Raw genomic sequence first — 72,089 nt, 5'->3', positions numbered from 1 at the left:
ATCGAACCCGAGAACCGGGGCGCGGGAAGCGAGAACGCTACCGCACGACCACGAGATGCGGGCCCCATCCCCTCACCTAGACTCCCCATCTCCTTATGATCCAACACAAAGTCCACGATAGACTCTGTCTCCTGAAACTCCTGCCTGGCTGGATATGAGGAGTGAATCCTTCCACCATCCTTCACACTTACAAGTTCTCGATCTGTCCCATCCTCGTGTCTCCTATCCTCTATATCCTCCGCCTGTTGCTATACCTTTACTGTTGTGTCCCGCCCTCTTTCCATCTCCACACCCTCCACCTCCTTTACCAACATACCTTCCAGCATCTACTCCTCCCAGATGATGAGCTTCGCAGTGATATATACAACTCCTACCAACTCTAACCGCACTTTCCCCCTCCTCAGGGCTCCCGCTTTCCTCCTTTTCCCTTCCCCTGAGTGGTGTTTTCCTTCCTCCTACACAGCCATGACTTACGTAAATGTTGAGGGTCTCGTGACCGCCTGGTATCAGTACATCTCTTTCTATGGCGCTCCAGAGCGATAACGATGCTCTTTCAAGGGTGTCACTAATACAATGAGGTGACAAAGATCATGGGACACATCTTAATATCGTGTCGGACCTCATTTTGCCCGGCGCAGTGGAGCAACTCGACGTGGCATCGACTCTACAAATCGTTGGAAGGCCCCTGCAGGAATATTGAGCCATGCTGTATCGAGAGCCGTCGATTATTGCGAAGGTGTTGCCAGTGCACAAACTGACTTTTCAGCTATGTACCATAAATTTTCGATGGGATTCATGTCAGGCTATCTGGGTAGCCAACCATTTACTCAAATTGCCCAGCATGTTCTTCAAACAAATCATGAATAACTGTGGCCCGGTGACATGGCGCATCGATGTTGGGAACATGAAGTCCATGAATGCCTGCAAATGGTCTCCAACTATTCGAACATTATCATTTATAGTCAATGACTTGTTAAACTGGACCAGACGACCCAGTCCCTTCCATGTAAACACAACCCACATCATTATGGAACCACCAACAGTTTGCACAGAGCCTAGTGAACAATTTAGGTCCATGGCTTCGTGAGATCTACTCCACATTCGAGCCATCAGCTCATACCAGCTGAAGTCGGACTCATCTGACCACTCCACGGTTTTTTACACGTCTAGGGTCGAACCGATACGGTCACGAGCCTAGGAGAGGCGTTGCAGCCGTCGTCGTGCTGTTAGCAAAGACTGCCGTAGTCCAAATTTAGTCCAAATTTAGCCACACAGTCCTAACGGCTACGTTCATCGTACGTCCCACATTGCTTTTTGTTGTGATTTCACGCATGTTGCTTGTCTGCCAGCACTGCAACTCTACGCAAATGCCACTTTTCTCGCCCGTTAAGTGAAGGCTGTCGTCCACTGCTTTGTCCGTGGTGAGAGGTAATGCCTGAAATTTGGTATTCGCGGCACATTCTTTTCACTGTGGATCTCTTAATACTGAGTTCCCAAAGGATTTCCGAAATGGAATGTTCCATGCGTCTTGCTCCAGCTACAATTCTGAGTTCAAAGTCAGTTAATTCCTGTCGTGCGGCCATGATCACGTCGGACAGTTATTCACATGAATCACCTGAGTACAAATGACAGATCCGCTAATTCACTATCCTTTTACACTTCGCTTAAGCGATACTACTGCCATTTGTATATGTGCATATTCTTACCTCACGATTTTTGTCGCCTCAGTGTATTTCGTCCGTGGACTTCCATTCACTCTGTCTGGAATGATTTAAGAAAGCAGATGAATGACTAAATCACAATGGCAAGGACAGGATTCAAATACTGTCCAGCTCAATACGGTTCTCCGCCTGTAATGACCTTATCGGCATCCGGACACTAAATTTTTTTCCGAGCTATGATGTTTCCGAATATAATACCATATTCAACGTAGTTAACAATGAATCAATAAAGTATTAGTACAAGTGGAGAGAAATATAGTAAAATATAAGTTGCATGGTCCTTCTGGGAACTGGTGCCTGACCTCCTAGCGATTAGAAGGCCATTTGATGGCGGAGCACCCCAGGTCGGCAGCAGTGGCCTGTTCCTGCTCCCGCTAACAAGCAGCGCCAATTACCAGACCCCCGCTGCAGGCCTGCCGTGAACATGGAGCGCTCCTCTGCCCCTGGCCAAGAATCGCAAGACAGTGCCTACAAACTCTTAAAGACGCGGTTTCATGTTAACCAAGAAAGACAAAGGTAGACGCGATTAATCTTAAACTATTTCCTAAAATATTATGTTAACGTTTTTTCACCCTGTCACAAACACGACGTTGGTATCAATAACAATTTTACAATTCGTTACATTACATGAATCGTTTCCTGCGATTCCGTGGGGAAGATTCTCTGGTCTTTGGAAAGAAATCTAGAAGCGATTCAATTCTAATGGAATACAACGACTCATCTTTATGAAAGATTATAGTATTATAGTGCTAACATTACTTTATTACAGCAAAATTCGTTACTTTACAGAGATTCTGTGAAGTTACTCTTTAATGTGTTCAGATGGTTCAAATGTCTCTGAGCACTATGGGACTTAAGATCTGTGGTCATCAGTCTCCTAGAAGTTAGAACTACTTAGACCTAAGTAACCTAAGGACAGCACACAATCCATGCCCGAGGCAGGATTCGAACGTGCGACCATAGCGGTCTCGCGGTTCCAGACTGAAGCGCCTAGAACCGCACGGCCACAACGCCCGGCCTTCAATGTGTCAGAAGGAACTGCTCGACAGGGAATTTGTTAGCCACCTCAAACTCCATTACAGTATCCACAAGACATTTAACATACTATGTCATGTTTATGAATACGTATATACCCATGATCAAACTCTCTTCGATAGTTGAGTTAAATTAAGTCTCTGCAGAGGTTGTTTTGGTACTACGATGCTCTTCATGCATTCAAATTGTGAAATAACGGTCGTAATGCTAAGTTGTTTATAGGGTTTCTGTAGTATGTTCTAGAGCAGTGGTCCGCAACCTTTCGTAGACCATTACCCATGTGTGCAAGTAGACATCAGCTAGTAAATAAGCAACTGGCTGTAAATATTCAAGCTATTCGAGATCCAGGTATTACAAGCTCCACTTGAGCTACCTAATATAAAAAAGTGAATGTTCCTTGAGAATGCAAATAATAATCGGTAGAAAAGATACAGTTACTTCGTATTTATTTTAAGAGTAGTAACTTCCTATAATTAATGTGATAAAATAACCTTCTGTCCAAGACAGTAGTCCTCCACCATTAATAATCATTTACCTAAAATTAACATTATCTTCCTACTGTGATGAACAGATAGTAAGTGTTATTGTGTGTAAATTGTTCCCTAAACGTGTTAGTACACCTCTTGTGTAGTTCAAGTCAAATCACTGGTACACCACTAGCTAAATTATGCTAATGTGTTGTATCTCATCACCAAAACAGAAGTTCAGTATCAAAGTCAATCGCAGCAGTTAACATTTTTATGAACTAGTACTGGATACAGATTTGCCTAATTATGCTGGCGACCGTTTATTTTACGTAATTACAGTTTACTTGATTACTAAAAGAACCTTGGTTCGATTCCCGTTTGTCTTGCTACTGCTTCCTTTCAATAGAAATCCTTAGGGAATAAAATTACCATGACACACCGTCAAGGTCACAGCGTGGGAAAGTACCCTTTTAACACGAATAACATTATCGGCATATTACTAATTTAATAGTAGCCGGTAGTGTTATAGTGTAACCAGAAAGTTTGGACTGTCGACGAATGGTATCGCACTGTGTTCAACGATGAATCACTGCTGTGCACTGTCCTGATGAGCATCTTCGGTGAGTATGGCGGCGACATGGAGAGAAATCCTATTTTTCTTACGTTTTGGTGAGGTACAGTGGTGTTACTCCCGGCGTTATGGTGTACGGGGGCATCGAGTATGACTTCAGGTCACGCTTGGTAATGATTGAGAGAACTCTGATGGCACAGCAGCATTTCAGAGATATCCTGCGTCCTCATGTGTTACTTCTTATGTGGCAGTATCTTGGTGCCATTTTCAAACAGGGCAATGCTTGTCAAATGGTTCAAATGGCTCTGAGCACTATGGGACTTAACATCTGTGGCCATCAGTCCCCTACAACTTAGAACTACTTAAACCTAACTAACCTAAGGACATCACACAACACCCAGTCATCACGAGACAGAGAAAATCCCTGACCCCGCCGGGAATCGAACCCGGGAACCCGGGCGTGGGAAGCGAGAACGCTACCGCACGACCACGAGCTGCCGACAATGCTTGTCAAAAAATGGCACGTTTTTCTATGAACTGCCTGGGTGATTTTGAAGTACTTCCGCGGCCAGTCAGATCCCAGTACCAGTATCCGGGATGTCAAGAATCAGTTACAACTTTTGTGGGCCACCTTGCCTCAGGAGAAGGTACGACGGTCTGTTGACACCCTTTCGAACCGAATAAGTGCATGCGTCCACGACAGAGGGGATACGATGACACCTTGATAAATGAGTTCACACCGCCAGATTATGCTGACGTATGTAAATGAAGGGTCAACTTTACCTCAGAGGACAGCTTTGGTTATATTGCTTTCTAAGTTGTGTTGTTGTGTGCTTTTAACTCCAGTGGACCAACTGGAATACCACACTGCCTTTATTTTGTTTTGAACAATTAATCGTAATGAAAATTCATCCCAATGTGATTTATGAGCCATCTGCTGTTTTATTCTAATCATTTAAAATCTGGATAGCTGAATTCAAATGTGGATGTACTGCTCTTGAAAATGATCCGCGTCCAGGGCAGTTGGTAGCACCGAGGACAATGTTCATAATGAGACTCGAGTAATTGTTTATTCTAGTCACAAGCGTACACATACGATTCTATAAATTAACAACTTCAGGTAAGGAAATTGAATAACTTCATGCATACATACATGCACACGCAAGGTGTCTCTCCAAACAGACGTCAGGTGCATTTTCTCTGTTGTTTCGGTAAATATTTGAGATTTAGTTTCTGCGTTATGTGGCTGGAGTTAGCCCAAAGAGGTACGTCCAATGTAAACGGAAAGCGTCCATTTATTTCCCGTTACAAACAAAATGATTTTTAATGTGGAAATTTAGGCGTCCATTGCATAGAGCGGTCGCAGATTAGTCTAGTGCGAAATTTTTTTATGGATATGTATTAGCAGGTACAGTGAAACACTAAGGATAACCAGTACTCTTTCAGCGATTGAGTATCGCTGCATGCTTCTCGGCAGCAGTCAGCGTGGGCCAGCGAGATGCTGTCGCTGCTGGTGTGCTGGTTATCATTCTTCGAGATTTGTGGTCGATGTTAATACATACTGATAAAACGAATATCATACTAGAGTAACCTGATACTGCTCTGTCGAATGGGAACGTTCATTTCCGATTTAAAAATCTTTGTTTGCAACGGTTCCGTTGCCACTGGGCGTCGAATGAAGGAAAACGAAGCAGAAAATGTCTACTAAAAACGCCGAGAAAATGCGTCTGACGATTCTTAGAATAGATATCCTGTACGTATAACTTAAATCAAAATGTCTTTGCCCAGAAACGAGCAACTGCTACGGTATTTTTTGTGCCTTGAACAACTCCTCCACTTTGCAAGAATGAAGGCAACGTAGACACTGATACCTATTTTTCATTGTAGTGAACTGTTCCACATTTACACAGTGTTGCCCCTTGTAAGTTCCCTCAGATCATTAGTTTTTCCTTAGGTTGGCCAACCCCCATTCGCAACCTGTTGAGTGATTTCCATGTGGACCAGTCCAACGCGGATCCAGCTGGTAAGCATTCTAATGGCTTATTTTTAGATGACATTTTGGCTGCCCACAGTTTTCTCTGGATTCCTTGGCTGATGTATATACTGCAGATCTTCACTCTAAAAAGCTCTTCTTAGACTTCAGTTCAGATCTCGATGGAATAGGCCTACGTCCATGCAGTCGCGCTACTCATTTTCTTCGACTTTCTTCCTTTTGCCATTTGCTGCTACTTTCCCGTGGACGTCGGGAGGAGCTACGCCTACCATGCAGTACGATTTATAAACAAGAGTTTGTTTCATGGATCCAGTAATTATCCTTGTAGCTTCTTTAATAGCTACGTCTACTTCCTTAGCGTGGGCGAATTTATACCACCCTGGGCAGACATATTCACCAGCCAAGAAACACAGTGCCATAGCACCGGTACGGACCATTACTACGAACAGGTTTCCAGGTGAAGTTGCAACCCAATGCCACCGGTAATTGATCTTTCTAAGGTAAGTGCAAGGTATTTGGGTGTAGAACAATACTTAGCCAGAGGTCTTCTCAGCAACTGTTCTGCTACTTCGAAACGAGTGTCAAAGCAAGGTCGTTAGCATATGAAACTTTTGCACAGACTAGGTCTTGGCTGATTACTTGCGTAAACGTTGAAGAGCACCAGTGACATTAAATTCCGTTGAAGCAGACCACTTCTTGGTTCCTGCAACGGCTGCTTCTTTCTTGGAATTCATTATAAAAGATTCGGTTATGCAGTAAAGTGGCTAGTGAAATAATGGTCATGGGTCAGTGCATAGATCTTAAGAGGCATTATGCGATGTTAGACTGTATCGTATGCTGATGAAAGGTAGATAAATACCGCTACAGTGGTCTTCCTCCTCTATTTGCTGCGTTATATGAGATCTTCATGCTGTGAGGATTCTTTGCGGTCTGCAGCAGGAAGTCGGCCGTTGTAGCCGAGCGTCTCTAGGCGCTTCAGTCTGGAACTGCGCGTCAGCTACGGTCGCAGGTTCGAATCCTGCCTCGCGCATGGATGTGTGTGATGTCCTTAGGTTGGTTAGGTTTAAGTAGTTCTAAGCTCTAGGGGACTGATGACCTCAGATGTTAAGTTCCATACTGCTCAGAGCCATTTGAACCATTTGATTTTGCTGCAGGAAGAACCTCACGATAGATGAGCAGATGGTCGTTTGGAGGGGAAGGCTGAAGTTTCACCAAAACGTATAGGGGAACCCCTACAAATCTGGGATGAAACGGTACGTGTTAGCTAATGCTTAAGGGAGTGTTAACGAACTCCACTTATACAGTGGTACTGAGAGCCGTGTAGTAGGAGGGAAAGATCATATTTCAAAAGTGGTTATGAAAATGACGGAGGGGAAAAAGGATGTTGGCCTCAGTTTCTTTATGGACAATTATTGTATCAGTGTCTCCCTCACCAATGAATTACTCACAAAAGAAATGCTTTTGCACTGATTCTCTTCCCTCCAATCTGAAGCACAAGCCCCAAGATATTGTTAGACTGAAATTGAAAAAAGTAGATTCAGTTTCTCGTTTCAACGAACATGGCGCATGTGTTTGCAAATGTATGGAAAAACGGGAAGAGCTGGCCATATCCAGTGAATCCGGATGCGAAATGGTGAATACTAGAACTCGCCGTGGAATGTCCATGAAGAAAGCAAACATGATTGTACCATGCCTTAAATATATTAAAGGTGATGTCAGTAGCAATCAAACGCTCACCTGTTTTGCCATTTCCCACAAGACATTTTGATGGTATAAGAAGGTTCGATCTCATGCATTCTTCCTCGTGTTGCTAAATTCACATTATTCATGCCCCAAGCTCGCGACAGAAGACATCGATCTTCACGATTTCCAGTTGGTCATCGTTTAAAATGTGCTCCTCGAGCAAGAAGATCCTGAAGTAAACAGACCAACCACGCTAATTCACCTGCCAGAACGAATGAAAAATACTCCAAGTGGAAGAACGCGTCGTAAGAGGTGTAAAAATTGTATGGACAGGAAAAAAGAGAGTGAAATCAATTTGGTTTTGCCAATAGTATCCAGAAGAACTAGGGTTTTGTCTTTCCCCTGGTTTTGGGAGCACCATAAGTACTAGTTTCTTTTCATTGCTGTTGTTACAAATGCGTTATTATTTTTATTACTGAAACATCAGAATAATTGTGTGTGCCATTTTATAATTCTGTTTCTTTATTCTTATGCATTTGTATAAATTACGTATGTTTTGTGAATGCTTTATAATTGTCGTATATATTCATTCAAGTTTTCAAACCTAGGTTTGTTTTGGATATAGATGTATACATGGAAGAGGAGGTGAGTTTCTTTCAATTAATGTGCCGTTTATGTAGTTGCAATTTTTTACATATAATTATTCCTCGGTATAGTAAAGTGATTCTTTTTGTGTATTATTAAATGTCTGCAGTTTTCTAAAATTCCTATCTCTCAATTGGAATAGAGCAGTATCCCATCAAAAATAGGAATAAAAAGATTTGTTTTTGACATTTTTATAAAACACACAAAAACTTCAATATAAATTAGGAAAGTTAGGAACTAGATCAAAATATGAAATATGCCGTTCAATATATGAATGAAAACTGGAAAACAACAATTTTGCATGCAGAACACAAAAGTAAGAAGTGCCCACTGCGATGAAATGTGTGCATTTGCAGTTTTAGGACTGATTGAAAACACTGAAGAAGTGACCATTAACAGCTCTGCACTGTAGTGGATGTGTGTGCCACAGAGTCTGATAGACGTATTCAAGTACAACATTTTTGTAAACACTTGTGTTATAAAGACTAAATGGCATTTTTGACAGTTGTGAACATTGGTGTTGGTTGTTTTAGTAACGGCACATCACTTATCATAATGAACTATCCCCAATTATACTACTTACATTATGGATATAGATTAATGGTTTGAAGGCAAATAATTGACGCTAGACAATATGGCCTAAGAAATTTTTTGTTTTTTTTTTATTTAAAAAGAGTGATATATCTCGGGGTACATGGCTTCTACGTAAGCTGGTGTAGAGGCGACCGAGCCGCATGTTGAGGCAGGGACAGAGATGAGAGCAGGCAGCGGCGGCAGGAAGCGGCTAATGAGCCCGCCTGCGCCGACATCTCACGCCGCCAAATGCCTCTGCCCACCACGCAGACAGCCGCGCGGAATCGTGCGTCGCACGCGTCCATCCACATCAATACTGCGCCCGTGTTAACCACCCCACGCTATTCTTCATGAACATTCCGATAAACTCAGCGTAGGACACCAAATATTCTGCACTTCAGATTCGTGTGGGCTGGACTTTAGCCACAAAAATAAATATATCGAAACAACAAGGCCTGCACATGCAGCAGATTGCGTAATGTCATATCCTCTCTTCTGCCAATCTCTTCATCCCAAAGTAACACTGGCACTCTACATCAACTATTTGTTTTATTCTACTGTCTGTTTGCTCCTACAGTTTTTAGTTTCTACACCTTCCTATAGTACCATGAAAGTTAGTCACTGATATCTTAACATGTGTCCTACCACCCTTCCCTTCTTCATGTCAGTGTTTTCCGTGTGGTTCTTTCTTTCTTCTTTTCCAGTTTTCGACAGTCCATGTTTCAGTACCATGCAATGCTGCCCTCCAAACGTACACCTTGTCAGATTATTGCCGACGGTTGGTACTTACGGATCATTTTGACCGTAAATGTCCTCTTTCCCTGAGCGAATCTGCTTTTTATGTTCCCCTTGCTTCGTCGCTCATGTGTTACTTTGCTTCCAAAGTGGCAGAATTTCATAATTTCCTCTACTTCGTGGTCTCAAATTTGCTGTTAAATTTATTACTTATCTCATATCTGCTGCTCCTCATTATTTTCATCTTTTTTCGGTTTACTCTCAGTCCATATTCTACGCTCATTATACCGTTCATTTCATTCAACCCGTCCTGTAATTTTACTTCTGTTTCACTGAGGATGGCAATGTTATCAGCGAAACTTAACATTAGTATCCTTTCACCCTGGATTTTAATCCCACTTTCGAACCTTTCTTTTATTTTCGTCGTTGCTTTTTCTATATATAGGCTAAACAGTAGGGGCGAAAGACAACAGCCCTTTCTTACACTCTTTTTTTATCCCGAGCACTTCGTCCTTGGTCTCCCTACTTTGTTTTTGTACATATTGGATATTATTCGTCTTTCACTATAGCTTATTCCTATTTATCTCAAAATGACGAACATCTTGCGCCATTTCACATTGTCGAACGCTTTTTCCAGGTCGAAATCTCCTATTAACGTGCTTTGATTTTGTTTAAGTCTTGCTACCACCGAGCGAAGTGGGGCAGTGGTTAGCACACTGGACTAGCATTCGAGAGGACGGCGGTTCAAAGCCGCGTCCTGCCATCCTGATTTAGGTCTTCCGTGAGTTCCCTAAATCGCTACAGGCAAATACCGGGATGATTCCTTTGGAAGAGTACGGCCCACTTCCTTTCCCATCCTTCCCTAATCGGATGGACCGATAATTTCGCTGTTTGGTCCCCTCCCCCCAAATCCATCAAGCCTTGCTTCCGTTATCAATCACAATGTCAGGGGTACTCTCTAGTGCCCTTACCTTTCCGAAATTCAAACTGATCGTCATGTAACAGGTCCTTAGTTTTCTATTCTTTTCTATAGTAGTTTTATCACCAACCTGTGTGCATAAGTCGCTACACTGATGGTGCGACAGTTCCAGCACTCATCTGACCTCGCTATCTTCAGGACTGTGTGGATGATATCTTTCCCGAAGTGTGATGGTATGTCTCCAGACTCATTTACTCTACACAAAAACTTGGTTGCCACTTCCTCCAACGATTTCAGAAATACCGAAGGAACGTTATCTACTTCTGCCTTATTTGATCGCAAGCCTTCCAAAGTTCTGTTAAACTCTGACTCTAATACTGGATCCCCTGTGTCTTCCATACCGACTTCCATAAAAAAAAAAAATCAGATGTGTGTTAAATCTTATTAGACTTAACTGCTAAGGTCATCAGTCCCTAAGCTTACACACTACTTAACGCTTAACGTAAATTATCTTCAGGACAAACATACACACCCACGTCCGAGCGAGGACTCGAACCTCCGCCGTGACCAGCCGCACAGTCTATGACTTCAGCGCCTTAGACAGCTTTTTTTTTATCGTTGTGTTTGGTCGATGCGGACGTCGCAAGACATCCTGTTCAAGTTCGGTGGTTGATCCTTCCACTCAGTTTTTTATTACAGAGGCCAACCGGCTCTCTGACCGAACACGCTGAGCTACCGTGCCGGCGTGACCGCTCGGCTAATACCGCGCGGCTCTTCCATTTCCTTCTGAGTCACATCATGAGACGAGTCCTCTGTCTTTTGGAGGCCTTTAGTGTACTCTATCCACCTATCTGCCCTCTCCTCTACACTTAACAGTGCAATTCCCGTTTCACTCTTAGTGATGACGTTGTTGTTACTATCAGTTTCGCTGAACGTTGTTTTGAATCAGTATTCATGCGATATCATGCATACGTAATATGTTCCAAAACACCGTGCATAAAAACAGGGTTTTGCAGTATTCGTACGTCAGGTTATATTGGTGATAAAAAGATGTGGTAGAGATCTATGGATTACTACTACTACTACAGTCAGTATGCACGTTTTAAAATCTGAAGTTGTTACGCCACCGTTTCTTGGGAAAGAGTTTCATAACATATGCAAAATCGTAATGAAAGACCCAGTAGATCAGAATCATTAATCAAAATCAAGGAACGTGATTGTCAATAGCTAACTAATGTAATATTATTCTTCATTTACTCATTTATTAGGATTTTCATGTCCTGTATAAATGAGAGAACGCTGAAAGCTGATTTGGGATGGTGCAGAAGCACCAGGGGACTCAAGCAGACCTCCACCATCAGAGCTGTTATCACGGGACTAGCCGGGAGAGGCTCACACCCGCGGTCAGCAATTTGTAACGTCGGTCTCGGGTTCCTGGGGCACTGTACACTAACACAGGTGTGTGTTGGCTCTGAGCACTGTGGGACTTAACTGCTGTGGTCATCAGCCCGCTAGAACTTAGAACTACCCAAACCTAACTAACCCAAGGACACCACACACATCCATACCCGAGGCAGGATTCAAACCTGCGACCGTAGAGGTCGCGCGGTTCCAGACTGTAGCACCTAGAACCGATCGGCAACTCCGGCCGGCGTAGACTAACACAGCTAGGATCTCCTGTGGTGCAAGCACTCCAAACGCAACCGTTTTACAACCCGTAAGTGGAAGGAGAAGGAATGCTTTTTAAGAGAAACCACTATCACAGATAAACATCTCGAAAATGGATTGTGGACTCACAGTTTTGCGCTTTTAAAAACATAAGATGCCTAATAGGTCACAGAAAGAGGTGGAGAGAGAGAGTGAGACGACTTTTTTTCTGTGTTGAATGGTAGAACGCACCTTCCTGGTTAACTGACTAGAGGATAGCCCAGGGAAGACTCGCATGTGCTAAGCATCCAGCATTCAAAAGCTTCAAATCCCAGCCAAACTGAAAAGAGTAAGGGACGCAAAACGCGGCAGTGGGAGGTTTGCTTTTAGTAAACATTCGATCACATCTTACTTGATCTTCAGGTTTCTTCGAGAGATTTGATCTTCGATAACCCCCACCGGCAGACATCACCTCCACTGGCGTGCCGCGCAGCCGGGGCTGATATAGCGACGTAGCTAGAGAAATTTCAGGTTGAACTATTTTACAGTTGTTGAGTGTCGTTACTGCCTACAGTGACTGATTCTGCAGTCACTTCAGCCTCCTCCTATAGTTTACTATGGTGAGATCGAGCCGCAGCCGCGAAAAGATGCGTACGGGCATTGAAGTCGCTTTACAGCATTTCAGCAACTTCAAGCTCTGCTCTTAGGTTTAATGAGCAGTCTGCTTTCAACTCCGACCACAGGTGCAACGCATTCCCTTCTGTAGTACTACCTGTCTTCTCAATTAACATAACGAAAATAAGTATGCATCTTTGCAATTGCAATTATTTCGCTTGCCTGATTATTAGCATCCTCCCCCAGCCCCTTTTTCAGATGAGCGAAGTTGTTGTTGTAACAATGTTGCTATTGCTTGTCAGTTGTTTTAATAATAACTTTAACGGAATAAACCGAATTAATTGTGATTCTTGTTTCATTTACTATTCACTGGATTCCTAATTCATTAACATGGAGAATAATAAATGAATGAATGAATGAAACAGGACCGATTTACATATGTAACATACTCCCCCCACGTGTGAACTACCACAATCAACAGAACATTCTTCGCATTCTTAAGGATCAGAAGGTGAGTGATGGTGTGGAGATTCCATGTCATAGTGTGTTCGACGTGACTTCCAGGTAGGAAGTGTTACGCTAACAAACGGAGCTACGTAAGCCTATTACACGTAACTCGCCTATAAGATGGGTCATGTGGTGACGGTACCCACCACTCTAGAAAGTACCGCTCCACAATGGATAAGCCGCGCTAGAAACCCTCGTAGCGCAGCAGCTGTATGGTTTGGCAATACTAACTATAGCGACGTCTGCCAGAGGCCGCATCTGCCACCCCATGGGCACCATGTGTGTGGACAGCGATTGGACGACGCCTCGTTAGTTACCGAAGCACTAGGCTACGGCAGACAGTTCTCTTCAGTGCGCCGAGTCGTGTAGAGTCTCCAGTTACCGCCGAGTCTATAAGCTGCAGTGTTCGTCCGTCGTCTCAGAGCCTTTGTCTCCGCAGGCATCGTAAGCCAGCTCTGGACTCTATGTAGGCATCACTCAGAGGCACAGTGACAGGACTTTAACATTTTAGAGGACTTGTAATAACCTCAAGCCTCTAATAATATTGTGTTGGACATTTTACAAGATGAAGCATCATTCAAGTTGAGTATTTCTTCAAGGGGAATGGATTGGTAAATGTGGGAAGTCGCTACTGACTGTTGCTGGCACTATACTATAACCCGTATAATCGTGTTGCACTCATTTGGTGGTAAATTAATGAGTGACCAGAAGGAGACTTCTCTAATCATTAATTGTGTTACGGGTGGAATGCATAGATCTCACCAATTCAGGAATTGCTGGCACTTACAGAGTGGGCTGCACTGACGAAAGTGCCATTAGCCAATTTCCCAGAAAGTTCGCTCGGTGAAAGAGGGGTCCAAATAAGCGAACGCGTGTCTCGGGTTATCCGCAAACTACCGGCCGTTTCTGGGGAAACAACGCTCGATGTTTCCGAGTAGTTTATATGCCTTTTAGCGCGTAACACGCTTAACCGAAGCTGTGGCACAGTAGGTAACGTCGCGGCTGTACACTTCTGCGCCCCGTGTACGACTCCCACTTATTGTTGTTTTTCTTATTTTCATTTGTCTATCCACGTCTCTTGAAGATTACTGCACGAACGTTTTCCAATGTGTGTCGAAACGACGTTGTCCTTATTCGTCTACTAATTGTGTGTCTGGTAAATGAATTGAAAGTAAATGAACGAGGATACTACTTGAAATTATTTTCGGTGAAATTCCTGTTCTGTATCGTGATTCATAATCAGCTGCAAGCTCCAGTTTTCGGAAAAATAATCCGTTATGTGAAATTATCTCCAACGTGTGAAATCTTCAGCAATGTTAACGACGTTTCTATCCCGAGTGCGATCCATACTAAGAAACGTCACTGTAGCAAACTTGCCTTCGTGCGATGCTCACAGCGTTCGGAATTTCCATGTTTCCGATGTTTCTACGATCGGTACCACGAAAGGGAATTTAACAAACGTTTCTGAGAATAAATATAGCACTAAAATTTAAGTATTGATATAAAAATAGAATATAAGATTATCAGAACTTAAAAACATTATAACCCCTAAAACTACAATCTACACTCATCAGCCAGAACATTATGACCACCTACGTGATAGCCGGTATGTCCATCTTTGGTACAGATAAACACGGCTACACGTCGTAGCGTGGAAGCAAGGAGGCGTTGGTAGGTCACTGGAGGGAGCACACAGGCCATCTAACTCCCGTAAATTCCGGGAAGCAGGGCGAAGAGCTTTGACGCCACGTTCAATCACATTCCAGATGTGTTCGATCAGGTTCAGATGTGGCTAGTCGGGGGCCACGACGTCAATTAGAACTCGCCGCTGCGTTCCTCACACTCCTGGAATTGTGGCATGGCGAGTGATCTTGTTGAAAAATGTCGCTGACGTAGTCTGCAAGCAGTGCACGATATTCCTTCATTGTCATGGTGCCTTGCAGGAGCTCCACTGGACCCATGGATGTTCGGTGCACTGTGTGTTCAGACACATTTGTACTCTGTCCAGCATTAAAGTCTGATGTTAGTTCCGCCACAGTTCGCCGCCTGTCCTTTTTTACCAGCCTGCCTAGCCTACGACATCCGAGATCTGTAATGAAAGGTGGCCACCCAACTCCACGACGTCTACATATGGTTTCACTTTGGTTTCGCTACGTGGTGAACACACTCACCACACCACTCCTCGAACACCCGACAAGTTGTGAATTTTCCGAAATACTCTTGCGGAGCCTCCGGTCCATAACTAACTGCACTCGGTCAAACTCAGAGAGATGCCCCCCTCCCTTCCCCATTCTGCAGACACCACGCTCTCTGGTACTACACGCACAGTGCGTGTATCTGACTGGCATTCAATCCTCGCCGGGTGACGATGCTATCACCTGGAAGGGTTTATATCGATAGTAGGTCGCTGGTCATATGTTCTAGCTGAAAAGTGTATTTTATTTAAGATGGCTGCCGTCAGTGATGAGTAGTGTAAAACATATTGCTCGTAGGCGAAACTATGTACAGACCTTGCACATCTGAAGTCAGGCACTCTGCGGCTCAGAGTAAAGGGGCAACACTGATGTCTCTTGTCGTGAGCAGTGTGCGGTAGTAACATTCTGAAATATTCGCATCTGTTGCGTTCATTTTGTTTTCTTCTCTCGTGGACTTAATTCGAGTGAGAACTGATTAGAGGAACATATAGATTATTGACTCCTACAAACAATGACTGGTTAGGTTTGAAAATTATGTTAATTGGTTCGAGTTCGTTACAGGTGTATGAGGTCAGTGATATGGTGAAGTGATAAGTAAAATTTTTGCCACATGTGAACCGTTTTGAACCACTGTACTGTACTGTACGATTACTGCACCAGGGAAATTTAACAATCTATGAACTAGTGTAGTAGATAACAATCTGCTTTCCTTTAATTCGAACTATATGTGAGAGCCGAAACTGGCCATATCATTCAATACTTCACACCAACAGTGTAATTAAAGTGCTTTAAATCGACTTCTGGTGTCAGCCACAACATTGCTGTATAGGCTATTAGTAGAACTAACATCTTTCAGCCAGTCTTGGAGCTAGTGCAGCTACCGAGTAGAAGGTTATCAGGTTTGTGTCAGGCTCTCTGAACTCATTCTAAGTGGCCAAAATAATCATTCTAAATTCCCCAGATGCAGTGCAGTAAACACGAAGATGGTTTCTCATATTACGTTAATCTAAAAAGTGCACCATGTGACCAAAAGTATCCGGACAACTCCAAAAACATTCGTTTTTCATAGTAGGTGCACTGTGCTGGCACCTACTGCCAGGTACTCCATATCAGAGATCTTACTAGTCATTAGACATAGTGAGAGAGCAGAATGGGGCGCTCAGGACTTCGAAGGTGGTCATGTGATTGGGTGTCACTTGGGTCACACGTCTGTACACGAGATTTCCACACTCCTAAACATCGCTACGCCCATTGTTTCCGATGTGATAGTGAGATGGAAACGTAATGGGACACGTACAGCACAAAAGGGTAGAGGCCGACCTCGTCTGTTGACTGACAGAGACTGCCAACAGTTGAATTTGTAATAGGCATACATTATTCAGAACGTTACACACTAATTCCAAACTGCATCAGGATCCATTGCAAGTACTACGGCAGCTAGGCTTGATGTGAGAAAACTTGCATTTCATGCTAGAGCGGCTGCCCATAAGCCTCACATCACGCCGGTAAATGTGAAACGACGCCTCGCTTGATGTAAGGAGCGTAAACATTGGACGACTGAAAAGTGGAAAAACGTTTTGTGGAGTGACGAATCACGATACACAATGTGGCAATCCGATGGCAGGGTGTGGGTATGGCGAATGCCTGGTGAACGTCATCTGCCATCGTGTGTAGTGCCAACAGTAAAATTCGGAAGCGGTGATGTTATGGTGTGGTCATGTTTTTCATGGATGGGGCTTGCACCCCTTGTTGCGTAGCACTGTCACATCACAGGTCTACATTGATGTTTTAAGCATCTTCTTGTTTCCCATTGTTGAGAGCAATTCGGGGATGGCGATTGCATCTTTCAACACGATCGAGCACCTGTTCATAGTGCACGGCCTGTGGCGGAGTGGTTACACGACAACAACATCCCTGTAATGGACTGGCCTGCACAGAGTCCTCACCTAAATCCTACAGTACACCTTTGGGATGTTTTGGAACGTAGACTTCGTGCCAAGCCTCACCGACCGACATCAATACCTCTCTTAATTGCAGCACTCCGTGAAGAAAGGTCTGCCATATCCCAGGAAACCTTCCACCACCTAATTGAACGTATGCCTGTGAGATTGGAAGATGTCATCAAGGCTAAGGGTGGGCCAACATCATATTTAATTCCAGCATTACCGATGGAGGGTGCCACGAATTTTTAAGTCATTTTCAGCCAGGTGTCCGGATACTTTTGATCACACAGCGTATGTGTTTGATTTAAGAAGCTTTTTCTTTCTTATTGAGCTTTCTTCGCACTACGTTACACGCCATCAGAATGTGGTTTTTAATATCCACTGAGCCATATTCTTTTCCTGTTTCGATCAGTGTTTGCCCTAAATTTGGAAATACTATACAGGGTGAACATTAATAAAACCGACAACCTGCAGGGACGGATTCCTGACTGGAAATGTAAGAAAAAATGTCGTATGAACATTTGTCCAAAAATGGACAGTGTGCATGAAGTGACAACAAATCGACCTGGAACACAGTACAAATCTGCATCCCATCCACGTCACAAGAGCTGTACAAAGTGGCCTCCTTGGGATTGCAGGCGATAGGGATGTAGCTGTTGCCATGAAGGACACACATAACAGTACTCTGGCTTACACCATGTTGACGGGCCACTTGCCTCGAGATTGTACTAGCGTTCGTCTCAATATCCTGTAGAACCTGGTCCTCCAAAGCTGGTGTATGCACATTCCGTCGCCTCCATGCACGTTCGTCTGTCTGAAAGGACCCATAATTACACAAACGCCCAAAAAGAGCTTGAAATGATGTGTAGTGTGATTGGTGTCCGTGAGTGTACTTGTTTTGGTATAGCCGTGCTGCCTCTCGACCGTTTCCATCTGGTTGGCCGTACACAAACACCATCTCGGCTTGTTTTCGACATGAATACCGGCCCATTCTGCTGCTTACAGTACGCTGCGTTAATCACACAGCTTGAAACACGCAAGAAACACACGGCACTTGGTCAGAGGAACAGCCATTCGTCAGCAGTGTCTACCGTGGCAACGATGTATTTTCGGACACATGTTCATAGGACCTTTTTTCGTCCATTTCCAGTCAGAAATCCATCCCTCCAGTTTGTCGGTTTTATTGATGCTCTGCATACTGCGAAGTGACTTCAAGCCCTTAGCACACATTTCCATACACGTGTCATCCACTAGGTCTTTGTACTGGTACAAAACATTTATGGAGTGAGGAAACTGCTGGTCGAATTTCCATCATGTCTTAACGTACTTAGGATCCCGAATGAGTGTTTAGTAGTTTTTTACACAGTTTGTATTGCGAGATATCTGTCGATTTATTTCAAGCTGCCCCTAAACACACGAAAAGTTTTTCCCTGGTGGACTTGGGCTCTGTTATGTGATTGGTATAGAACGGAAGGATCCCTAATATCGTCACCGCTCCTAATTTCGTCCTCCTAGGAATTTTCGGTTTCCGCAGTTGATAAGAAATTTTCAGCAGCATGTCCATTGGTGACCTCTGTCCATTGTATTGTTGAGACAGTTTGTCGTGTGGAGCACGTGTAGCTTGCGGGTGCGAAAGAATTCAATTTTTATGCAGTCAAATTAACAGCCTGCAATTCCTAGTTTGAGCACTGATTAGTGTTCAAATATTGGGCTGTATTTCAGTTGTGTGTTTTAGTTTCTGGTGTGTAATCGATATAGTCTAGGGTCTGGACCATGTTGCTGTAGTGGATAGTATAATAAAGCTGGGAATTTTCGTAATTTCGTCCACCGTGCCGTTCCTATTCTCGTTCCGGGGACAATATTTGGAACTGTTATTATTAATTTTACTCTCTATACATAAGAATTACTTTACTTTTTTGAGATGGGGAAAGACAATGGAAGAGAAATGGATTCGTTGCAGGAAATCTTTAGTTTGTTGTTATCACGAATCATGCTGTTTATCTATAGAGTACATAAATTCATATGGTACACATCCGTGGATGGCTGAAAAAACTTGAAAAGTTTGTTCATTCGTGACATTCCAGTGACTCATAGTAGTGAAACTGCCTGGCAATGTTAGAAACGAAAAATACATTTAAGTTAATTGTACTTTAGAGATTTTTTTCTTTTTTTGGGGGGGCAGTTACAAATACTTTTTTGTTTTCGTAGTGTTAAAGTTTATGTAAAATACAATCTTTAGTACGCTACAGCAATTTACTTGTAATTTGCCATCAAGTGGAGTCGTCCATAAAGCAAGTTCCGCTCCTATTTCTATTCGCGGCAGTTCCGAGCATGCGTAGCAGTTACTCTGACTCAAGGAGAAGACAAGTCGCAGCTGCCGACGTGTGCTTTGTAGCGCTTCTTTATAATGTCAGCCATAAATGAAGATGCAGCCGCGTGTGAAGGCAGATCTGTGATTGGTTTTGCAAATGCAAGGAAAGTTAAACAAAAGGAAATTCATCGGAAAATCTGCGAGGCTCACGGACAAAATGCTATGAGTGATTCAATGGTCAGAAGATGGGTCAGACTGTTCTGTGAAGGACGTGATCAAGAGCACGATGAAGAACGAAGTGTACGCCCGTCTGTGGTTACTGATGAACTAGTTCACACAATTGAACAGAAGATTAAGCACAACCTCCCTCCTAGCGACTTTCAGCTCTCTTCTTACACATAAAATATGTCCTTGGTGGCCGGCCAGAGTGGCCGAGCGGTTCTAGGCTCTGCATTCTCGATCCGCGCGACCGCTACGGTCGCAGGTTAGAATCCTGCCTCGGGCATGGATGTGTGTGATGTCCTTAGGTTTGTTAGGTTTAAGTAGTTCAAAGTTCTAGGGGACTGATGACCTCAGAAGTTAAGTCCCATAGTGCTCATAGACATTTGAACCATTTTGTCCTTAGTGGTCAACACTTCAACGATGACGAGCTGAAAGAACATGTTACCACATGGTTGAATTCACAGGCGGCAACCTTCTATGAAGAATGTATACAAAAACTTGTGCCACGCCATGAAAAGTGCCTTCAAAATTTCGGAAGCTATGTAGAAAAGTAGTTTAACAGTTGTAGATTTTTATACAATAAATAATTTTTCTATGTCTGCACACGTTTGTTTCACATAACCAAACGGAACTTACTTTGTGGACGACCGTCGTATACAAAAAATTGTAGCCGTCTTCGTAATCTTTCAGGACTTACAGAGGTCCTAACTTACCAAGGCGACAAATTTATGCCCCTTACCTTTTTCCCTAATTTTTAATTTATCCTTTCTCTCCTTCAAGTTTGGTTTATTCATTTTGCTGCTTCCACCGTTACAATAAAGGAGCTTCAGTGAAACTATCTTCGCAAACATATACGTAGCTAATGACGTTGGACTGAGAGCGCAGCTGCCTGAACCGGTACCGTGCAGCTCGCCAGGCTTGCGGAAACCCAAACTGGCCTGCTTTAACCACTGCGCTTCAGTACACAACATGTACTCTCGTGTCACTTTGTGGCTGGCAGGGCTACTTTAATGGTTACGGCCGAGATAGGAGCAGGCAGGCTGTAAGGAGAATTTGCACGCCGCTGGCCCGGGCGGAGCTGCGCTCGCGCCGGCCACCGCGGCACCTCCTCGCGGCGTCTGTTGCCCTGGCCTCGGCAGCAACAGGAGGAGGCCACGGTAACGGTCCCGCTTCCAACGACGACCGTCGCCCCCCACGGACAAGGGTAAAAAATGTTTGTTAGTGAGATCACTCAAACCCAGTGACTGAGTGAAAAAATTTGTATAACTGACGTTACCGACAGATAGTACCAGTGTCAGTCGGCTATCTCACCATGAGTGAAACCACTTGAACCTTGAGTGACATGGCCGCACGCAGACTAGTTTCATTCGGTTGTTTTAATGATCACCGTACTGACAGTCCGTTCTAGTCAAAATAAGTAAATATCCATGTGGCTACTTACCTTGCTACGGGGGTCGTTTAATTAGTAAATCCCCTACTTTTTTTTTTCCTCAGAACATATTTATTGTTAAGAGTCAGAATTTGGTAACAATATACTGGGTGATCAAAAAGTCAGTATAATTTTGAAAGCTTAATAAACCACGGAATAATGTACATAGATAGGTAAAAATTGACACACATGCTTGGAATGATATGGGGTTTTATTAAAACCAAAGAAAAAAAAAACAACAACAAAGTATTGCTAGACGTGTGAAAGATCTCTTGTACGCGTCGTTTGGTGATGATCGTGTGCTCAGCCGCCACTTTCGTTACGCTTGGCCTCCCAGGTCCCCAGACCTCAGTCGGTGCGATTATTGGCTTTGGGGTTACCTGAAGTCGCAAATGTATCGTGATCGACCGACATCTCTAGGGATGCTGAAAGAATCCATCCGACGCCAAAGCCTCACCATAACTCCGAATATGCTTTACAATCCTGTTCACAATATTATTCCTCGACTACAGCTATTGTTGAGGAATGATGGTGGACATATTGAGCATTTACTGTAAAGAACATCATTTTTGCTTTGTCTTACTTTGTTATGCTAATTATTGCTATTCTGATAAGATGAAGCGCCATCTGTCGTAAATTTTTTGAACGTTTGTATTTTTTTTTTATTCCAGTAAAACCCCATGTCATTCCAAGCATGTGTGTCAATTTGTACCTCTCTATCTACATTATTCCGTGATTTATTCAATTTTCAAATTTATACTGACTTTTTGATCACCTTTACATCAACATGTCTTGCCCATCTCCTATTTTTTTATGTAGTCTCTATCACGTTCTATGGCCGTATGTCAGTGTTGTGAAAGAGCATGTAATCCCTGCTGGTAAAAGCCATTGTCCTGCAGGCGTAGCCATGTTTGCACTGTATGACTGACACTCTCGTCATCTTCGAAGTGTGTTCCCCATAGAGAATCTTCAACTTGCCCAAACAGATGGAAGTCCGAGGGTGCCAGGTCTGGACTGTAATGTAAGGTGGATGAAGCAATGGTGTCTAACCCAGTTTGGCGATAGGTTCTCAGACTTGAGTGTGGGTGTGCATTATCGTGTTGGAGTAAGATTTGTACTGGATTCTTGTCTGATCGAACACGTCGGAAACGGTTCTTGAGTTTATTCAGAGTCTTCACGTATGCCTCTGAATTGATGGCTGACCCTCTTGGGACCAAATCCACAAGAATGGCGCCATCACAATCCAGAAGACTGTCACCATGACTTGTCTGGCAGAGGGATTGTCTTGAATGTCTTCTTTTGTGGTGAACGAGGATGATGCCACTCCATGCACTGGAGAGGTGCACCCAGCTTTCGTCCTCCGTAACGATCCATGACAGAAAGGCCTCTCCGTCGGTCTCAAAACGCTCCAACAGTTCAGATGAAATGGCCTTTCTGTTAATCTTGTGGTTCGCTGTAAGCATTCGTGTAACCAACCGTGAGGACCTTTTTGAATATCCGAGAGTCTCGATCACTGGATACGAACCTCCAATGCTGACCGACAACTGTAGACCCAAATGTTGAGTTCTGATGCGCCGGTCGGCACGAATAATGGCATCCGAAAGATTCTGCATGTCAGGAGCAGTGGCTGTGATAGAACGTCAATAGCGTGGCTGATCATGGAGCTCTGTTTCTGCATTTTCTGAGGCTGTAATTTTCTTTACCTATAGCTCAATTGTACTCCTATCAACTGCAGCATCGCTACACACAAACGTTTGTGGATGTACACCATAGTTTATTTCTCTACATACAAGAATTCAATAACAGCACGCTGTTCATAAGGTGAGTCGTATGTAGACGCCCTTTTGACGCTGTACTACGGCTCTGCCATCTGCCAGAACGCTTCGAAACTTCACAGAACAAACATAAATTGTGAAGCACCATGAAGGACGTCTGTCTATGTATATTGATGGCCTTTTAAAAAATGTGGGCATTACTTATGGAAAGAAGGGAGAAGCGATAGAGGTACTCAGGGTACCCTCCGCCACACGCCGTCAGGTGGCTTGCGGAGTATGGATGTAGATGTAGATGTAGACCCTCGTACTAACAAGCCCGTTTTCTGACTTCCGGAGCTTAAAGTGGCTATAACGATCCAGCTCGATCGTTTATCCTGTCGGGCGCTAGTAGTGTGGGAAGGCTGAGATCCTGCATAGCGTTGAGTATGGCTCTCCTGAACCAAAAAATGGTTCAAATGGCTCTGAGCACTATGGGACTCAACTGCTGAGGTCATAAGTCTCATAGAACATAGAACTACTTAAACCTATCTAACCTAAGGTCAACACACACATTCATGCGCGAGGCGGGATTCGAAACTGCGACCGTAGCGGTCGCGCGGTTCAAGACTGTAGCGCCTAGAACCGCTCGGCCACTATGGCTGGTCTCCTGAACCGATAGATTCTATATTCGCATCGTAGACGTGGGATTACGAGGAACCTGAGGAACGGTATCGGTGAACGATATCTACTGATAAACGTTTCTCCTTGTTACACTAGGCAAGACACGAACTTTTCGTAAACGATCAACATGCAGATGTGATATCTGAGTGAAAAGCCAACTGCGTAATCTTTATTTCTTTACAGACTGTAGACGACTTTTACTTACCTTGTGTAATGTCCCTGAAATTTATCCCGCATCAAAGCATGGAGTACACTTCATACCAGTTTAATGTTTGTGGCATTTTTAATGTCCAGTGAGGTATTTACAAGTTAAAAGAAACCAGTATGAGCCTATGATCTTAATATAAAGCCTGGACGAAAGCAATTGACGTAATAACCTATGCCACTTTGTGACTGCGAATTCGAATTCGAATCACTCTGTCTCATCTAGACGACCTAGCGTCTGTAATGATGACGTCATCAGTTTTGCATTCTTAAAAAATATCTGCAAACCCACACTGAGAGACTGAGCTTTGATCGGACAAACTGATTTCCTCAACAGACGAGTGCCCCAGTCAGACAATATCATCGGCGATAAAAACCGGGGTAACGGCTGCAGCATATAAGTGCCGTAAAAGAGCAATAAACAGTTATGAAGAAGCTCGGAAAACTAGAACGCACGGCTCGTAGAACCAAGGAGAGCATAAAAACAAGAGCTTAAGAAAATGGAATTTAAGAAGCAGCACTGCTCCAGAAAAATCTTTGCAGTTCACTATGGTACAGCGCTCTACGTGACAAATGTAAGAACACAGTTATCCATCATAACTGAATGTAATGTGACCTGATAAAATGGGATATGCTAGTAAGCTCAGCAACACTTTCCGAATTCGACAGTAGGAAGTAGCAGTATTCTGGCGGGCTTCCTTAGAGGATGTTCTTTGGGCCTTTAGACTTTCCAAAAGAGATGCGAAATCCAGGTGCCCAGCCTCCCTAAAGTAAAACAAATTTTCTATATGGAACTCGCGGTTTTTCAGTGAGCTAAGAAGACAAAAAGACGCCGTAGTCGGGAGCTGCTATATCAACGGCATCACTCACAAGGGGAGGCCATGACGTTTGGAACGCGGATTTACTACAAACTTCTTATACTCGTATTACCCCACGAGAACAACAAAATGTGTAAGCAGTAACGCGTACTTCTCAGGCATTATTGAGAAAATCGCAACATAATTTCGGCCGTCAAATATATACCTGTGCGTGGCCACTTTTACCTTGAAGCGGCGGCAGCCGAGTGGAGCCGGCACGGTAGCCCAGAGTGTTCAAAATGGTTCAAATGGCTCTGAGCACTATGGGACTTGTCATCTATGGTCATCAGTCCCCTAGAACTTAGAACTACTTAAACCTAACTAACCTAAGGACATCACACAACACCCAGCCATCACGAGGCAGAGAAAATCCCTGACTCCGCCGGGAATCGAACTCGGAAACCCGGGCGTGGGAAGCGAGAACGCTACCGCACGACCACGAGATGCGGGCCAGAGTGTTCCGTACAGGGTTAACTGCTCTCTTTAATAAAAAACTGAGTCAACGGCTCAGCACTGAACTGTCATGGGACATCCACACGTAACAAATGCAACGAACAAAATCGAACAAAAGGAGAACAATAAAAAAGTGGTTAGCGTTCTAGCCCCGTAATCGCTGGATCGAGACCCGTTCGCGAGGTCTTTTTTTTTTTTAATTTTCGGCACTGTCATTTCCTTTACTATTTACATTACAATTAATATAATGGAAAAATACGTGTAAACGGATGAACTTATATTACATTTACAATGTTATTTGGCAGTCTACAAATTTTTACTATCGCAAATAACATAATATTCATAACTATCGCCCAGTAAACGACCAAACGCATAAAGAGATACTGAAAGTGTATGTTTGTCCGTGATTTGAGAAATCCCTTACACCTGGAAGGAACCCGAAGCGACTTGTTACCTCCAAGATTTGACCGGCACAGACAGATTTCGGAAGATGTACATTTAATCGTCGCTTTCGACATTACGAGTACAAGTTGCAGGGTGGTATTTTTTGTAAAAAAATGGAAATCATAAAGTTAAATGGCACCAGCTGCATTGAATAAATTCTATGTTTCCGCATACACAAGATCTTTTGAAATTTTCCGTGGAAAAACAAACCTCGTTAACATTTTCTAAAAACTCTCTTTCGATAATTTGGAAGCAAGCCATGCATAACGCAGTATTTCCTTAAATATCGGCGCTGATGATTGGTCATGCAGTATCGAGTGTATTTTAATAGCATCTTCGCGAGAAGTAATTTCTCGTTCTCTTTCGATTAAATTCGAACAATTTTGAAGACACGGACAAGCATACATTTTCAGTATCACTTTATGCGTTTGGTCGTTTACTAGTCGATTGTTATGAATATTATATTATTTGTGATAATAAAAATTTGTAGAGTGCAAAATAATATTGTAAATTTAATAAAACTTCGTCCGATTACACATTTTCCCCATTATATCAATTGTAATATAAATAGTAAAGTAAATGATTATGTTGAAAATAAAAAAAAGACAAACGGGACTCGATCCAGCGATCCATCGATTACGGGGCTTGAACGCTAACCATTTTTAAAAAATCTTAATTTGTTCTACATTGTTCGTTGATTCTTTCGTTGTGGACGTCCGATGACAGCCGTTTAGTGTGTTCGTTGATCCGTTCACTCAGTTTATATACACTCCAGGAAATTGAAATAAGAACACCGTGAATTCATTGTCCCAGGAAGGGGAAACTTTATTGACACATTCCTGGGGTCAGATACATCACATGATCACACTGACAGAACCACAGGCACATAGACACAGGCAACAGAGCATGCACAATGTCGGCACTAGTACAGTGTATATCCACCTTTCGCAGCAATGCAGGCTGCTATTCTCCCATGGAGACGATCGTAGAGATGCTGGATGTAGTCCTGTGGAACGGCTTGCCATGCCATTTCCACCTGGCGGCTCAGTTGGACCAGCGTTCGTGCTGGACGTGCAGACCGCGTGAGACGACGCTTCATACAGTCCCAAACTTGCTCAATGGGGGACAGATCCGGAGATCTTGCTGGCCAGGGTAGTTGACTTACACCTTCTAGAGCACGTTGGGTGGCACGGGATACATGCGGACGTGCATTGTCCTGTTGGAACAGCAAGTTCCCTTGCCGGTCTAGGAATGGTAGAACGATGGGTTCGATGACGGTTTGGCTGTACCGTGCACTATTCAGTGTCCCCTCGACGATCACCAGAGGTGTACGGCCAGTGTAGGAGATCGCTCCCCACACCATGATGCCGGGTGTTGGCCCTGTGTGCCTTGGTAGTATGCAGTCCTGATTGTGGCGCTCACCTGCACGGCGCCAAACACGCATACGACCATCATTGGCACCAAGGCAGAAGCGACTCTCATCGCTGAAGACGACACGTCTCCATTCGTCCCTCCATTCACGCCTGTCGCGACACCACTGGAGGCGGGCTGCACGATGTTAGGGCGTGAGCGGAAGACGGCCTAACGATGTGCGGGACCGTAGCCCAGCTTCATGGAGACTGTTGCGAATGGTCCTCGCCGATACCCCAGGAGCAACAGTGTCCCTAATTTGCTGGGAAGTGGCGGTGCGGTCCCCTACGGCACTGCGTAGGATCCTACGGTCTTGGCGTGCATCCGTGCGTCGCTGCGGTCCGGCCCCAGGTCGACGAGCACGTGCACCTTCCGCCGACCACTGGCGACAACATCGATGTACTGTGGAGACCTCACGCCCCACGTGTTGAGCAATTCGGCGGTACGTCCACCTGGCCTCCCGCATGCCCACTATACGCCCTCGCTCAAAGTCCGTCAACCGCACATACGGTTCACGTCCACGCTGTCGCGGCATGCTACCAGTGTTAAAGACTGCGGTGGAACTCCGTATGCCACGTCAAACTGTCTGACACTGACGGCGGCGGTGCACAAATGCTGCGCAGCTAGCGCCATTCGACGGCCAACACCGCGATTCCTGGTGTGTCCGCTGTGCCGTGCGTGTGATCATTGCTTGTACAGCCCTCTCGCAGTGTCCGGAGCAAGTATGGTGGGTCTGACACACCGGTGTCAGTGTGTTCTTTTTTCCATTTCCAGGAGTGTATTATAGAGGGTAGCTTACACTCTAGCGGTTCAAACCGAACACGGTGAGCTACTGTGCCGGATAACCGAAATTATTTTGTGATTTTCTCAATAACGCTTGAGAAGTACGCGCTACTGCTCACATATTGTGTTGTCCTCATGGAGTACTACGAGTATACGAAGTTTGCAGTAAATCCGCGTTCCAAACGTTGTGGCCTCCTCTTGTCAGTGCAATCCCATGGGTGAGCTATACTGCCGTTCAGCAACTATGTCCCCTTTCCAGCAACCAACACCAATCAGTTAATGGATACATGGCCTTACTGTGGGACAACCTCGGTGGTTGATATGAAATTCTTTTGGGACCTAGGCACAGCCGATACCGAACTCAAGCAACTACTTCGCTACTCTGCAGCACAACCTTCAGCTTTAGAGTAACTTCATTCCAGATGCCTAATCCTGTTTAGTACACGGAACTTACACCATTCCTTACTCGATAAGCAAACACTTATGATTTTTCCTTATGCGAGGTAAGGTGCTTGTGCTTGTACAGAAATGTCAGCGTGACCGGTACATGCCGAATATTATCAAGCAAGTCCACAGATTCTAGCAATGTTTGCATGTGGCATGTGCATTAACAACTTTATCGACCTAGTTGTTGTATGTGAGTATCGTAATGGCTCTGAGCACTATGGGACTTAACTGCTGTGGTCATCAGTCCTCTAGAACTTAGAACTACTTAAACCTAACTAACCTAAGGACATCACACACATCCATGCCCGAGGCAGGATTCGAACGTGCGCTCGTAGCGGTCACGCGGCTCCAGACTTTAGCGCCTAGAACCGCAAAGCCACTCCGGCCGACCGGGAGTATCGTACTACCAGGAAATACACCTAGTCTGTTATGTACTTACTAAATGCACCCATTGCTACATACAGTGTTGGCTCTTAAATTCGTTTCGCGCACGATAACGCCAGGGCCCTTGTAACATTACATGGCCGTAGGATCCGAGAAGAGAAACTGAGCGCGAAGCTGCGGAATTCCGTCACGGGGTAGTACGAAGCCCCGTAGCGTTTTCCAGGTCCCCACGTAGTGCGGGGCGACGGAAACGCTACGAGATGAAAATCCCAGCCTTCAACTGTCAGCCGGAGCAGTAAGAGCATTTATTCCCACAGTAGTCTAGATAGTCACAAGTTGTCTGAAAAGCTTGTAAGAGTGTTTCAGGGGAGCCTGTGATGAGAAATAACTGTTCAGAAAATAATCTGATACGTTGCGCCGTTTCCGAGGTGTCTATCAATGAAATTAGATAATCAGGCCGTCGCGCGCGCAACTTCAAGCTGCCTACCAGAGGCAGTGTAGCCACACTTTTTCTTCGTTTTCTTTTCTCAAACCAAACAAACGTAGCTTTTCCTCACCTAGCTTAAATTTATCACTCCCGAAAAAGGTATACTTTAACTGGTAATGAGCATATGAACAAGTACTCAGGGACCCACAGATGATTGTGCATTACCGCATTTTACCGCCTGCAAGAACTTGAATTTGCGCTCAACAACATAACTGGATAACTTCAATGCTAAATAAATGGGAAACGGCACAACGTATGGGATTTTTTTCTTAACAACTGTTTCTCAGCACAGCCTACCCTGCAACACCCTTACAGGCTTTTCAGCCTGTTTCTGACCAACCGGTAAATAAAGATGCTACACCTTTGCGAGAAGGCATCGTCGGATTCAGGAAGCAGATATACCATTTCGAAGCTCTTTTAAAGACTATTATTGTCCTATAAACAACTTATCTGTACTGCTTGTACTTTGGATATTACACGCACGCAAAGTTTTGCTAAGTTTGTAAAACTTTGAAAATTAATTAAAAATTTATGAAACAGTGCTACAGCACAAACACGAGAGTAAAAATGAAAGAAATTTAGGAGTGCTTTCATATTACCTTAGCACAAATACAATGTAAATCCACACAAAGCCTTTTGGCGCCGATTATTACACTTTTCGTCATGAACAATTTAGCACATGACTTCATGAAGACCATGGAACAGGTTTAGGACTGGTTTAGAATAAGGTTAGAGATGTTAATTGTTTTTTGCCGGCCGCGGTGGTCTCGCGGTTCTAGGCGCGAAGTCCGGAGCCGTGCGACTGCTACGGTCGCAGGTTCGAATCCTGCCTCGGGCATGGATGTGTGTGATGTCCTTAGGTTAGTTAGGTTTAAGTAGTTCTAAGTTCTAGGGGCTGATGACCACAGCAGTTGAGTCCCATAGTGCTCAGAGCCATTTGAACCATTTTTTTTTATTATTTGTTTTTCAGTATTTTGAATACATTTCATTTCTCACCGTTGTAAACGTACTGGTAAAATAATTACCCATGGTTTAAAAATGGTACCTGAAACACAAAAAATAACTAAACATGTGAGGTCAACAGGAAAAAATAGTATAGAGCAATGTGGCACACTCGCTCTTGATATTATTAAGGAACAATTTTCTATGCTTTCATTAAAAAAGCAAAAGTTGTTAGAAGCTCAAAGGTTGGTTTGAAGAGTATAGTATTTTACTAGACATAGTGCTATTGTAGATAGTACCGTGTATTTCCTCCGGCCTTTGAACTGACTTATCCAGTGAGTTATACAGGCAACTACAGTTCATCCTCTACTCCGAACCATTCCGCAGATCGACATTTTTCACGTCAAACATGGGCAAAGGTGAAAGAATCTGACAGATAAAAATCCAAAGACACTATTATAATTACCTGTGACATTTGGGTTGGGTTGTTTGGGGGAAGAGACCAAACATCGAGGTCATCGGTCTCATCGGATTAGGGAGGGACAGGGAAGGAAGTCGGCCGTGCCCTTTCAAAGGAACCATCCCTGCATTTACCTGGAGCGATTGAGGGAAATCACGGAAACCTAAATTAGGATGGCCGGACGCGGGGTTGAATCGTCGTCCTCCCGAATGCGACATTTGTAATCCAGTTTAGACATGGGAAATAAATATCTCTGTAACTCTATATAGTACGGTCACAACTGCTTGTTTGAAGGCAATGCCAGAGAAAGAGAAAAATTTCTGAGTCCTACAGCTCCTGTGGTGTTCATCACTTTTCTGAAACGGTGAGCTGGCTTAGTTACGTATTTGCTGCTGCTGGAGTCAGGGACGCTAATTTCATCACTTCTCGAAGTACACACTGTGTATAAGTACAGACAGAAAAATACAAATAAAATACGAAGTACTGTCCTACAGACGAGAAAATGGCTGGAATTTTCGGTAAATTTTCGTTGTCCCACAGCTGCTGGTCTGGAGATGCTGTAAAGCCACAGCGGCTGATGCGGGACAGCATATCACCAATGGAACTTAGCCGCGAAACTGCTGCAACTTCCGGTGTGGGAGCAAAGTCCGTAATTTTTGCTGCAGTCGTGAAAATTATGAGACTTTCAGCGGCAAAACTACACATATCAAAAAACATTTAGCATCAACCCGGTTCCCAGAATTCCTGAAGACAGACGTTGTCTGCGGGTATTGTATCACTGACAGAGTCCCTCTGACTGTTCAGAGATGTCACTAAACCCGCCCAAAGATGAAAGCAACCGTGCATGAGTAGCACCTATTTCGGAGGGGGACCGACAGCCGAGCGGTTCCAGTCATTCCATCAGGAAGGAGGTACACGGCTCGTGTTGTCTGTAGATTGTGACGGTACAAACCCCGTTACTAGATGAATAGGTTTAGTATGCAAGGATTGCTTTGTGGAGAGCGAGTGCGCGACATCGTGTGCGATTCACGGAAGCGCGTGGCGCGCCCGCGCCAGATTTACAACGGTCGGTGGGATGTCTCTGCCGCCACGTGGCCTGCAGCTTGGGGAATTGTTTGGTTTTTCGCGCATTACGCGAAAACTATATAACTTACGGTGAAGAGCGATGCAGCAATATGCACCTTCTGAAAGATCGATCTTTATTTCAAGTCACGAGACGCAAAAGTTATAGTAACTTCAAAATCGGTTAATATCACGAATACTGAAAGATTAATAAAAATAGTAAATAACAACTTACAGCGATGAGCTGGCGCTTATTAAAAACATCCCGTCATAGCGGATCGAGTGCCGTAGTCATGTCACGATTCATAAATAATTAAGCCCGTAAAAAGCAATAAACAAAGTTTGAGGGAAAATTTCTTATAAAATTCAATAGAAAATTCATGACGTAAAGAACACCACTATATAATATTTTGCGTGGCAGCAAACGTATTTTAAACTAGTTAAGTTATACTATACACTTAACTTGCAATAGTTTTCATTGTTTGCAAATCATTATTGACATTTATCACCCATAATTAATTAATTATTATAGACACGAAGATTTTGAGCACCTCAGTGTGTAGATCGCTACAGATTACGTCTAAAAACGGTGTTATATGCTGTTCTATGTTAAAACTTTGCAGCACAGATATCAACAAACAAATTTGCGCTAAGTGGCGAAATTTTGCAAAAACTAAATCTTGATTTCCGGGCCGGAAACAGCGAAGTCTTTCTGCTGAGGGGAATGAGCTCAACCTTTGTACAACAGCTCGGAGAGTGACCGTTGTCTAATGAGGGCGCACTAATCGCTCGTCGAGCCAGCGTGAGTGTGTGGTCAGTTGTCTCATGACCAGTCCGCCCTAGGTAGCTGAGTGATAGCCGGCACGGTACCTCAGCGTGTTCGGTCAGAGAGCCGATTGGTCTCTGTAATAAAAAACTGAGAAGAAGGATGAACAAACGAACTTGAACGGATGTCATGTGACGTCTGCAACGACCAAACACAACGATCAACAACGACAAAAAAAAAAAAAAATGGTCAGCGTGACAGACCGTCAATCATATGGGCGTGGGTTCGATTCCCGGCTGGGTCGGAGATTTTTCTCCGCTCAGGGACTGGGTGTTGTGTTGTCCTAATCATCATCATGTAATCCCCATCGACGCGCAAGTCGCCGAAGTTTCGTGATATCGAAATACTTGCACTAGGCGAGCGCTCTACCCGACGGGAGGCCCTCGTCACACGCCATTATTATATACCTTCGGCCGACTTCGTGGGAAATACCTAGTGATGCGAGGACTATATACGGGCCATGTGCTTATGTTTTTTTGGGATCTGTTTGTCTTCGTGGTGTATGTATGAGTGTCTGGTGGTCAACAAGTATATGCAGGACGCAGAACTGATGATTTTGCATATTGCAGGATACGAATTGTGTTTACTACATAGATTTGGTATGTCGTGATACAGCCCAGTTGGAGATCGGTTTCACACTGAAATATTCAAGCCTTCCTCGACAGCAGCAGAGCAGTGTAAATGAGGAAGTGTCTTTGGCGATAGTTACCGTTTTTCATGCTCTATGCACTAGTTTTGCAGTGTTTAACCATCAGTACAATATGTCTGTTGTAGTTTTTTTATCTTCACAAAATAGTTTTGACCGCGAAAGTCATAAAAAATGGCTGGCAGTGCTCCTACTCTGGCAGCAGCAACAGTTTGGTGGGTAAATTCAGTAACAACCAATCCGAATTCTCCATTTGCACACCTCTTCTGCGGGCCATAGGAACCTCTACTAACTGATTCGAACAAGACCGGGGGAAGGTATCTGCAGAAGGTTCTGTGATATCTGAGAGTAACGTGATGTCTTCTTTGTTCGAGATTTCAGATACACGTCCAAGAAGACCATCCACCTCTGGCAGGACGCTGTTCCTAATACCCCACTGTGGATCTAGACAGCAGCTGTAGGCCACCGAAAATTCACCTAAAATTCCAGCCATCTTTCTCATCTCAAGACAGTGCTTCTTATTCTGTTTGTGTAATTGTTTTGATTTTCTGGTCTGTGCTTGGACACCAGCGTGTACTTCAAGAAGTAAGGAAAATAACGTCCCTCACTCCAGCAGCAGCAAGTATAAAACTAAGCCAGCTTACTGTTGCAGAAAACTGATCAACACCACAGCAACTGTAGGACTCAGAAATTTTTCTCTCTTTGGCAGTGCCTTCAAACAAGCAGTTAAAGCCCGAAAAGAGGTGAGTGTCCTGTTTAGAGCTACAGAGATATTTACTTCGACTTCCAAATGTCGTTATTTGGCGTGTATAATCAGATACTGCAGCTCATATCGGTTTCGGGGTCTATTTCCCACAAAAGCGTGTAAAGTGTCTCGGGGAGGTTTCACAAGTGTGCAGGGATCATTTTTTAGAGTCCATCTTCGAGTGTGGCGGTATACATCAGAACATTGGCGCAAAGTACTGTGTAGCGATCGTTTTTGAAAGCGCATTTGGAGACATATTCAATTGGATTTAGTAATTCCTGAAGCAGCTCGTGCTAAGACAAGGGTAATCCCTGTAACAACGGGCGGAATGTTTCTGAGATGGTTTCACAAGTGTGCCGCGATCTTTTTAGAGTCTGTGTTCAAGTGTAGCTGTGTTGGTACTCCTCGAAATAAAACGTGTAACTGTCTAAATATTCTCGCGACATCTGCAAAGCTCTCTCTCTCTCTCTCTCTCTCTCTCTCTCTCTCTCTTCTCTCTCCCTCTCTCTCTCTGTTTGCGCAGTAGTACATTTAGCTCCTCTGACATCTTCAGGTTATGTACGTGTCAATATTCTGCAGCATCATATGTAGTAACTTCTGAAGCAGTTCATGTTCAACGGCAAAGAGTATCCGTGCACGGGGGTTGGGAAGAAGGAGGAAGGCCATGGATATTTCCAACGCCACAGAAAGAACGTGGCCAGTCCTGCAGGTACCGTGTAGCCCTGCCGTAAGCCGGCGCGTGGTCTCTCTTCCAGCGGAGCGCACGAATCGGAGTGAATGTCTTGCCTCTTGCGATCCAGAAGACTGACTGGACTTTTGTCAAATGATCTACAGTTACAGCACTAGCATTTATCAGCATGAGTTGCAAAGTGTAACAATATCATTGCTATCGACACAGTCTTCAGAGGCATGGTTACAGCTAATATACTCCTCCTCCTCCTCCAGCACAAACGTCTCATCCATTGAACACGGTAAACAAGTATGTCCATTCTCCAAGGCCAGCAGCTAGACACAGACTTAGTCTTTTTTCCGCCATTTTTTCTGCAGACCGCCATCTTGGATTACATCACAGGAGGGGCGAGGGCGAGGGCCGACAGCGCCCTCTGGTGGTGGTGTTGTGAACTAGGTCAGTTTGACTCCGGTCCTCATTGTGAACACACCAGATGGAGCTGCTGCCTGTGACAACTAAAATTGTTTAGAGAAACAATAACTAGAAAATAAAGACTCACACCTGTCCTAACTGGCAGCCCAGCCCATACTGATTCCTTTTCCTGCCAATTTCCAGATGCAGGAGGGAGCACGGAGAGGGGAAAGGGGATGTGGGTTAGGTTAGTGGAGGTAGCCCAATTGATCTATTTCCCCACCAAAATTTTAGCTTCCCTCCATTACATCACTGCAATGTTGCCACATCTACAGCCACCATCTTCAACAAATTTTGCAACAATGCAACGAGTGATGATGTCCTTGTTTATTTGCTACTATTGTAACACCATTTCCTCTGTAATTCACTGTTTCACGACATGTGATCGTTGATGCCATTCTCCAGGCATTCGGCTAACTCAAACACTTCCATCTCAATGCAACAGGGCATGACTAGTAAATCCAAATCTATAGCACCAGTCATCCACTGCCCAGTGGAGTTCTTTATGTTTACACCACCTGAAGTGTCACTCCGAATTCACTACCGAAATGTGTGGTCTATAACGAGCTTCTCGACCATTGTACCCAATTCTTTTTTTTACTCCCTATGCACAGCCATTATGCTAACTCAACTGTTAGTAGCACTCTAGAAGTCACGAGTGATCCCTTTCACTATTTCATCTGATATTTTAGAACCATCCTCTACAGTGCTTGACTCTTCCTTTCGGTTGGTTCATGAGGTCTGCCGGTCTTCGGTTACTTACAGTTCCGTTGCGTTTCCAATTCACAATCTCATTACCAACAGTCGACTTGGGTAGCTATAGAAGGGTTGAAATATCCTTGATGGATTTGCTACTCAGGTGACACCCAGGTACCACTCCTCGTTCCAAGTCACTGAGCTTTCTCGGCCAACCGATTCTGCTGTTACTCCTTCTATACTGACAACACAACAGTCGCCACCTCATTTTATACTGGACAGTCCGTTCTCGTCACAGATAGAGGTCTAGTCCGCATTACATATGAGTCTCCCGACAGTTTTGATAAGACACTGTACAGATAATTGTGAACGTGCATCAGTTATTTCAATGTTAATAATTTATCGATTTTTCAATGAAAGATTAAACTGGATTGTATTTAACTGAGTAGTTCTTGTATCACTGAGTACTGATGAATGATGCCACTCCATTTAAAACTATTTGGAATTGAATAAAGGGGATAAAACAGTGTTTTATTTCAGTGAAAATAATTCACAGCTCATAACTGGTTGCAAAAACTTTGTGCTTCAGCCATTGCAAGTTTTAAATATTAGCACTAGTAGAATAGGAACAAAATATTACACACTTGTGTGATCAACTTTACGACAGAGAGTGAGCTAAAGTTTCCGTAACCAGTCATTCATTGTCACAATGCCAGTTGCTCAAAGTTTGTACGGTCGGCAAATCGGAAGCAACGAAGCATTGGCCTCGGTTGCGGTTCCGACTGACGGCGGTAACATCAAACCGTTGGCTGTGGGCTGGGGTTGGAACCACTCTCCTAGTGCGAACGCAGTGTCGAATGTTCGTTGGTTCAGTGGCTGTTTGCAGTGTCTATTGAAGGGGTATGTATTTATTGTGGTTAAAGGTATTGGAGTATTGAGTGGAACACGGAGACGACATTAAAGCTGATTGTTCTATCGTGAACGTGATGTTCACGGGTCCCTACGGACCGCAACAGTAAAAGCAAATCGCAAAGATTAGGCTCTTGGAGGGAAATAAGTGTACTGTTTAAAAAAATGGGCACGATGTGGAAAAGAAAACTGAGCCTTTATTGACATAATGTTTCTGCAGCCACAGCTCTCTTAAGAGAACTGTCATCTCTGCAAATTTTAGGGCCTACACAATTCAATAACAACCCGGAATCTATAGCTTTCATTGGGAAAAAATTATGAAATAGCCGAAATTCCAGTTCAGCTTTAAGGTTAGACATTAATTTTGTGCCACCACACTGTTCCCTACTTTTTAAAAGGGAGGTCGTCCATCACTCTTGCCTTTTCTTTTTCTGATAATCAGCTTCTTACAGTAAAATAAAGCTGCAAATGCGACGACTGCTGAATCCTCTTCTTCCCTGATAATATCGGCAGATGAAATTGTCATTGACACGTTACATTATAACAATAACAAAATTTGGAGCAACTTTGACAGGTTATCAGGGCCAACTGTGACTCTTAAGTGGCTGAATCTGTTCGTCCCAACCCCTTCTCTTGGCGAGGAGGAGATACCAAACGGCAATAATTTGGCCAAGAACGTTCTGTGCAGTCCACTGACTGTGGTTCTTTAGCCTTCATTGGCCTAGCGAGCATGCGCCTTTACTTGAACGGCCAGTGGTCGCAGCATTTGTTTTATAGCAAGAAGCTGAGCATCAGGAAAAGAAGAAGAAATAACGCTAGTGGACGACCTCTCGTTCAAAAATTAGGGAGCAGTGTGATGGGACAAAATTAATGTGTCACCTTTAGGTTCAACTATTCCATATTTTTTCCCAATTAAAATTATAGATTTCGAGTTGTTATTGAGTTGTGTAGGCCCTAAAATTTCCAGCAACGACGCTGCTATATCTGCTGCAAAACGATGTCTATAAAAACTGTTTTCTTTTCCACATAGTGGCATTATTTTCTAACCGTTCACTTGTTTCCCTCGAAGGGCCTAATCTTTTCAATTTGCTTTAAAACTCGCAGTACGAGTGTCCCATAAGTATTCCTGTTCAACAAAAAACTATCAGCTTTAGTGTCATCTCCGTATTCCACTCAGTATTCCAGTATAAATAGAATAAGAAGACACTCGTTGGCCTGACACTGAAAATCGCTACTGAGCCAACGATCATTCGACCCGTCGTCCACAGTACGAGAGGGGTCCAAAGTTCAACGCACGCCAACGCTTTGATGTTACAACCGACAGCGGAGCAGCAACTGAGGGCAACCGTTTCGTTGCCTCCGATTTGCCACACGTACACGCTACCCAAATATCGTCCAACGAAGCGATTGAGTGTCGTTCGTTGGCCTTCGTTGGTCTAGAGTGTGCGTGCCTTAAACGAAACAAACAGCGAAAAATTTTAGAGATGTGTTCATCGCCGCCCTGCTTCTTTACAGAATTACATAGGCTCTCATTGACGATTGGTAAAGGATGCTCCGGAATGACCTTCGTTGGCTATCTTGAGTATTTCAGGTAGGTGTCATTCTCAGAAAAACACTCAAGGAGGGTATATACAGTATAGAATCTCTCGAACTGTGATGACAACCACCTCGGATGACCAGTTAAACGACTATACCGACATGGATTGAGACTTTTTCTGTTGTGAAAATGGACGAAGTTTCAAGATAATTTGTGTACTTTAACTGTAAGTAGCAAATGTATATTGGGTAGCGTACTTAGTTGTAAACTATTATTCTTTGCAATACGGCATACTTTGCAACCAATATTACTCGAATTATTTTGAACAGTGTATATTCTGCATCTCTTCTGTGTAAACCACAGTGAAGTGCATGGCAGAGGGTATTTCCCACTGTAACAGTTATTAGCGCTTCTTCCCAATCGAATCACATTCGCAGCGAGAGATGAACGATTTCTTAAAAGACTCTGTGCACCCTGTAATTAGTATAATTTTGTCTCCGCGGACTTAATAGGATCGGTGCATAGTGGCCTGTAGTATATTCCTCGATTCCTCACTTAAAGCTGGTCCCCATAAGTCTGTTAGTTGGTTTTCACGCGATAGTCTACGTCCGTTTGCAAGTGTCTGCCAGCTGAGTTTTTTTCAGCATCTCCACGATGTTCTCCCATCAGTCTAACAAACCTGTTACTACTCGTGCAGCCAGTCTTTGTACACGTCCCGTATCCCTTGTTATTCCTATTTGGCGCAAGTGTTACACACACTTGGAAAATATTCTAGGGTGGATATCACGAATATTGTGGAAACAGTATCCTTTGTAATGTCTTTGAATTTTCCTAGCACTCTGTTCACGCTGATCAAGGTCACCTGCAACGGGGGCAGGAACACTGGGTCCGGGATTCCACTGCGATGTGCGCAACAGTACAGAGATGCTTTACTGACGTCGAGTACAGCCGCAGAGCCCACGATGACGGAGGGATGCAGGCATCGGCTCGGGGTTGGTGACCGCGGCGCTGCGACTGCGGCAGCGGCAGCGGCGTCTCGCGGGCCCGCCAGATCGATGCTCAGACGCTGCAGCCTCGTCGGTCAAGGTCGGCTTTGTTGATAGCACGTGCTGCCGCTCGATAGCCAGCAGCCAGCACCAACCTACTGTCGTCATGCGCCACCCACACCAATGACAGCCATCTCTGTCTGTGGCTGACAGCTCACTCCACGTCCGCCAGCAACCGAATCGACAAGGGTCTGTAAACGAGAAACAGAAGTTGAGAAAACGAAGAGCTTTGCACAATTAAAATATAAACTGATTATCCTTCGTTCTTTTCGTTTCTCGTGTGAAACATAAAATGGTAAAATACGTGACTTACCAGTGGAGGAAAAAATTGAGAGAAAATAAAAAATGAGATATTAAGTACACAGATAGTCATGTGTGTGGCATCTGCATAGACACTGGGAAAACAGTTATAGTTGCATTCAAGGTGCACTAGTAAGTCCTAAGAAGGACTTTGCGTTGCTGACAAAGGGTTATTTTTAACAACAGTGAAGAACACAGAAAATGCAGGGAGCGCAGTTGACTCCTGTACGAGGGCCGTACAAGAAGTAATGCAACACTTTTTTTGTTGGCCACTTTTGATTTTAAAAATGCCATATTTGTTGTGGGAAATCGCTGAATAGTGTCGCTTAAGCACCTATAGCTCCACCAAGTTTCGATAGGTGGCGGCGCTACCCGTAGCCTTCAAAATGGCGTCTGTGTCGGAGGCGCGTTATAAGCAGGGACCTGTCGTCGATTTTCTTTTGGCGGAAAGCCAGAGCGTCGCAGATATTCACTGGCACTTGGAGAATGTCTGCTGAGACCTGGCAGTGAACAAAACCACGGTGAGTCGTTGCGGGAGGTTTTTGTTATCACTGCAATAAGGTTGCGCACACCTTCCCGATCTCCCGCGTGCCGGCAGCCCGCACTCAGCTGTGATTCCTGCAATGTTAGAACGTGCGAACACTCTCGTTCGACGTGATCGGTTGGTTGGTTGATCTGTGGGAGGGGATCAAACAGCGAGGACTTCGGCCGCATCGGCTTAGGAAAGGATGGGGAAGGAAGTCGGCCTAGTCCTTTCAAAGGAACCATCCCAGTATTCGCCTGAAGCGATTTAGGGAAATCAATGGGAAACCTAAATCGGGATGACTGGACGCGGGTCTGAACCGTCGTCCACCGTAATGTGAGTCCAGTGTGCTAACAGATGCGCCACCTCACTCGGTCGAGATGATCGACGGATCACGAAACAAACGCCTCGCTGCAGAACTGGACGTCTTTGTTGGTAGTCCTAGCACACCTGTCCAGCAGCTGGAGTACTCGGAGGTGTGTGCTCACCGGATTCCTCGGCGCCTGTCCGAAGACTATGAAAAGCAACGAAGGGCCATCTGTGAAAATTACTTGCGTGTTACGGGGCTGACAGTATTTTCGTCGAACAGCATTACAGGCGATGAAGCATGGGTTCATCGTTTCAAACCAGAAACAAAATAGCAATCCACGGCAGTTCATGGAGTTGCGCCACACCACCTCTCCTGCGAAAGAAATCTCAAAGCTGCAACCTCAGCCGGTAAGGTCATAGCGATGGTCTTCTGGGACTCTGAAGGGATTACTCTGTTTGATGTCCTCCATCTTGGCGCAACAAAAAATGGCTCTGAGCACAATGGGACTTAAATGTTGAGGTCATCAGTGCCCTAGAACTTAGAACTACTTAAACCTAACTAACATAAGGACATCAGACACATCCACGCCCGAGGCAGAATTCGAACCTGCGACCGTAGCGGTCGCGCGGTTCCAGATTGTAACGCCTAGAACCGCTCGGCCACTCCGGCCGGCTTGGCGCAACAGTCAGTTCTGAAGTGTGCTGTGCTACCCTCAGGAAACTGAAGAAACGACTTCTCAGTCGTCGACGCCTTAATAAAGCAAACGAACTTCTCCTTTTCCATGGCAACGCAATGTCTCACGCAATTCTGTGCACCCGACAGCAGCTCACAAACTTCGTTGGATTGTTCTTCCTCGTCCACCCTACAGCCCCGATCTCGGACCCTGCGACTTCCATCAGTTTGGACCAGTGAGGCATGCAGTCCACACGAAGCAATGTGTGGATGATAGGGAGCTTATTGATGCAGCAGGACGTTGGATCCGACGTCGACCAACAGAGTGGTACCATGCGGGCATACAGGTCCTCGCTTTAAGGTGACGTAAGGCCGTCGCATTGAAGGAGATTATGTTGAAAAATGGGGTTTCCTAGCCAATAGAGTGGGGAATAATATGGTGTACTGAAATACTGAATAAAAGTAAATAGCTTTACGGAAAAAGTGTTGCGGCACTTAGTGAACCCCGCTCGCGTATACGATGTGTAACAGAATGGTTCCCCAATATTAAGAACCAATATCCTTAACGTCCATTCGGTGCAAAACTCTTGAGCGTATTCTGAGTTCGAATATAGTAAATTTCCGTGAGGTGGAAAAGCTTCTGTTCACAAATGTGCACGGATTCAGGCAGCGTCTCTCGTGCAAAACTCAGCGTACCCTTTCCTCGTGCGATATCCTGTGATGACGGCAGCAGGAAGCTTCCATGCTGCTAGATTCTCGGAAAGGCCTGTCGTAGTGCAGACTGTTAACGAAGATCCAAGCATACAGAATACGATCTCTCGTATCTGACTCGAAGGCTTCTTAAGTAATAGAACACGGTACGTTGCCCGGGGTTGTGAGTGTTCATCAGAGACTGGGATATCGTCAGCAGTGCCCCAGGGAAGTGTCACAGAACCGCTCTTGTTCTCTGTACATAAAGAATGTTACGGACAGGGTATACGGCAGTCTGTGACTAATTCCTGATGAGAATGTAGTACGTGGGAATGCATAGTCCTTGAGTGCCTGTAGGAGGATGTAGCACGACGCAGGCAGGATTCTTATCCGTTATAATAATTGGCAGCTTGCTCTGAATGTAGAAAAAGTTAAAGCAGATGAGTGGGAAAAAACATTGCTTTAGTGTTTGAATACTGTATCAGTGGTGTACCCCTTGGGACAGCCACGCCGTTTAAATGTCAATTCGTGAAAGTTGCAACGTCGGTGGTAGGGGAGGCAAATGGTCGACTTCGGTATATTTGGCGAATGCATTAGGGAAACAGCGTGCAGAACACAAGTGCGACCCATTCCTGGGTAGGGTTTCGGATTCCCACTAGGTCGGGTTAATGAAATACATGAAAGCAATTCCGCGGTGTGCCGCTGTAATTATAACCGATAGGGTCGATCAACATGCGAGTGTTACGGAAAAGGAAATGCTCCGTAAACTCAAATGAAAATCCCTGAATGGAAGATAACGTTCCTTTTGAGAAACATTATTCAGGAAATTTAGAGAACCGGCATTTGTGGATGACTGCAGAAAGATCCTACTGCCGCCAAAGTACATTGCGCGTAAGGAGCGCGAAAACAAGATAGACTAAGAGAAATTACAGGTCGTACATAGGTGTATGGATAGTAGTTTTTACCCCACTTCATTTTCGAGTCTAACAGGAAAGGGAATTTCTAGTAGTGGTACACTGTAGTAGTAGGGTACTTGGCCTCTGAGCCCACTTTTGGTATCAAATTGATTTGAAAATTAATTAAATTGATCAATTCACTACCCCAAAACACGCCCACACCCTACGCCCAGATGATGTCATGTGTTTTTCTCAACCCCCCTCCTCCTCTTCCACCATCTACCCTATTGATAGGAATTCCGCATTTTGACGGGAATTTCGAATTTGATGGTAATTTCTTTGTCCCAGGACTGTACCGACGTCCCACCCCACTAAATACCCGCCAATTTTCGGTAATTAAAAATGGCACTGCCCTTTATAGGACTCAACCACTAGTCCTCCTGGACGAGGAGCCCAAATGCACCCGCTTAACACATTTATACCACCAGAGGTGCTTCCAAATCGTGGGAAATTGAAAATGGCGGTGCCATTTCTGGGAACGAAACACTAGTCCTTCTGTACAGAAAGTCAAAGTGCACCTCTCAACACGTGCAAACTGCCAAGATGCAAGAGAGGAAGGTTAGGGTAGTGTACTTTATTTATTTTGGTTGGGAAATTGAAGTAAAGATCGGTCCTAATTACGTAATTAATCACACAGATAGGTCCTACTTATACAACTATAAGCATAGCGCTACACAAGGACTGCCTAAAATCGCAATACAGTCGCGATGCCATACAACTGGTGTTATTCTGCTGGGAAAAAATTTCACAGTAGCACTCGAAACTAGTGGCAGACGCACTCAAACTCTACCCTTCACCTACAAGCTGGTGGGAAAAGGGCTGGGGTGTAAGTTACTATCATTTTTTTTTAAATTTTTGGCTGGAAATATATTCAACTGATGAGATGCTGCTGTTGGACAGAAAGGAGTTGAATAAGCGTATTATCTGTAAGCATACAGCTGAGGACTGTATCTATCGCTGTTTGATGTCGGAGTTCGCTACAGACGACTACTTGACAATCACCCTGCAGCACAAGTAATCAGAGCCAATACGCGGTACCACAACTGATGGAAAAAGTGCATAACTTCTAATTACACCTCTAAATCGTTGTGAAAAACCAGCACTCGCAATGAACGGGTCATAATACAACACATGTCATCGGGATTGGGAAAAAATCATCGTAATAACACAACTAGCGCAAAAAGCGACACCAGGAGATTCCGGAGGGGAAGCAGTTGTCACTGTGTCCTCCTCGCTGTTCGCCCAAAAACTAACCAGATTGGAGGAAGTCTTAACCGTCCCCTTCCCTCCCTCTTTTCACCGTAGGAAAGATAGAGGCCTGTTCTATCTGGCCACTGGTGGTCCACAAAGGGATCCTTCTGGTAGCACTGTATACTATCTCCAGTCTGTGAAAATCAGTCACAGATAGACTTCTTTCAATATGTTGAACGTATTTCTCGGAAATTTCCACATGGAACAACAATATTATCATCGAGAATATTTTAAAAAGGAAAACACAATCGCGAAGATAATAAATGTGCCTTTTCCATGAAAATATACAAATCCATTTTCCTTTAGTTTTAGGATAAAAGTCGGTATACGTTTTACATTCGACTACAGGACAGAATTCGCATTTCATTATTTTGCGACATCCAACGAAGTGCACCACTGCCTGTTACATTCAGATGTCGGGCTATACACCCTCTATAGATGCCCAGCCTGCGTAAAGATGGGGAAAAAAACTTGCTGAGTAACTCACCGGTCACCATAGAATGTCCTCATTATTTCTAAACTGTCATTGGAATAAAGAAAAAGCGATTATTCAAACCCGAAGAAAAAATCAGCTATGTTAAACATTTTCTTTCAGCTTGATGGACAAATTATATGACCTCAGAGAGTCTCTCGCGTTCAAATAAATGTCTGTAAATAAACTGTCATGCACGTGTGTATTACAAACATTTTAGTCACGTGAAATAACATTAGAGAATACAGTCTTTCGCACCATTAGCTCAAATGTCGGGAAAAAACCACCACCTTTTTTATATTCGCCAACAACATGCAATAATTCAAGAGGACGTTGCTGTTTTGTACACTATGTCATTTCCAGTTTTATCAATGCATTTATAGTACAAATCGTGATATATTGTCTTGAAATAGAACGCCCTACAAAATTTACCGCATCTCTCTCTCTCTCTCTCTCTCTCTCTCTCTCTCTCTCTCTCTCCTCCGTTACATCGAAACAAATTACCGTCTGCGTGCTTACATTTGACATTTTTGATCCATAATTCCCCTCTACCGACATGTCTGTAAATTTTCTATCCCATAGTAGAGTCTTGTGTTCTAGTTTAGCAAGCAATTAGATCATCACAGCCTGATTCACGCAGTCTACTCACACGTCGGAAAAAACGCTATGTATTCTAGGTTCCACAACGAGCTATAATTCAAGAGCTGTCTACTTTATAATTAGAGGTTATGAAGTATGAAATAACACAGGACTTGCCGTAACATCTACTTTTTAAACACGCAATCGACATGATAATAATAAAAAGTCATGATTCCACGAGAATAGATACATCCGATTTCTATTGGTCTTATGAGCAAAATCGGTGAAATTTTGAGAGAATTATCTGCATCCAGACTTTAACCAGTTGTACCACTCCTTCGAGTAAAACCACTTACATGATTTTACACATCTGTCTCTTCTGATATATCGAAAAAACAATTACCTTCCTCGTGTTGATATCGAGCATATTACACACACATGTATGGCCCTATGGAGCACATGGTCACTGCTCAAAGTCGCTTGCACAGATCTGCATAAAGTTTTGTCGATTGTACTAGCCAGCAGACTATCAATTGCAGGAGAGGGTTCCTGTATTGGTTCATAATATCCAGTTTTATACATTGTTTCCTCGGCTGTAACACATAAAGCAGGGTACGACTACAGTTTTGTACACCGCTACATACTTTCTTTTTCTATCATGACTTCTAGGACTACGTCAGGTGCTAAACCGATATTAATACTTTTCGATCCTTTGGCTCTCACATAATGCTGAATATCCCATGGCGTAAACTATGCAGCTCCCACAACACACAGGTCGGTAGAAATGAAGCACAAAGGCGATGTTTCTCATTGACAAAAATGGGGAAGACGTCGTAACATGTGGAAACTGGAAGAATTTGCGGCATTATAGAGTGTTTCCAACAGCTATCCGAAGGTGATGACCTATATAGTTAATCGCACCTTCCACATCGAAGGGGTAGCGGATGTCGCAGTGTTCCGCTTTGAGGAGTTTGTTTCCTCATTTTGCAATCATGTACATGATTACTGCTCCGTTGTTGACCATCGCCGGACGATGCCGTTCACAACATGCTCGAGGTAGTGGAAATAAAAAGAGGTGTGGTTATCTTATTGGTGAAAAAAATAAAATAAAAACATGTGGAGGCCATCGCAGCATATGGAAACGGGACGAGTCTGCAGCATTGAGGAATCCTTCAAAACAAATCTGAAGGTGGTGACCATTACATTTAATCCTATGCACCACAATGTCAAGTATCAGGTATCCCTCCATCTCAACGAAGTGGTGTGAGTCATTATGCAGTAATCAGCAGCATACCAGTGGACGGATGGGATGGGAAAGACACTGTTGATGCCGGCCGGAGTGGACGTGCGGTTCTAGGCGCTACAGTCTGGAACCGCGAGACCGCTACGGTCGCAGGTTCGAATCCTGCCTCGGGCATGGATGTGTGTGATGTCCTTAGGTTAGTTAGGTTTAAGTAGTTCTAAGTTCTAAGTTCTAGGGGACTGATGACCTCAGAAGTTGAGTCCCATAGTACTCAGAACCATTTGAACCATTTTTGAACACTGTTGATATTAGACGATGTACTGTTGCACGCACTGCATCTGACAGCGCAATTCATTTTAGCAATTTTACCAGTTGTTCCGCAGTTTCAACGCCAGCCAATGACACTGCAGAATGCTTCCCAATTTCAGAATTATCGCGAAATCACCTCTCCATTCGTTTGCCGCTACAATATACTAGACTGCGAATGCAGCCTCCTATACCGATGCAATCAGGTTCTCTACATATTTCCAGCGCATCGATCATAGTGCAGAATTTACGATTACGATGGCCCATCTTTTCCTGTGTGGATGGGCACAACAGACCATTCCCGAATTCATAGAATAAAGCCTGAGATTGGCAGTTTCCTCCCACGTCGTCCATGAGCAATCCTCCCTGCAGTATCGGTGTTGACGGATACAGCTATATCTCACTGGGAAATAGAGTGAGGAATAACCAACATGAATATTTGTGATATATGATACATAGAGGTACCACCCACAACCTGCTGCACAAAATACACACGAAGAAGGAGCAACTTTTTAAGAGGGAGTAAGCATCAAGATCAGTAGGCAAAGGATATGTAACAGTCTTATTGTTGTTTTCAGTAGCACCGCCCAAGTTCTGGTAGCATTCTTCTTGCGCAATGAAGTCCTGCTCTGATGTAAGGTAGTTTTGCTCATTCGTAGGATAATGTGGCAATTTCGTCCTAACACCACATCGCTTGAATACACCCCCCGCCTCCCCTCCCCCTCCCCCCTCACACACACACAAACATTATTAAAGGTGATAGATGCGAATCGGTCCACTCCCACACAGAATAGTTTAGGGAAATGCTTATATCCGATAAATGCATTGATTCTTCTCCTTAATACTTAAGGAATAACGTTGTTTGTGAGAAACAGCCGTAATTTGGTAATATATATATATTCGGCTGCATGTGTGAGAATAAAGTTGTGGATTGGGATACATATGTTTTGCAAGCTTTAATATAGGGCCTCTGCGTAATACTTATGACGCTTTTGTTGAAGCATATGTTATGAAAACCCACGTAGTTTACAAGGGAAGCGGGAGGGTTAAAACTGAATGCGCCACAGTATAGTTTTTAAGCTTTTTTCGGTCTTGAGTGTCCGGGAACCTCCAATCCACCTCAATTACCCGCATTTAGTGGTACGTTTTCTCTAATTTTATGTATTCTCCATCAATTTACGTAATTTTGCAACATTTTTGCGGTTTTACACCTTTCACCGTATTTTCTTTAATTTTACAAATTTCCCCCAATTCCCTCAATCGTAATTGTACCATGTTTTCCTCTATTTTTATCAATTGTATGTCATTTTTAAATTTTTTGGGGTTTTTTGCCGTATGTAAATGGTCATATTGCTGCCATACCCATCCATAGTTTGGTTATATACGTGCATAATTGCGTGTCCTGTACACCAGCCTACTAAAAGATCCTAAGAATTCCCCTCTTCCCGATGATCTACATGCAAGCATTTTGGATAGGGAGATTATGAATAGTATAGTAACACTCGTCTCGTACCAAGATGAGACTCAACGAGTGGTGCAGATTGGAAACTCGTATCCTGGCAACAATCACATCAGAGAGCTTGTCTGCAGACTCGTGTAGCAATGCACGTGATCCTAACTCAAAGCCTGGCACAGTTCTACATCTTCATCTGACTTCCTCTCTACCGTGTAGAGATAAGCATCAGGTAGTTGACATTTGTACAGAGACATGACTTCCTCTCGGCTTCTGTATGTCTAACCTTGACTCTCGCCACACGATCATCCAGTCGAATTTCAACGGATACTATCGTCACCTACCGGAAATACAACGTACAGCCGCTCCTAATGTGCATTCTGCTTTGTTCTTCAAGAAACTCACTTCCATGGTGACCATTCTCCCACGTTTCGTGGTTATGCCTTGCCGACCCCGGCGTATCATGTGTTGCAGTCTGCACTTTGGTTTGCTCCGATTTCGTTAGTGACTGAATCCCCATTCGTACCATCCTGGAAGCAATAGTGGTTAGAGCGCTAACGACTCCGGTAATCACCGTTTGCAATGTCTACCTCCTTCCAGGTAGCCCTCTTCCTTATGTTGAACACTCTACCTTAATACAGCAAATCCCGCCCTCGCTTCTCCTCCTCTGGTAATTTAATGCCCACCAAGCACTGTGGGCAGTGCCACTTGAATGGGTTGGGGTCTCCTAATAGACCAACTTACTAGAGACTTCGATTTTGCAGGGAAAATTGGCCTTTACATACGCCTACCGTGCACATTGACACCTCCCTCTCGAATTCCATCGACGCAAGAACGGAGGCTTACAGGTTGCTTTGAGTCCACTAACGCACGCTCACACTCTATTTCCTTTGCAGTTACGCGTTACAGTCTACCTTCTTCATTGTGGAAGAGCGACAGTTTGATTTCTGCAGGGGTCACGGCCTTGTGCAGTGTATGCAGTAATTTGTTCACAAGTTCAAATAGCACTCTCGATTGCGAGGGCTGATTGTGGAACGAAGGGAGCCCTGCGACGATAGTTATAAAATGGATATTATACCATACTTCACTTTGCGTGAGCAACAGACAGTGGGGACAGTGGTAATATAGCAGTCGATTCGGCACGTACACTGCTGCGACAAACCATGGGATAGTGATACGTATGTATAGAGAGGGCGGTAGCATCGCGTACACAAGGAATAAAAGGGCAGAGCATTGGTGGACCTGTTTTTTGTATTTAGGTGATTCACGTTAAAGGATTTCTGACGTGATTATGGCCGCACGAGCGGAATTAACTTTCTTTGAACGCGGAATGGCCGTTGGAGCTAGACGCTTGGGACATTAGATTTCGGGAATTGTTAGGAAATTCAGTATTCTGAGATCTACAGCGGCAATAGAGTGCCGAGAATATCACATTTCGAGCATTTCTTCTTACCACAGTCGAAGTAGTGGCGAGGGCCTTTACTTAACGACGGAAAACACCGGTACTTGCGTTGAAATGTCAGTGATAACACAAAAGCAATACTGCTAGAAAGAACCACTGAAATCAATGTGGGACGAAAGACGGACGTATTCGTTTGGAAAGTGCGGCGTAATTTGGCGTTAATAAGCTATGGCAGCAAACGACCGACGAGAGTGTCTTTGCTAACAGCACGACGTCACCTACAGCGCCCTTGCTAGGCTCACGACCATATCGGTTGGATCCTAGACGATTCGAACACCAACGCCTGGTTAAATGTGACCCGTTTTCAGTTGGTAAAAGCTTATGTTAGGGTTCGAGTGTGATGCAGACCCCACGAATCCATGGACCCAAGTTGTCAACAAGACGCTGAACAAGCTGGTGGTGGCTGCGTAATGCTGTGGGCTGTGTCTGAGCGGAATGCACTAGGTTCACTGGTACAACTGAACCGATCACTGACTGGAAATGATCATGTTCATCTACTTGCAGACCATTTGCAGCCATTCATTGACTTCATTCCTATGAATCACAAAGCGCCCTGCCACCGGACCATAAGTGTTCGCGATTGTTTTGAAGAACATTCTGAAGTATTCGAGTGAATGATTTAGCCACCCAGATCTCCTGGCATGAATCTCATACAGCATTTAAGAGACATAATGGAGACGTCAGATCGTGAACAAAATCCTGCACTAGCAACACTTTCGCAATTACGACACCTAAAGAGGCAGGCATTACTCAGTATTACTGTGGGAGATTTCAAACGACTTGTTGAGTCCATGCCACGACGAGTTCCTGCACTATGCCGGGAAAAGGAGGTCCGATACGACATTGGGAGGTATTCTATAACTTTCGTCACCTGAGTGTAAGCCCACTAACACATTGTGCTGTCACGGCGATGACAGATGAGACAACTCCCTAGAAGACCCAAATTTACAATTCTAGGACGGAGTTGAAAATGCATATCATTGAGTCTGATCACAAAAACACTCTGAGTAAGTACCTATGTTTGGCATCAGAGCTGATGACAATTCGTGTCTTGCTGGCACTGGGCCCTCGAAAGTTTAACAACGAAGTTTTCACCTCACTGGTATTCTGAGTTAGGTATCGCTCACGAGTGTCGCCTCATAGATTTTTCTGTGAACTGGGGGATGTAAGAAGACGCTTGTCACTCACAAGGCCAAACTAAGGCATTGGCAACAAATTCCGGCTCTCGCATGAAACCAGAACCCCCAATATAATCATTGATACTTACGGGGTGGATTTCAATTCGCAATGTTACTGGATGACATGGAAGACAAAATGACAATTACCACTTATCTGACTGGGCGTTAAGCTAACCGATTCGTCACTCGGGATAGGGCTAGGCCAGACTAGGAATTTTGTCTGTGGAGAGAAGATACAGGTAATGGAAAGGAAACATTCTTTGAATAGAGCTGTAATAAGGCATTTACATCCCAACCATAGCTTTACTGTCAGGCGAAGTATTGTCAAGCTTTGCAAGACCTTCGTCGTAAAATTCTACCGCCTGAGACCATCCAGTGAGTCACGCCCGCCTTGAGCTCCGCGTCATCATCAAAGTACAGCAAGCTATTCTTCATCTTGGGAAACAAGTGCAAGTCGCTTGGCGCAAGATTGGGGCTGTGAGGCGGATGAGGGAAAATTTCCTATTTGAATGATTTAAGGGGCTCTTTAGTGCGGTTTGCCGTGTGAGGTCGGGTACTGTCGTGCAAAAACAAAATTTTGGACGTCAGCTTCTCTCGGCGTTTGTTTTGAACTGCTGTTCTAAGGCTGTGAGAAGTTTGACAGTACCGGTCAGGATTCATGGTTGCTCCACGTTCGAGAAAATCAATAAGAAGCACACCTTGCCTATCCCACAACACTGTCGCCATCAACGTCCTCGCTGACAAGGTTTGCAAACATTTTCTTGATTTTTGGGGGGACCTTGTGTGCCCCCACTCCATGTACTGTAATTTGGTCTCGCAATTGACGTGTTTCACCCAAGTCTCGCACCGGTTACGATTCGATCGAGTAATGAATCACCATGTTCGTGGTAGGCCTCCAGAAATGTCAACGATGCCCCCATTCGCTGTTCTTTATGGCGTTCTGTAAGCATTTTGGGCACCCATCGTACACAAAATTTATGGTAGCCCAGCTTTTCAGTGACAATTTCAAACAACAAAGTCCGAGAAACTTGTGGAAAAGAAAGCTAAAGCTCCATTATTGTGAAGCGACGGTTTTCAAGAATGGTTTCATCAACTTTAGCGACAAGATCGTCAGTCACAGTGCTCGGGCGTTCACTCTCCTCTTCATCATTACCGTTGGTTCGGCCATTTTTAAACCGAATTCATCATTTCCGGACGGAACATTTACTCATTACGTTGTTTCCGTACACTTCGCACAGTTCACGATAAATTTCTATAGGTTTTAGGTTGTTTGCCAACAAAAACTATATCACAGACCACACTTCACAACTGGCGGGATTTTCGATTGGAGCGCACATTTAAAATTCGAATATCGAAATAACCAGAGGCACAGAGACGTTCCCGCTTCACGGATGGATGCCGACTGAGCTGCCGAGCATGCACATACCCAAAAATACGCGATCGGCGCGCGCCTAGTGGCGTTAGACTGAAACGCACCCTACTTTCTGAATAGCCCTCGTATAATGATGACATAAGCTTGTGAATTTAAACAAGTGCCAGTCTATTTTATTAATTTATTTATTGTTTATTTAGCCTGTCCATTTAGGGTCTCAATGATCTGTCTTACGTCTGACCAGGAACAACACATACCAAAGATATTACAAAGACACTCACAGGAGTATAATAATAAGCATTATTATAACTGCAATAACAACAATAATGGCTCTAATAGTGGACACTAATAAAAATGACGATTAGTTTAGCACATTTGGATACATGTTTAGCATTATAGAAGGGGAAGGGATAAATAAACAGGAGAAGAGTGAAATGAGAGTTACAGCTGCTGTTAAGAAAGAGCAGCATTTAAATAAAGAACTCTGTCAACATGGGTGAGGGAAAGGTTATGGGGGAGGACGGACTGACCAGGGTGAGCTGCAGACTAGTTTATGGGAAAGATGGGCTATTGCGATTGAATGTTGGCAACTAACCCCCTTTTGCAGTTTGGAAAGAATTTAATTTCTCTGATTTTCGAGGAATATTGTTCCAAAGTCGTTTCCCCGGTACAGAAAATGATTTACAGAACGTGGCAGTCTTATGCACTTGCACGGAAAGGATTTTTGCTTTGTTCTGAACGAGTATTTCTGAGCTGCTGTTCAGAGAGTAGCGTAAGAACTGAAAATAAATAAGAGGAAGTACAATGACTGAGAAGATGATTATAGCTGTTCGGGAGGGGTGCAAGTGTTTAATAACAAGGCAGCAACATGAATGAAACGCTGGAAGCGAGATGAATTTGGTCATTACGAAGATTCAGTGGATGTCTTTCCTAATTCCGAAACAGCTATTTTCGCGGAAATCTGGGGACGTTCAATAGTTACCTACGCGATCATCTCGAGAAAGATGCTCTTCTATGTCAGTGAGCGGTACCACGTCATCATTATTTATAAGTTGTCTCTTAAGATGGAAAGACTGGGAAGTTTATTTCAGTAGGTTACTACCGTCGACGGAGTGGGGATATACTGTTATCTATTGCTACTTACAGCTCCACACAGTCATGACTTCGATCAAAAGAATGCAAGACAGACATGAAATTGACAAACTGCAGCCAGCAGCACGCTTACCCTATTTGAAGAATGTTACTGACCAGACTGGTAAACAGGATGTGCTTGGCTCCACCAAGGACAAGATAGACGCTTTATACACTGCAGGTGTGTCCAAGATGGAATGTCAATGTGGAATAAACATACTCTGAGATGACAAATGTCATGGGATGTCTCCTAATATCCTATCGAACCACCTTTTGCCCTGTACGGTGCAAACAGTATAGCTTGGCATGGCCCCAACAAGTCAGTGGAAGTCCTCTGCAGAAAAATTGAACCATGCTGCCTCTATAGCCGCCCATAATTGCGAAAGTGTTCCCGGTGCAGGGTGTTGTACACGAACTGACCTCTCGATCATGTCCCATAAATGTTCGATTGTATTCACTCACGTGCGGCGATCTGTATGGCCAAAACCATCTTAATTGAAAGTCACTAGCACGGTGTCGGCGGATAAATACGATATTGCAGTGCCTGTGTTATTCAGAAGTAAGATGCAATGTTCCTTCGAACATACAACTATGTGCGATAGAACTTTGTATTGTATTTCTGAAGGACACAGGAGCTGCAACTTCGTATCGTCTTTACGGTATGGTCTTCAGTAGAGAGGCCAAGCAAAGTGATGCAAGCCATAGTGAATAACGAAGGAAGATTGCTCCATGGTATTCTTACAGGATGCGGGTAACGTAATGTGACAGCACTGTATTGCGTAGAGAATACACAAGGATGAACTGGTTGGATGTTAATCGTGTACAACGCAAAACAACTCTGAAGATCCCTCGGAAGTACATTAAAAAACACACTGTTCACACTTCGGAAATGGAAGTGAGCATAGTGTATGTAGTGGGAGGTGGATGTTAGGCGTGCGAAGTTTTTACGCCAAGATATTTGGTTCAGTGGAAAAAAAAGAGGTGTACGTGCCCCACAAACTAGAGCGAGGGTCCGACAACCAGTGGAGCCTCGGAGTGGTAGTTACACACTGAGGAGACAAAAGTCATGGGATATCTCCTAATACTGCGCCGGATCTCCTTTCTCCCGGAGTTGTGCAGGCGAGTCTACGTGGCATGGATACAGCAAGTCGTTAGAAGTCCACTGAAGAAATATAGAGCCACGCTGCCTCTATAGCCGTCCATAATTGCGAAAGTGTTGGCGGTGCAGGATTTTGAGCATGACTGACCTCACCATTATATACGACTAATGGTCGATAGGATTCCATGTCGTGCGATCTGGGTGGCGAAGTCATTATCTCGAATTGTCCAGAATGCTCTTCAAACCAATCGCGAATAACAGCTCCTGGTGGTGCATTGTCATCCATAAAATTTCCATCATTGTTTGTAAACATGAAGCCCATGAATGACAGCAAACGGTCTCAGCTGGTTCACTTGGATCAGGGGACCTAATCCATTCCATGTAAGCACATCCCACGCCGTTATGGAGCCACCACCAGCTTGCACATTGACTTGACAACTCGGGCCCCATGGCTTCGTGGGGTCTGTGGCAGAGTCGAAGGCCACCATCATCGTTTACCAACAGAAATCAGGACTCATCTGCCCCGGGCATGGTTTTTTAGTTGTCTAGGGCACAACCGATGGGGTCACTGACCCAGAAGACGCTCTGCAGGCATGCCGTACTGATAGCAAAGGCACTCATGTCGGTGTTCTGCTACCGTGGTCCATTAACGCCAAATTTCGCCACACTGTCCTAACAGATATTTTCGTCGCACGTCCCACATTGATTTCTGCGGTTATTTCACTCAGAGTTGCTAGTCTGTTGGCACTACTCTATGCATTGGCTGTGTTCTGTGTCGTTAAGCATAGACCGCCAGCCATAGCGTTGTCTGTGGTGAGAAGGAATGTCTGAAATATGGTATTCTCGGCCGCTCTTGGCTCTGTGAAGTCGTGCGGCCGTAATCACGTAGGATACCTTTTCATATGAATCACCTGAGTATAAGTGAAAGCGTACGCGATACTACCGCCGTCTGTATTTGTGTATATCGCTATTCCATGACCTCAGTGTACATTAAGTCTTAACACCTTGTCGAGTTTAATTAAACATTCCTGCCGACATAATACGTGGCTGTTGGGGCCAACAGTAGGGCATCAGTAATGCGGGTTTAGGAGGTCAACTAAGATAACTGGCAGCTCAGGTGTGACGTGAGTCGTGCTCGGATAGCCTAATAGTAAGGCGACCACTCCCGATAACTGAGAAATCCAGGTTCGAGTCCCAGTCCGACACAAATTTTCATTGTCGTCATACCGTTATACAACTGATGGTTGTCCGCATTCACAACCGCGAATAGATTTCATGCATTTCATAACGGCTGTAGTCGCCGCAGTGCCTGTGTCTTCGGAAACACATGTATGTACGAAGGAACTGCATTATCACATGTATCAGCCGAAACAGGGGAACTGAGTTTCAAATAAAATGCCTCATCTGGAAGGGAATATGCATAATGTATGTACGGGTGCTGGATGCAGACACACGGTTGACGACATATGGGAGTCTGCATCTGTCCTTGAGTCGTGCTGGGGTAAGGCGAATTATCGCGATAAGTGGGAAATCCGGGTTTGAGTCCCGGTCCGGCACAAGTTTTCACTGTCGCCGTTCCATTACACAGTTGATAGTTGTCTATATTCGCAACTGTGAATACATTTCATGTATATCGTAAGGAAGTCCACAGTAAGAAGCTGCGGAACTAGTTCGCCGGATTTTATATTACCTGTTTTGGGAATGGGCAGTCATTATAAGTTTATGTACTTGTTTTTAAGATTACGTTTCCAGCTGCCAATCTATGCACTTGTCCCTGTAAAAATATTAATGACCGTTATTGTTGCTTCTCATTTACGATGCGTAAGCTTTGATAGTTTACCAACTGTATAACTATCGGGTCTCAGGCCCGGCCCGTAAAGAAACCATCAATACCTCGCTCTAACAGGTATCCTGTGCACACCTATCTTCAGTCCAGACCCGATGCGGCAATCTGACATATTGCACAATACGTAAACCGATGGAAATCCCTTATCCCCACCCTCTTCTATCATGACATTTCCATTACGTCTACCTTCTCTCCACGGACAAAATTCCTAGTCTGGCCCAGCGACGAACAGGTTAGGTTAACGCCCACTCAAATATATGGTAATTGTCATTTTGTAACTTACTGTCTTCCAAGCCAGCCAGTGCCATTGCCAACTGAACTCCACCCCGTAAACATCAAGGATGATAATGGTGAGTCTGGTTTCATGCGAGATCCTGAATTTATTGCCAGTGCCTTAGTTTGGCCTTCTGGTGGACAAGTGCGTTCTTACAGCCCTCAGTCCACAGAAAAACCCATGACGCAACACTCGTGAGCAATACCTAACTAACGATTCCTGTGAGTTGAAAACTTCGCTGTTAAACTTTCGAGGGCCCAGTACCAGTGAAGGGTCATCGTCTACATCTCGATGCCACTTTCATTCTGCAAGATACCATTTGTCTACACTTTTAATACCAGAGAGAAGGAATTACTTAGAGCGTTCTCGTGATTAGACAAAATGATCTGATTTTTAACTCCAACTTGGAATTGTGAATTTGGACCCTCTATTTAGCTGACTCTACCGTTAACGTCGTGACTGCACGATCTGGGGGTGCTATTACGTGCTGAGTCGACTGATACATTACCGCTATCTGTTGCGTGAATCTCTGCATTCTACACAGTGCATCACACGAGGTCTGGTAACACATAAACTTTTCTAACGATCATCGCTGGGCTGCTGCTGTTCCACATCCACCCTCTCGATCGAATGTGCTCTTTGAACGTGTGAACAGGCTTTTGCATACACCGCACCAGGCCATGACCCTTGCAGAAATCCAACTGTCACTTTTTCACTGTGAAGAAGCGAGACTGCAACACGTAACTGAAAAGGTGACAGAGCATGAGCACACTTTAGTAAACCCGAAAAAAACCTGAAGGCCTCCGTTCTTTTCGAGATGTAATCGAAGTGATTAGTAATGGCTGTAAACAGTTAGTCCCGGATTATAGTGCAGCGGCGCAACGGAGCCGAGCTGAGCTGTGCGTGGGGCCCAGCTGCAATGCTGCTGGGCGTCCCGCTGCTGCTAGAGAGCGGCATGGCAGCAGGATTACAATGATATCTGCCGGGTGGTTATAATTAAACTCTCCCCATTTAACACGATATATCACGGAAACTAATTACCACACGAGGACCAAACTTGGTAGCATTAATGTAAAGGACGTGTGAAAGAGAAATAATACAGAATCAATTCAATTGAAACACTTTTAATGCGCAGCTACAGTACATCATACCATTACATACCATATACCATTACTGCTACAAAAGGGGCTCAATATGGCGCCCATCAGTGGCCAGAAGAGTCAGAAAGTGCAGGATTGTATTCTGCACAGCAGAACGAAGCATGTCCGTGGGTTTGCTGGCTACCTCTCTAGATATGCTGCACTTCAGATTTGCATATGTGTGAATGTTCCCCTGGTAAACCCTGTCCTTCAGGTAGCACCACAACCAGAAATCACAGGGAGTGAGATCAGGTGATCATACTGGAAACGCTCGGTTGATGATTCGATTGTTTCCAAATGTGTTTCGGAGAAGCAGGTGAACCTCACGAGCGATATTCGGTGGGGCCCAGTCTTCCATGAAAACTGTTGAGTTCAATGCGTCTCTCGGGAAAGGTGACTCGCTTCGAGATATGGGAGAGCCAGAAATATGATTGAGTAGTTGTTGTAATCATTAAAGGAATTGTCATTAGGGTCAAAAGCAGGTATGTGCTTGAATGGAAAGACCTGTTCCCTAATCCCAGACATCATTTCTAGAGGATACCGTTAACACTAGAGATCTGAGAAGCTACTGTACATTTTCTTACGACCTCCACTTAGCACATTGTCAGCTGCTGCTGTTTGTGTTCCTTCTCAATCAGTCATCGCCTATAACTCGGTGGAAATATCGCGGAACCTCTGATATGGTATCAAGACAGAATGCACTACAAATACTATAGAATTATCTAGCTGGGGCGATGTCAGGGAGTCGCACATACCGCTTACATACCACGTTTCTTAGCCGAATCACTTTGAAAATGCGGAATTGCGGAATTTTATCGCGAGGTTGCATCGTGGGCTGATATTACACATTCCTATGATCACCGTCACGGTATTTGTCCAAAAAAAAAAAAAAAAAAACACCTCATTCAGAGGTAATGTCGTACCTCGAATTGCAAAGTGAGTATAGCTTTTAATATGGATACTTGTGTGCACCTATAGAACCAAGACCGCTTGTGACAGTAACACACAGTAGTTGTTGTGATCTGGTTTTTTTAACATCTGGCCGATTACATTTCCCTTTCTAAGACACAATGGTAGTACTCACAACAAAAATGTATGAGAAATGCCCACACATCACTGATTTTCGATCAGTATTATTTTGCATCGTATGGAGTAATTTATTGGTCAAGTATTATACTTAGTAATAGTGGGAGGTGCTTGATATATTCGCATTTGAACATCAGGCTTATAATGTATGTTTTTGTGTTTCGACATGCGTAAAGGAAATGACTACATCTAGTCATAAGTAAGGTACAGATATTTCCCTTTCCAGAGCGACAGCCTTCAACAGGGTGTATTTCCGATACCTCGCTCACTGCCGATTGCTGTTCAATTGAGACAGCGATCATGACATTTCATTGTAAGTATAATGATAAAACATAAATGTGACCGCCGGCCAGGGTGGCCGAGCGGTTCTAGGCGGTACAGTCTGGAACCGCGAGACCGCTACGGTCGCAGGTTAGAATCCTGCCTCGGGCATGGATGTGTGTGATGTCCTTAGGTTAGTTAGGTTTAAGTAGTTCTAAGTTCTAGGGGACTGATAACCTCAGAAGTTAAGTCCCATAGTGCTCAGAGCCATTTGTATCATAAATGTGACCGTTTTCTTAGGATGATTGATTGTACCTTTGCGTACTCTGCCTGCAGCGCCAGCGACCTCTGCGGGAATGATCCACATTTCCCGTTAACGGCAGCAGCCGTCCGAATATGTAGGCCTGTTGGAGTCTCGGAATGTGTTCTGAGTTAACTTTGCCGTCCTCTAGACGACCGAATAGCGAACTAATACTTAGTATGTGTTGGGCGGCTTTCGTGATCAAGTGAAAATTTGAGATTATTGTGTGTGGAGGTGCGTTTGCGCTGGACCGTTATTCCCTCCCATGTTCGGTTGACTGCTTCTGCAGATTTCGCACCTTTATTTAATTGAGAGAAGATCGACTGCGGGGTGTGCATCTAGCATGTGGAAGACACGTTTCCAGTTTTCTAGACATGAGAAACACCTTAGTTGATCTCGTAAATTACAGGGATGATTTTGAATCTGATACATCACTGAGATCGGTATTCGCGGGTGGAAATATTTTTCGTCTGTTTGTTTCCAGTTACTCAGTAGTCTAGAGCAAGCTCCACCTAGCTAAAGTTTCGGGTTTGTACAGATATAACTCCCTGTCTATATCTTCGGAATTTTATTGCGTGAGCGATCGGCAGGATGCTGCTTAGTGCTCGATATCGAGAAGCACTGCAAAAGTGGTATAATATTATGGCGAACCATGCGAAAATATGTGTGTTCTTGTAATCTCTGAGTCTGGAGATGTGTGTACAAAAGGAAGCAGGTTCGGAGCAGGAACACTAACGTGTTTGTGCCGAGGTGAAACGAGCGCGAATTTGTAGAACAGTTTTGAGAGCGACTTTGGTCCACTGAGGGTGCTCTGCTCGCTCATTGGGGGGTGGATGACTTGTGATCGTCGGCTGCAGGAAAATATCTAGTGCTCTGAGGAGTATATACGGTACTGTCCGTTTTCGCAGTATATGTACAAATGATGCTAAAATATTTTGTTGAGCCCAACCTACATAGGTAGGTATGATCATCAAAATAAAATAAGAGAAAACAGAGCTCGAACAGGAAGGTTTAGGTGTTCGTCCTTCCCGGGCGCTGTTCGGGAGTGGAATGGTAGAGAGACAGTATGATTCTGGTTCGACGAACCCTCTGCGAAGCACTTAGTTGTGAATCGCAGAGTAATCATATAGATGTAGATGTAGATGTTGATGTAAAAGGGATGATTTTGTTTGGTGAAGGATACGAATTGTATGTTTACTACATCGACACGGTACGCAGTGACATATTTCTAGATTGGAGATCGGTTTTGCACACTAATATTCAGGCCCCTGTCCTCGGTGGGTGAGCAATGTAAACGAGTAAGAGTCTTTCTGTATTTGACGATATATTTGTAAGATTTAATTACCAGTGCAATACGGTGATCTGTGTAATATAACTGCAGAAAGTCTCGTCTGCAGACGGAAAAAAAGGTGGATGGTGCTTAGAAATCGGCGGCGCCAGTAATTCGGCGAGGAAATTCGATAAGAGCCAATCATAGTGCTCGATTCATTCACCTCCTTTGTGCTGATATATAGGAGCCTCTACAAAGCGGAGGGAATGTTTGTGTGTGTTGAAAGCAGGAAGGGTAACACGTGATGGACTGGGTACCATGTTAGGTCCGCGAGTAAGACTGCATCCTACGTTATTCTGCCTTATTTTCGTAAACATGTTCTGTTACGGGAATAATTTCCGTTCATACAAGCTGAGACATCAAGACAGCGAGGGTTAACTATTTCTGGGACACTATACAATTTCTGTGAGGTCGACTGGGTTCTTATTTTTTTACATAGTCACGTGACATCAGTATAAGATTGAGAACCGTTTTAGATGCGCTTGCGAAGGTTTGTAGCTGAGCGTGTGCACTTCGCGGCTTTGCATCAGTCATGCTCGGCAGTTAAGCAGGGTTAGACGTGTGTCTCATGTGGCACTAGGAACAATGCACCCTGTGCTACTCTGGGAAGCATTGGAACATGTCTCTCGTTGCTGGACCTTACCACAGCTATTTGTCATCACGTATGGGACCAGAGTGAGTGTGCCTTGGAGTTCTGTGACGTCAGTATAACACTTGAAGAATTCTAACTGTATTATGAAAATAGACCGAACTTTCACATGCAGCTGTGTGAGAGCGACTGCTCGCTCTTGCTTGCGTCTAGTGGTGGCTGGCGGCGGCGGCGGCTGCGGTGGGGGCGGCAGTGGCGTCGGGCGTCTCGTGGTGGGATGTGTTTTTTTTTACTAGTAATCTTTTGTTTAAACTATATTCTATCGATTTCACCAACCAATAGAATGCTAAGAATTAAGAAAAACAACCTATACATGTGAAGAATACCAGTTTAATTAATTTGCATAACTTTTTTTATATTAATGTGGTGTTAGCAGTACAGTAGTTAATGGGAGGGAGTGCGTGAGTGGGTGAGAAGGAACAGAACAGCAGGTTAAGTGCATAACACTAAGTTAATTTGCATAGTTTTATGCAGAATGAAGTACAAAGGAGAATGCATCAGAAATGGCGTTCAAAAGGATGTGAAATTCGAAAAGTGTACCAGAAAATGGTGGGAGGACATAACTAATTACGTAATCTGGTATCAATGGCAGTAGAATATTTTAAGGAAATGGTGGTGACATGGAAAACCACTTAACAGAACAACAGGTTAAGTGCCAACAAAGACCCAAACATTAGGTTAAGACACCCAGACTACAGTGCCAAACATTAGGTTATGCATCCTGTTTTCTCCATGTAATTACTTCTTACAAGACCTAGATGTTTCCAGACAGCAGGGAATGATGAGCAAGAGAAATCCAACAGCCACAAACAATTTTTTTAATATAAATAAACAATATACCCTTGAATTTCCTGTTATGGGATCCTTCCTCTCCACCACTTTCCATATATTCCATACAATGCCTTAAATCCCCTAAATTGTTTATATGGACAATATTCCATGCAGTGTCTAAATTGTTTAAACAATATTCCATACACTACAATCGATTAGCCTCCAATGATCGATTAACTGAGTCTTTTTTCCACCATTCCTAGGAAGAGGTGGCGGTCCGATGATTTAGGTTAGTGGAGGTGCGCTTTTTTCCCCGCCATTTTCTTAGGTTAGTAGAGGTTGCATTGTCCTGATGGAATTTGAACTTCCCACGAGGAGGGTGTGGTACTTTCCCACCAGACAGGTCAATTAATTGATCAATTTAATTAAGTAGCAATGTGACCTAACTTATCTTCCCACCAGTTCCTTAGGTTAGTAGAGGTTGCATTGTCCTGATGGAATTTGAACTTCCCACAAGGAGGGTGTGGAACTTTCCCACCAGAGAGGTCAATTAATTGGTCAATTTAATTAAGTAGCAATGTGATCTAACTTATCTTCCCACCAGTTCCTTAGGTTAGTAGATGCTGCATTGTCCTGATGGAATTTGAACTTCCCGCAAGGGGGAAATGGCAGGAGGAATGGTACTTACCCACCAGGTTAACTAATTGATCAATTTAATTAAGTAGTCAATCAAATTGATAAGAGCACGAGGGGCCTATTCAAATAAGTCAGACCTGAAAGCATACTTGTAGCAGTGAGGGGGGAGAGGGTTGGTGGAGGGTTGGGGTGGGGGGTGGACAGTAGGTTAAGTGCCTGTCAATCAAAAGGAAATGGGGATGCCATGGAAAAACACTTAACAGAACAATAGGTTAACTCAGACCTGAAACTACAGCTGTAACAGCAAGGAATGGGGGTTTCCTGAGGGGTTAGGGGAGTGGGAGGGGGTGTGGGGACAACAGGTTAAGTGCAGCGACATGGAAAGCCACTTACGAGAACAGTATGCTAAGAACCTGTCAATCAAAGGAGAACAATAGATTAAGTACCTGTCAATCAAAGGCGAAAAATAGGTTTACCCCTGAGTGCATACCTGTCTCTAATGTAGGCAATGCGCACCAACAAATGCGCCACAATCTCTCTTGCACCTCTACTACTGCTCTTGTCCACGAACACATGTGAATTATGCTTTTAAAGATGCTGAGCTATTAAGTAAAAAATTCGAACATTTACAACTGAAATGACTCAACATTACATTAACCACTTCCTTCAAACTTTTGTGGTTTGCAGGGTTGAATGACCTTACTGGGGGGCTGAGTTAGTTGGCTGGGACTGCCCCCCCCCCCCCTATTGTTTCCCCGATTAAAGAGGACCACAACTACCATGGGTCGATCGTCATCAGTGGAGATGCATGTTCAGGTGATAAGTCTCTTTATTTTTTTGAACAGTCGGGACGCGACAAAGTAATTGCCACGCGCCAGTTCCCACCGTTCACCGTTCGGTGTACTCCCTTGGATGATACCGATCGTAGAAATATTCGAAACTTAGCAATTCGGAACACCGTGAGCACTGTGCGAAGGAAGGTTTGGAACAGTGACATTTCTTCGTATGAACCTCACTCGGGAAAGAAACGTCATTAACGTTGTTGATGACTTCAAGCATTCACAATAATTCCACGGCAAATTACGCATGACGGGTCACTTTACTCAAAACTGATGACTGCAGTTGATTATGAATCAAGACACATGGTAAGAATTTCACGCCAATAGCTTCAAATAAATTTAACACTCATTTATTGTTTTTTTTTTCTTTTTCACTCATTCACCAGACATACAGTTAATAGACAAATAATGACAACGTTATTTCAATATGCAACTGATAACTGTGTTATAGTAATCTTCTGCGGCGATGGGTAGAGAAATAAAAAATAAAAATAATAGTAGTAATCGGGTTTAGAAAAGGGAATGCAAGAGTGTGAAGCCGCAACGCTAGTCCCAGTGTCAACGCTTCGACTGATCAGTATCCTCGCTAAAAGCCTCATAAAGTGCGTTGTTTTCTCAGAAACGGTTGAGTGTCTAGGGATAAGCTGAACACGTGTTCACGTATTCTGACCCGTCTTCCACTAAGCGAAGTTTCTGGGAAAGCCACTTGGAGTATGCGCGGTATCTGGGGCGCCTTGCCATGGTTCTCGCGGCTACCCCCGTCGGAAGTACCAATCCTCTCTCGGGGATGGGTGTGTGTGTTGTCCTTGGCGTTAAGTTAGATTACGTAATGTGCAAGCCTAGGGACCGATGACCTCAGCAGTTTCGTCCCTCAGGAACTTACCACAAATTTCCAAAAATTTCTGGGAAATCGTGTTATGGCACTTGCCGTGTTCTTCTCATGAGTCGGGCAAAAGAGGCAGGAAATGACAAAAATGTTCCACTCACTGTAGTCTATAGTGCGACTGTGGCACATCTCAGTTCAATTTGATAGAAAAGGCGAAGCAGTCCTCACTCGCCTTAGTGTTTCAGAACACCCTGTGACACGATCCACCTTCCCAGAAATTAAGGTCCACAGGGCGGAATATTTGTGGCGTAGCGCTCATAATGCAGTAGCTTTGAACTTCATATATTTTATACGCTGCACAGCGAGAAGCCTTTGCCCTATCAAGGGAGTTTGGCATTAATTTAAAACGGCAATGGGATAAGAAAGATGACTGTTAAATTTTTATGTAGCATTGGAGCTCCACTCTAACATCACTGGGTACAGATTTCAACGATATTTAGAGTGGCTGAGTCGTTCCACAAATTGCGTGATCAACCAGCCAAGTATATCCGCAAAAGCTGTTTTTGAGAATTTTGATATGGTCGTGTCCATACTGATAATACGATTCGAGAGATTAGTAGTTATATATTTACTAAGTTAATTGTATCCTCTCGCTATGACGGTGAACGAGGCAGTTTTACAATTATTACAGTCCACTTCCTCAGTGAGAAATATGCCGACATGCTGATCATTTTCACATATTTTGCAAGTTATTTTTCTTTTTCACGTTCAGTATTTTACACTTAACTATTTCCAGTCTCTGTCTGTCTCTCTCGATCTATCTATCTATCTATCTCACCCTACCTATTTGCCTCCCTCTCTTAAAAGAAAAGGACAGACACACACACACACACACACACAAACCACACAACTACACGTTCCGAAATTCTCTTGTAAAGTAGTACGAGTTGCCAAGCAGTTATGATTTCTACATCTATATGTACATCTACATGATTACTCCGCTATTCACATTTAAGTGCTTGGCAGAGGGTTAATCGAACCACAATCATACTATCTCTCTACCATTTCACTCCCGAACAGCGCGAGGGAAAAACGAACACTTAAACCTTTCTGTTCGAGCCCCGATTTCTCTTATTTTATTTTGATGATCATTCCTACCTATGTAGGTTGGGCTCAAAAAAATATTTTCGAATTCGGAAGAGAAAGCTGGTGACTGAAATTTCGTAAATCTCGCCGCGACGAAAAACGTCTTTGCTTTAATGACTTCCATCCCAACTCGCGTATCATATCTGCCACACTCTCTCCCCTATTACGTGATAATACAAACCGAGCTGCCCTTTTTTGCACCCTTTCGATGTCCTCCGTCAATCCCACCTTGTAAAGATCCCACACCGCGCAGCAATATTCTAACAGAGGACGAATGAGTGTAGTGAGTGTAAGCTGTCTCTTTAGTGGACTTGTTGCATCTTCTAAGTGTCCTGCCAATGAAACGCAACCTTTGGCTGGCCTTCCCCACAATATTATCTCTGTGGTCTTTCCAACTGAAGTCGTTCGTAATTTTAACACACAGGTACTTAGTTGAATTGACAGCTTTGAGAATTGTACTATTTCTCGAGTAATCGAATTCCAACGGATTTCTTTTGGAACTCATGTGGATCACCTCACAATTTTCGTTATTTAGCGTCAACTGCCACCTGCCACACCATACAGCAATCTTTTCTAAATCGCTTTGCAGCTGATACTGGTCTTCGGATGACCTTGCTAGACGGTAAATTACAGCATCATCTGCGAACAGTCTAAGAGAACTGCTCAGATTGTCACCCAGGTCATTTATATAGATCAGGAACAGCAGAGGTCCCAGGACGCTTCCCTGGGGAACACCTGATATCATTTCAGTTTTTCTCGATGATTTGCCGTCTATTACTACGAACTGCGACCGTCCTGACAGGAAATAACGAATCCAGTCGCACAACTGAGACGATACTCCATAGGCCCGCAGCTTGATTAGAAGTCGCTTGTGAGGAACGGTGTCAAAAGCTTTCCGGAAATCTAGAAATACGGAATAAACTTGAGATCCCCTGCCGATAGCGGCCATTACTTAGTGCGAATAAAGAGCTAGCTGCGTTGCACAAGAGCGATGCTTTTCTGAAACCATGCTGATTACGTATCAATGGATCGTTTCCTTCGAGGTGATTCATAATGTTTGAATACAGTATATGCTCCAAAACCCTACTGCAAACCGACGTTAATGATATAGGTCTGTAGTTCGATGGATTACTCCTACTACCCTTATTAAACATTGGTGCGACCTGCGCAATTTTCCAATCTGTAGGTACAGATCTATCGGCGAGCGAGTGGTTGTATACGATTGCGAAGTAGGGAGCTGTTGTATCAGCGTAATCTGAAAGGAACCTAATCGGTATACAATCTGGACCTGAAGACTTGCCCGTATCAAGCGATTTGAGTTGCTTCGCAATCCCTAAGGTATCTACTTCTAAGAGACCCATGCTAGCAGCTGTTCGTATTTCAAATTCTGGAATATTCCATTCGTCTTCCCTGGTGAAGTAATTTCGGAAAACTGCGTTCAATAACTCCGCTTTAGCGGCACAGTCGTCGGTAACAGTACCATCGGCACTGCGCAGCGAAGGTATTGACTGCGTCTTGCCTCTTGTGTACTTTTACATACGACCAGAATTTCTTCTGAATTTCTACCAAATTTGGAGACAATGTTTTGTTGTGGAGCCTATTGAAGGCATCTCGCATTCAAGTCCGTGGCAAATTTCGCGCGTCTGTAAATTTTAGCCAATCTTAGAGATTTCGCGTTCTTCTGAACTTCGCATTCTTCTTCCGTTGCCTCTGCAACAGCGTTCGGACCTGTTTTGTGTACCATGGGGAATCAGTTCCATCTCTTATCAATTTATGAGGTATGAATCTCTCAATTGCTGTTGGTACTATATCTTTGAATTTGAGCCGCATCTCGTCTACATTTGCATAGTCAGTTCGGAAGGAATGGAGATTGTCTCTTAGGAAGGCTTCCAGTGACACTTTATCCGCTTTTTTTTTAAAAAAAATTTCGTTTGTTTCTGGTTGATTTGGAAGAAACGGTATTGAGCCTAGCTACAACGACCTTGTGATCACTAATCCCTGTATCAGAGAGGAACCAGTACTGCAAATTTAATAGTTAAAATGCAGTAAGCGTAGTCATTATTTAAAATTGCTTCACGTGGAAAAAATGAGCGTCTGACAATAAAACATGTACTGACATACTTAAAATCCAAATAAAAAGTGGAAATACACTACTGGCCATTAAAATTGCTACACTAAGAAGAAATGCGGATGAGAAATGGGCATTCATTGTATAAATATACACTACAGGCCATTAAAATTGCTACACCAAATAGAAATCCAGATGATAAATGGGTATTCATTGGACAAATATGTTATACTAGAACTGATATGTGATTATATTATCACGCAATTTGGATGCATAGATCCTGAGAAATCAGCACACAGAACAACCACCTCTGGCCTTAATAACGGCCTTGATACGCCTGGGCATAGAGTCAAATAGAGCTTGGATGGCGTGTACAAGTACAGCTGCCCATGCAACTTCAACATTATACCACAGTTCGTCAAGAGTAGTGACTGGCGTATTGTGACCAGCCAGTTTCTCGGCCACCATTGACCGGACGTTTTCAATTTGTGAGAGAACTGGAGAATGTGCTGACCAGGGCAACAGCCGAACATTTTCTGTATCCAGAAAGGCCCGTACAGGACCTGCAACATGTCGTCGTGCATTATCCTGCTGAAATGTAGGGTTTCGCAGGGATCGAATGAAGGGTAGAGACACGGGTCGTAACACATCTGAAATGTAACGTCCACTGTTCAAAGTGCCGTCAATGCGAACAAGAGGTGATCGAGACGTGTAACCAATGACACCCCATATCGTCACGCCGCGTGATAGCCAGTATGGCGAATACGAATACACGCTTCCAATGTGCGTTCACCGCGATGTCGCCAAACACGAATGGGACCATCATGATGCTGTAAACAGAACCTGGATTCATCCGAAAAAATGACGTTTTGCCATTCGTGCACCCAGGTTCGTCGTTGAGTACACCATCGCAGGCGCTCCTGTCTGTGATGCAGCGTCAAGGGTAACCGCAGCGATGGTTTCCGAGCTGATAATCCGTGCTGCTGAAACCGTGTCGAACTGTTCGTGCAGACGGTTGTTGTCTTGCAAACGTCCCCGCCTGTTGACTCAGGGTTCGAAACGTGGCTGCACGATCCGTTACAGTCATGAGGATAAGATGCCTGTCGTCTCGACTGTTAGTGATACGAGGCCGTTGGGATCCAGCAATGCGTTCCGTATTACCCTCCTGAACCCACCGATATCATATTCTGCTAACAGTCATTGGATCTCGATCGACGTGAGCAGCAATGGCGCGGTACGATAAACCGCAATCGCGATTGGCTACAATCCGACCTTTATCAAAGGCGAAAACGTGATGGTACGCATTTCTCCTCCTTACACGACGCATCACTACAACGTTTCACCAGGCAACGCTGGTGAACTGCCGTTTGTCTATGAGAAATCGCTTGGAAACTTTCCTCATGACAGCACGTTGTAGGTGTCGCCACGGGCGCCAACCTTGTGTGAATGCTGTGAAAAGCTAATCATTTGCATATCACAGCATCTTCTTTCTGTCGGTTAAATTTTGTGTCTGTAGCACATCATATTCGTGGTGTAGCAGTTTTAATGGACAGTAGTGGAATTTTATTTTTAAACTTTTTATACTGTCTTTTACACAATTGTGTGTTTTACTTTGCCACCCTAGGAGCTCCCCATTATTACTACCGTAAATGTATAAAACGAAATCTTCGAGCATGACAAAACAATTAAACCGCAACCGTAAGTGTAAGCTAATAAACGAAAGAGTGACTATTAATTAAAAAGTCGTCGACAGTCGATGAAATGAAATGAAATGTCGTGTGACGAGGGCCTTCCGTCGGGTAGACCGTACGCCTGGTGCAAGGCTTTCGACTTGACGCCACTTCGGCGACGTGCGGGTCGATGGGGATGAAATGATGATGATTAGGACAACGATAATACACCCGGAGTGACTTCTCCGTATGACGTCCTTGTTTTCCTGCGGAGGAAGGCCCTGCCACCTCGTCGCTGGCCGCTGGCGCGCAGACCTCACGCCAAGCCCCAGCGGCGCTCAAACTTGTTGATTTCTGAATGAATCAAAATAAACGTTCAGGTTAAATTGATCATAGGCAACGGCCTTGCAGCAGTGGATACACCGGTTCCCGTGAGATCACCGAAGTTAAGCGCTTTCGGGTGTGGTCGGCACTTGGTGGGTGACCGTCCAGGCCGCAATGCCCTGTTGACATTTTTCGAGGTGCACTCAGCCTCGTGATGCCAATTGAGGAGCTACTCGACCGAATAGTAGCGGCTTCGGTCAAGAATACCATCATAATGACCGGGAGAGCTGTGTGCTGACCCCACGCCCCTCCTATCTGCATCCTCCACTGAGGATGACACGGCGGTCGGGTGGTCCCGGTAGGCCACTCGTGGCCTGAAGACGGAGTGCTTAAACTTATTGAGTTCATTCAGCAGTAATTCCGGTTGCTTTTCCATGTGTACATAAATCTCTATTTCCTCGAGTAGCCATCTGGATATGGCAGTAGCCGAAATTGGTAATAGTGAAGCGTATAAGTTTGTGTGAGCAGGACGGACCTGTAAAATAAATTAGCTCGTCGGATTTCTGGGAGAAATCTCCGTTCGGATTTCCGTAGTTAAGCTCTTGAGCCAAATTCCACTACGGTTACTCATGCATGGCCATGGTAGATTTCTACCCGATACATATTTTTCCTGAATTTGCGCTATGTCCATATTAATCTAACGTTGACTAGATAAAAATTCTAACTTTCCTTCATTTCCAAGTGAGTTCCTGAGGCTATCGTACAGGGTCGATTTCTTACACTACATAAACGCCAAATCTTTCCAATGGGCTAGACTACCCGTAATCAGGCTAATTCTAGAATGAAGGTCGAAAATAACACTTAAAGTTTAACGTACTGTCGGCAACAATGGCATTAGAAACAGAGCATACGCTCGCATTGTTTCTTCCTCAAGGGCGCCATCGTAGCATTCGTCTTTAGTGTTTCAGGAAAATCACAGAATACCTAAATCCTAGAAACCATGAAGGGACATGAACTTCGTTCAAACCAAACGCGAGTCCAATGTCTTGCGCCGCCTCGCTTTATTATCTGTTGATTTTTCGTCGTGTGTTATTAGTTGGCCAACAAAACAGTCTATGTCATCCCCTTTAAATGGAGACTCGCAATGAGATGGAGGACATGATGAAATATTTCTAAGGTTAGGGAGTACAGTAGGTCAAAGCTACAAAAAGGATGGCAGTCCCAGAATTCTTCTGAATTACGTCAATGCCAATGAAACACATTTTCGGTAATGTTTCGTTAAAGGGTCCGCTGAACACACCTCTTCATCTCTTCGCCTTCATTTTTTCTCGACGAGTACAGTATTGCGAAAGTCTAAACTTACGTTACATGTCGGAAAGTACAACATTTTCCAGACTTGCTTGTATAGATTTTGCAGCGGAGGGGGGCGGTGTGCTCTATGATCTAAAAGAATGGCCTCCATAACCACCTGGCCGTCCTCTTAGCACTCCATTGTTGGTAATTTTATTATTGTAACATATCAGGTAAAACCTATGTTACGTTTTGTTCATACCTTACAATAAAGATCATTACAGGGTATATCTCACGAAATAAGTGTAAAACGAAAAAACTACAAAGAACGAAACTTGTGTAGCTTGAAGGAGGAAACCAGATGGCGCTATGGTTGGCCCGCTAGATGGCGCTACCATAGGTGAAACGGATATCAACTGCGTTTTTTTTTTTTAATAGGAACCCCATTTTTATTACATATTCGTGTAGGACGTAAAGAAATATGAATGTTTTAGTGGGACAACTTTTTTCGCTGTGTGACAGATAGCGCTGTAATAGTCACAAACATGTGGCTCACAATTTTAGACGAACAGTTGGTAACAGGTAGGTTTTTAAAATTAAAATACAGAACGTAGGTACGTCTGAACATTTTATTTCGGTTGTTCCAATGTGATACATGTACCTTGGTGAACTTACCATTTCTGAGAACGCATGCTGTTACAGCGTCATTACCTGTAAATACCACATTAATGCAATAAATGCTCAAAATGATATCCGTCAACCTAAATACATTTGGCAATACGTGTAACGACATTCCTCTCAACAGCGAGTAGTACGCCTTCCGTAATGTTCGTACATGCATTGACAATGCGCTGACGCGTGTTGTCAGGCGTTGTCGGTGGATCACGATAGCAAATATCCTTCAACTTTCCCCACAGAAAGAAATGCGGGGACGTCAGATCTCGTGAACGGGTGGGTCATGGTATGGTGCTTTGACGACCAATGCACCTGTCACGCAGTATGCTAGTCAATACCGCTTCAATCGCACGCAAGTTATGTGCCGGACATCCATCAAGACGGAAGTACATCGTCATTCTGTCTTGCAGTGAGACAAAATTGTAGTAACAACGGTACAACATTACGTAGGAAATCAGCATACATTGTACCATTTAGATTTCCATCGATAAAATGGAGGCCAATTATCCTTCCTCCCATAATGCTGCACCATACATTAACCCGCCAAGGTCGCTGATGTTCAACTTGTCGCAGCCATCGTGGATTTTCCGTTGCCCGTTGCCGTTGCCCATTGTGCGTATTATGCCTTTTCGTTACCGCTGTTGGTGAATGACGCTTCGTCGCTAAATACAACGCGTGCAAAAAACCTATCATCGTCCCGTAATTCCTTTTGTGACCAGTGGCAGAAATATGCACGACGTTCATAGTCGTCGCCATGCAATTGCAGGTGCATAGAAATATTGTACGGGTGCAATCGATGTTGATGTAGCATTCTAAACACCGGCGTTTTTGGGATT

The sequence above is a fragment of the Schistocerca gregaria genome, chromosome X (genome assembly GCF_023897955.1).
Source record: "Schistocerca gregaria isolate iqSchGreg1 chromosome X, iqSchGreg1.2, whole genome shotgun sequence".
In the NCBI taxonomy this organism is placed as follows: domain Eukaryota; kingdom Metazoa; phylum Arthropoda; class Insecta; order Orthoptera; family Acrididae; genus Schistocerca; species Schistocerca gregaria.
Note: the sequence above shows the minus strand (reverse complement) of the source record.